At 41.4% G+C, this 72089-nt stretch overlaps 1 protein-coding gene and 1 long non-coding RNA gene across 3 annotated transcripts; both read right to left on the bottom strand.

The window, feature by feature from the left end:
• Positions 1-1182: 1182 nt before the first annotated feature.
• On the bottom strand, positions 1183-4075 carry LOC146707005 (uncharacterized). 2 transcript variants are annotated; one of them, XM_085458325.1, is made up of 4 exons: positions 3982-4075; positions 2455-2574; positions 2037-2132; positions 1183-1565 (listed from the first exon to the last, which is right to left on the bottom strand). In XM_085458325.1, the coding sequence occupies exons 1-4, from the start codon at positions 4054-4056 to the stop codon at positions 1233-1235; spliced, it is 624 nt and encodes a 207-aa protein (XP_085314451.1). In that variant the 5' UTR covers positions 4057-4075; the 3' UTR covers positions 1183-1232. The 2 variants fall into 2 exon arrangements, with proteins under 2 accessions (XP_085314451.1, XP_085314450.1); XM_085458324.1 differs by lacking the exon at positions 3982-4075 and adding an exon at positions 2932-3526 and having other exon boundaries at positions 2455-2622.
• A 31271-nt stretch (positions 4076-35346) lies between these two features.
• On the bottom strand, positions 35347-36503 carry LOC146707004 (uncharacterized). Its single transcript, XR_014921042.1, has 3 exons — positions 36407-36503; positions 35853-35945; positions 35347-35588 (listed from the first exon to the last, which is right to left on the bottom strand). It is a non-coding gene; the product is annotated as an uncharacterized LOC146707004 (long non-coding RNA).
• Between the last annotated feature and the right edge of the window lie 35586 nt (positions 36504-72089).

Raw genomic sequence — 72089 nt, 5'->3', positions numbered from 1 at the left:
CTACAGATGCCCAAGGTGAAGCAGTCAAAAGTCTGGCTGTACTTCACAGCAAAAGATGCAAACTCAGCAGCCTGCAACAACTGCTTTAAGGTGATACTGGGATACTGTGCAAAGGAGGTAACACCTTGAATCTGACGACGAACCTGGTGACACATAGCGTTTTTTTAAAAGCCGAGAAATGCACCAAGTTAGCACTTCCCCCAAGAACCCGAAGAGTAGAGTCCTGGCCCCTAGCCCTGCCAGTGTAGCAGAAATGATGACGGGTGATGATGACAGCAGCAACCGTTCTTTTCTGCGTGAGTAGCTTAATGTTATTCGTGTGTAATTTACGTTGAGTAGACTAACCACATTATTACATTAATGCATGTAAGGTAAACTAGCAAACACCATCGTAGTTACATGCGGCTGTCATCTTGTTTGATGGCAGATGCTCCCTTCACCCCTGGCCAAAAAGGCTAAAATGACCAAAGAAAAAGTGGAAAACAGCTAAACAATGAGAGGTTTTTGGACAAAGTTTGTGTTTTTTCCATTGTTTAAGCACTGCGTCCAGCCAAGAGTGATACCATATATCCCCTATAGCTGCAGAAAAGGCTAACATTGTTATCTTTTTACAAAAAAACAGCTAAACATGAGAGGTTTTTGGACAAAGTTTGTGTTCTCCATTCTTTAAGCACCGGTTTGAGCACCGGTTTGAGCACCGGTTCGAGCATTATGCATTTTATGGAAGAAAGAAAGGAAAAGCCACACCCTCACACATGTGACATCATTTTAAGGGGACATCAGGACTTAGCAGTGGTATGTATAGTATGAGAGAGACAAGCAAAAAAATTAATTTGCACTATAGTGCACAAAAAGAATTACATAGGAAGCTATATTTATTGCAGTGTAACTAAGGGAAGATTCAGGGTCACCTGAACATGTATCTTTTTATAAAATCACAAAGGACAACATCAGTCCTAATTGCATCTTTCTCAAAATACATAAATTCAAAATAAAAAGTCAAATACTAATCACATTTGTTTGAAAAAGAAATGAAAAACAATTTTATAAAATGGGTACAAATAAAGATGATCATCTTCCAAATAATCAGAGCAAAGTTAGGTAAACTGATGGAGTTAAATCCACCCAAAGTCTGTAGTAAACTTAAAGTGCTTTAAATAAAGTGCTTAAAACGAAGTGCTCAGTAACAGAGTGCATGTCCTAACAAACATTGCCTTATATTCCTTCCAGAACTACTCTTTCAGCAACAAATCATTTTTAAGAGCATGTAGGCAGGGTTTCAGAGGTTTGCCGTCAACAAGCCCCATGAAGATTTTTTGGACAAAGGTAAATGTGTGAACGAGCTTCCTGGGGTAGTCTAAATGCAGAGCATAGATCAAGCCAAACAATAAGGCAAATGCATCTGCAAATCTGGGAATATCACGCATCACCAAGTCGCCTTCCACCACAATGGCCATGCTTGAGGAAGTAAAATGGACTGGACTGGTCTGGGAAGCGCCGTCGGTAACCACTGTGAGAAGGGCAACTGGAGTGTCAATGAGGGTCGACTCATCCAATGTGTCCGCCTGGAATAGACACAGTATCAATAAGTAAGGTTGGTTTGAGAGAATGTGACAAGCAAGACCTGTAATCTAGCAAAAAATTCAGCAGTGTAGTGGGTTACTTTGTAACGGGTTAGGGTACTCTACTTTTTTGAAAAATGTACATTAACGCGTTAGCTTCTTGCATTACATAATTAGTATGTTTGTTATTTTTCTAAAAAAAAAAAAAAGTCATTTTTTATTTTATGACTTTATCTCAAAAAGAAACTAAATCTTGACTTCAGCCTTGTTTTTGGGGCCACCTGCAGCGTAGCCGAAGTGCTGTGATACGCCTGTGCCCTGCTCCTGACCCTGTGTGTGTGTGTGAGGGTTTTCTAAAGAGAGGGTATTTTGCTTGTACAATTTGGTAGCTGCTAGGGTATTAAATTGTATTTAAAAAAATCCATGGTGTTTTATCTCACTGGCAGAATTTAAGTGATGCAAAAATACACTTACATTACATGTCTTAAAGAATTCTGGGTCCTCCTCCCGCAGGTATACAGGAAGGGCACGAAGCACTGCAGTGCGTTTCACGTTGATATCAGGCGCCTCCTAAAAAGGGAAAAGAAAAGTTAATTGAACACAAAGTTTTCAGGTGTCATTCTTTTGGGGAGAATACATGTATATGAAACTGCATGACATGTGACTCTACATAATTTTGGAGACATTTCTTCTAAGACACAACCTTTCTGTCTCTTATGACAAAGAGTCTGTATCTTACTCATTTGACAAAAATCCTACACAGTATTTTAAAGTAACATACCAGATCAGAGCTGTAATCTGTATAAAACACAGATGTTCAAAGCAAGGAAAAATTGAGTTTTTATCAGTGAAACTTTTAATTTGTGTTAATTTTATCATTATCAATATTCACCTGAAGATCATAATGATTCAGGATGGTTCGCAGAGCCTCTGATATCTTGCCAGTCCGTGCAGCCTTCTGTCTGTATAGAGCCATAAGTCGTGGTGTGTGTCTGTCAAGTTCAGCGTAGAACTGGTTCCGCAGGTTAATGTTTGTGACTCGGTGGAACTCCGCACAAATCTAAAATAAAACAGGACAAAAACATCCAACATCAAGCCAAATTACTGACCAAATTTACATCTTATCATTAAAGAGGAATTGCCCAACTTCTGTCTAACCTTGCTTTATAGATGTCCTATGAATTTTTTTTCTTTAAATTGGACCCGAACCACAAGCACAAGTGTATCACAAAGCTGAAATATATTTTTGTTTGTTATCTATTATTTATTTATGTGTTATTTATTTATTATCTGAATCTGAAGAGATCTGCTGAACTTGCATTGTTTCATGTTAAACTGAAGAAGAAAAAAAAAATCAAAGCACAGATACCTGAGAGTCAAATCGCAGAGCAGGCCATTTCTCTAAGAAGTTCTTTACCATTGGGTTGTCTTGAACAATTTCATGGCGACGAAGTGCAAAGGTAGTCTGCATCAGTTTTTCAATCATTACTTTGTTGGGCTCAGTCTTCTCAACCTCATTTTTTATCTGGACTCTCATATCCTCCAAACTGACCTGATCTTCTCCTCTTGGAAAGTTTGGGAGGTAGTTCACCTCAGCTCTTCTGGCTCTTTTTATGTTTGAGTGGGGATGCTCTCCTTCAGGGTTGTTAACACTCCTCCTGCCAGCGTTGACAGACACCTCCACACATCCAGATCTGGCTAGCTTGGTGCGATAATTTCCCATCTTGAATTTTAAACTGGTCTTCCAACCATAACTTCCATTCCTACTTCCAGGCTCTTTAAGACATGGATGAGTGGTAACAAGAGCTTCTGCTGCCAAACCGACATCTCCATCACTCGGATAGGCTTTGAAGGTGTGCATCACTGAAGCCATGGTCTCCAAGATGTTGTGCTTTTGGGCTCGAGTCAACTTCAGATGTTTTCCAGACATCTCAAAGGCTCTATTTCCCTCCTCAAGGAGATGTTCAACTTCGTAAGAAAAGGTAGGTACTGGGAAAGTGTCAGGCCAACACTTCAGACGCTGAGCTAAAGGCACATGAGGAAGGATATCTGTATCAGAACTTGCACAAGAACTGACATCACTTTCAGATCTCACTACTTTTAGTGTGCCCTTCTCCAGCAACTCTTGAATATCCAGTAGGCAGGTAAGTTGCCCATCAAAGTCGGGGTCTTCGTATTGTAAGGTAAACTCAAAGTCCAGCCTTGGGTTGAGCTTCTCACGGAGTATGGTGATTAGTTCTTCCACCGACTCAGGCCACTTAGTTAGAGAAACCTTCACAACAACATCTGTGGTGAGGTGAACTCTCAGCAGGAACTTTTGGGATACTGCCATCATCCTATGAATAAAACAAGGAATGGAGATGATTTTTAAAAAATGAATCGTCTCATATATAAAAACACTGTACATCATACCATTAACCTTATTATGGTCAGTGATAATTATATACTCAGCCATCATTACAGCTTTCAAAAATTTCAAAAGTACACTGTACATTTCATGACAAAATAAACACTTAGCATGGTAAAAAAAACCTTACAATTACTGCTGTTTACTTTGAGTGCAGTCTTGAATTCTATGGCCGATCATCCAACAGTCCAAAACATAGGTAAGAATTTCAGATGTTACAAAGTCACAGGCCATCATTCCATTTAGTCATGGTAAACAGTAACCCTCTTTTAGTTTTAAGTTTTTACCATATAATCAACATTGTCTCACCATGTATAAATTCTGTTAAGTTGGAAAAAAAAAAAAGAAAAAAAAACCAAAAGCACAGAATACATATGAATTTACACTGCAGTTATTTTAAAAAACCAAGCCAAACTGCGGGATAAATCTTTGCAAAGACACATTGTTATGCAATAGTACATAATACATCAGTGAGATACTTGTAATATTACACAGAACTTCTATTTACAAACTACTTCTTTTACAGGCTGCTGCTTAAGATAGAAGTTGCCACTGCTAGCTAAGTCACTTTTGAATGATGCTAATGAGAAGAAGAAAAAAACCCGGCCGAACAATGAGGCTGCTGTTGTAAAAACGCCAACTTTCTTGCGTTGGCAATGGGTCGTTAAAATATCACTAAGACACTTTCTTTATGTGCAATTCTTATTAAAACTGTTTTAATCGGTTAAAACTGTAAAACTGACGATATCATCGGTTTGAAAAAGAGCGCGAACAACAGCGAACAACAATTCACTACCTGGGTCTGTGCTGTTTAACACAACGGCGCATTCAAAAACAAGTTAATGGCTGCAACATATTAATATACTTGCTTTTTTACGGAAAAAATAAACATAACGAAGGTTCCGTTTTACTTACAAGTTTCTCCAAATGTGCTCTCCGGTCGCTCGAGAAGGGCAGCCATATTGAACAGAATTTTCTGTCAACGTCGTTCAGGTTAGAGAGAAAACGTCATGATGTCATGACGTACAAATGCGGAGCTCGAAAAAAAAACATTTACTCAAAAATCATAATTAAAAAAGCAGTATTTACTCTTAACTTCTAAGCCATGTACAATTATAACTGTTTGAATCGTTAAGAGAACAGAAAAGTTTTAAGTTGTTTCAACTTTGTGACGCATTTTAATTGTTGTATCCACAAACTTTATAAGTCAGCTGGACTGTTGGGGTTTACAGTGTACTCTATATCTGGTTAAGTATAAGAGCCTTTTGTTTAGATGGACTGTTAGACTCCTGGCACCAGCTTTGGGGAGTCTTCACAGGGTCACATCTTGTTCAATGCTTTTTGCTGTGTAGTTGAATTGTCTTGAACGTTCCAGCGAATAGGTTTAAGCTACAAATCTATCAATATACTTTATCAAAAGGGAAAGATTTAAGCCTATTGTTAAAAATGGAGAAGGTGTCAACCTAGGAGCTGGTTCCACAGAAGACTGGCCTGAAAGCTGAAGGATCTGCCTCCCATTCTACTTTTAAGTACTCTAGGAACCACAAGTAAGCCCAAATCTGAAAACGAAGTGCTCTAATGGGGTGATACAGTAAGATAAGATAGGGCCAAATTATTCAAGACCTTGTATGTGAGGAGCATATGAAAGCCCATTTACGCCACAAAAAAAAAGGAAAACTCGAAGTTTTGACTTATTTTCTCGAAATTTCCACTTACCAACTCGAAATTCCGACTTATAAACTCAAAATTTTGAGAAAAGTAACTCGAAATTTCAAGTTAGCACTGCCAATCAGTAATCTACGTGAATGATGTCATTTCCTTGTTACCCGGAAGCTAAAGCCCTCAGCTACAAATGCTACAGCTAAGCTACCAGTATTACATCCAGTCATGAATGCACAGATTGATGAGTATTTTCAGCGTGGCTTCAAAAATGGTGAATTCCTCATGTTATTAAGCTGAATCGCATGTCGTTACTATCAGCCAACGTACTTGCGAAAGAGCCAATTTTTTGCGATCCGGTTTTGAGTGCCCGTTACTCTGCGCCATATGCTTCCGGGTAACAAGAAAGTGACCTCATTTATGTAGATTACTGATTGGCAGAGCTAACTCGAAATTTCGAGTTATTAACTCTAAATTTTGAGAAAAGTAATTCAAAATTTCGAGTTGCCTTTCTCTAAATTTCGAGTTATGTTTCTCCAAATTTCGAGTTAATGAGTTGAAATTTCAAGAAAATAACTCGAAAATTCGAGTTATAGATACATGTTTTGTTTTTTGGTTTTTTAGTGGCGGAAGCGGGCTTTCATAGGGGGCAAGACTTTAAATTCAATTCTGGAGGAGAAATTCAGGAGAAATATGCCCTCTTTTTCTAGTCCCTGTCAGTTCTCTTGCTGCAGCATTTTAGATTAACTGAAGGCTTTTGAAGGAGTTTTTAGGACATCCTAATAATAATAAATTACAGTGGTCCAGCCTAGAAGTAAATGCATGAATTAGTTTTTCAGAGTTACTTTGACAGAATGTTTATAACATTAGTGATATTGTGGAAATGGAAGAAAGCAGTTGAAGAAATGTTTAGCTTATTTGAGAGTTTAGAAATGTGTTAGATAGGATGTAGAATTATTGTAGAGACACTGAGTGTGTCATAAACTTAGGAGTAGATTTTTAGGAGACCCTCCGCCACTTGAACTGTGAAAGTAAGACAAAAAGTTAATGTTGAGTGGAAATTCCCCAAGGGATATTGTGTATTGTGTATTTTGTATTTTGTTGTACAGTTATTTTATTTTCAACTTTAATTTATATATTTATCTTTATCTTATTCTTCCCAGTTAAATTTACCCTTCATTCTAATTTGTGTTGTACAGTTATTTCATTTTTAACCTTAATTTATATTTTATTCCTTCTTAGTTAAATTTACCCTTTTTAATTTTTCATATTTATTTCCTATCTTATTCATAGCCTTTTCCTTTTTTGTTCTCTTTAGGTCACGAGCAGTTGTCCAAGCATTTCACTGCATATCGTACTGTGTATGACTGTGTACGTGACAAATAAAATTTGAATTTGAATTTGAATTTGGATACCTGGGTGGGGGTCTCAACATTTGTATTGAATAACTTTGCTCTGGAAGGGAGATGGACTTTCATGACCCCCAGGAAGTCACGTATGCAGAGGTACATACTAGGGGTGCAACAATACTCGTATCGATATTGAACCGTTCGATACAGTGCTTTCGGTTTGGTACGCATATGTATTGAACAATACAAAATTATTTATTCATTTTTTAAGTTCCTTTCTTTGCAAGCTCCTTTGACTACGATGACCTGGATGACTAAGAACCTTCACAGACATTTATTTATTTTATTAACTTTTCTTCTGACGATGCTTTCTGTGTTGAGCACTCAGTGGATCTGCATTCGACTACTCCGCCTAGGCTGCACTGTCGAGTGCAGATCCACTGAGCGCAGTGCAAGCTAGCAAGACAGAAGCTAAGCTCGTTGCAACATGGCAACTGCCTCAATGCTACCGAAATTGAACCTCCCCCACCCTCATTCAGATCTGGGGCCCGTTCTTCGTACCTCGCTAAGTAGGTTAGCCGGATTAGATTGTTGACGATTTCGCGTGATCCTGGATCAGTCGGTTCCCCGAAGCTCATCCGGGACTTGCTGTCATAGCAACAGAGCCGTAAGCGTAAACCTGCTCGGGAGCAGGTTTACTTTATGTAAACAGGATTAGATCGCGGCCACGCAGGTATGTCCGCTTCATTTATACGAAAGCAACAGCGATATTTTTCCACTGTTTCACCATAAATAAATATTATCAATGTAACTAAAGATAATGCAGCACTTGATCCTTTTATTGATGTCACACAGATACATACAGGTCATTTCCTAAAAAAGGGAAATGAACTATTAACATTCTATTACATGTATGTGATTATTACAGATGTAATTCATATTTCAGAGTAGCAATTGTAAATTACTTCGTGTAATCAAGATGAGAGACCACGGCTATAAAAGCGAAGGTGGATTTGGGAAGCCTGTCGCAGCCATGTCCTGTCCGTATACGCGACCAACCCATTGCGGAAGGTGCAAGATTGATAAGGAGAGTCCTCAGAATTCAGCGTATATTGCGGGATAGACAGGATCCTTTAGCTCAGCGCGACAGTGTGCTCATAGAGAGATATCGATATTCCCGTGAGGGTATTATTTACTTAACCAACTTGTTGACGAGGGGGTGCAGGACCACCACCTGTCTTTTTTTCCTCTGCCCTTTTCTTGGTTGCTGTTATGAACAAACTAACAGAGTATTACAGGCCAGTATTACCTTGCCAAGAGACGCAAAGCAATCTAAGAGATAAATATTACCATTCTGTAGAATACTCCTGTATTCCACTTTTACTTGTTCCCATGTTCTTGTGGGTCCTGTTGTGGCTCTAATGTGAAAGGGGATATAATATAACATATTATAATATAATATAATGCCATATGATATTGGACAATATAGTGTCATATGATAGATCTACCCTACCGCCTACTGGTGTTGGCCAGAGGGGCCGATGGCGCGATATGGCAGCCTGGCTACAACCGTAGCTGCCTCCACCAGTGTGTGAATGTGGGAGTGAATGAATAGTGGTATCGTAAAGCGCTTTGGGTGCCTTGGAAAGCGCTATATAAACCCAATCCATTATTATTATTATTATTAAATTACCTACGAGTTTGATTTGTCAGCAACTTTCTGCCAGCCCTCTCTCCTTGCTTTTGCAGCCTTTGCAGTGTTCTCTTGCGTTTTAATTAAACTCTGAAACTCCTGAAATCCCTCACTCAAGAGTTCTTGCTCTGCTGCCGGAAAATACCGAGCACGCCCCTTCGACATTTTCGCCGACCAATCAGCGGGTTGCCGATCAATGTTTCTACTATCGATGCGTAGCCCCTTTTACGACACCCAGTGATGTCACATTCCTGCGTCCAGCTGTAGTAATCGTCAACAGCAGTTGTGTTCGGGGAACCGGATTAGCGAGCTCACGGTTAGCGCGATGATTTGATCTTGGATGTGTCATTTGATCTTGGATGTAGTAAGCGACGTACGAAGAACGGGCCCCAGGTGTTTGGAACTATCTTGTTTTCATGTGAAGCATGACCCTGTTGGTAAGCGCGTCATGGACAAAAGTAAAACAGTATGTCGGATGTGCCACGCAATGCTCAATTGGTGGGAACTAGTGCGTTAGCGCAGTTAGCTTGTTAACGTATTGACGTTAAGTACAGTTTTTTGTTTTACGCCGGTTTTTCCCGAAGTCGCAAAAGTATGACGTCACAACATTCTGATTGGTCACTTGCAATGTTGATGTTAACTCACCCAAAACTCTGGCTGATTGGGACCCACACCCAGTTTCACACCTTGGCTTGTGTGATTAGAGGATCATCAGGGGGTCCTTTTGTCCCCCTGTGGGGGGAAACTCCCACTAGGTTTATATCTGGGACTCTCCACCATTTGACCTTAGAACTGAAGAAGCTTCTCGGATGAGGTGAAACATCTTCAAGTAACTCAAAGAAGTCCAGACGCTTTTCTTTGCAAGCTCCTTTGACTACGATGACCTGGATGACTGAGAACCTTCACAGACATAAACATCTGACACAATTTATTTATTTTTTTTACCTTTTTCTGCTGAAATTAAATGTGGTTTTAATTCTGTTCTACGGGGGATAGAAATGGGTTACTCTCCCAGACCTGTTCACAGAGTTTTTATAAAATCAAAACTTGTTACAGGATTTTTCCCTGTTGCCGTTTGCCCGGCCTTGCCAATAGAGGGTGTGGCCATGTTGTTGGGCAATGATATTGCAGGAGGGTTAGTGCTCCCTCGTCTGGAGGTTTTAGACAACCCCCTGAATCAGAAAACCTCTGATGTTTCCATGCACCCTGGGCTGTATCCGGCCTGTGCGATTACTCGAGCACAAGCTTGTAAAGATATTGATGTTGCCCTCTCTGATTCTGTGTTGATGTCCTCATTTTCCGAGGAGAATGATGTACCCATTAAAAGAAACAATGTTCTGTCACTCCCAGACTCAGTGAAACCTGAGGAGCCTGATCCATTTCCTAAGGTCTCTTCGCTGCCCTTGACTAGAGACCAGCTGTCAGCAGCTCAATTAGCTGATGAAACACTGCAGAGCTGTTTCAAACGTACGGTGCTGAGCAAGTCAAGAAAGAGCAACAAGCCTATTCTGTAGAACATGATGTTCTATTGCGTCAGTGGTCTCTCCATGGAGTAAAGTCAAGCAGATTGTTGTGCCCTCTGTGTACCGGCAGGAAATCCTGGCTCTTGCCCATGAAAGCCAGTGGTCAGGACACTTGGGCATCACAAAAACATACCAGATACTATTAAAGCATTTCTTTTGGCCTGGTGTGAAGCGTGATGTTTCTAAATTTTGCCACAGTTGCCATGTATGTCAGATTGCAGGTAAACCTAATCAGGTCATACCCCCAGCTCCGTTGTGTCCCATTCCTGTAGTGGATCAGCCATTTGACCATGTCATAGTAGATTGTGTGGGTCCACTACCTAGAACAAAATCAGGAAAGCAATACCTTCTCACGATCATGTGTGCAGCTATCCGTTTCCCCGAGGCTGTCCCATTACATAAGGTTACAGCAAAATCAGTTGTTAAGGCGTTGACAACATTCTTTTCAGTGTTTGGCCTGCCAAAGGTCATACAGACTGACCAGGGCTCAAACTTTCAGTCTAGGTTATTCAAACAAGTGGCTAGCACTCTAGGTGTCAAACATATCGTGTCCTCTGCTTATCATCCTGAATCGCAAGGTGCATTAGAGCGGTGGCATCAGACCAATGCTACGCAAATACTGCCTAAAGCCTGAAAAGAGCTGGGATGAGGGAGTTCCATTTGTGTTATTTGCTGCCTGTGACGCTGTTCAAGAGCAACACGTTCTCACTCCCAAAGCGTAACATTTTACGCTAGGTGACAAATCGTCAACATATTACGTTTTCGGCTACCCACCACGTTCCTAAATGACGACCTCAGAAAAAAGAGGAAATATGAGAACCGTCTGGACTCCATCTACACATGTTCGCTCTTTTTCTTCAAAAAGAAACACGCTATTTAACATCATTATAGTCCTGGTTAAGATCAGGAATACGGTTATGGTTAGGGCTAGGGATAAGGTTAGGTTTAGGGCTGGAATACAGGGCTGGAACGTCTATTACCGTGGGAGCGTCATTGCACTGGATTCCAGCCATAACCCGCCGCGTACCATAAGAACGCCGAAGGTCTCCTTTCGCGTTCCTCAGGAACACCGCGGGACGTGACAGAACGTCGACATGTTGCGCCTCAGGAGTGAGAACGGGCTGTCAAGAGTCACTTGGTTTTAGTCCTTCTGAGCTGGTATTTGGCCATAGGCCACGCAGACCCCTCAAAGCTCTGAAAGAGGCATTTTTGAGCCCACACGGAGTGTCCAAAGTAAATGTAAGCAGGTATGTAAAGCACTTCCGTGAGCGTTTGAACAAAGCCAACGCTCTGGCTAAACAGCACCTTGCCGTTTCACAGGGAAAGATGAAACGCCATTATGATAAGGCTTCTGTTAAAAGAACCTTTCAGGTAGGTGACCAGGTTCTTGTGCTCTTGCCTGTTCCGGACTCAGCATTGTCTGCTAGGTATAGCGGCCCCTTTAAAGTCTGTGAAAAGAGAGGGGAGACCGATTATGTAATTTGCATCTCGACCGCAGACGCAAAACATGCGTCTGCCACATAAACATGTTGAAATTATACCATCCTCGGTCAACACCAGAGCCTGCTGGGTTCTGTGCTCCTATTGTAGCCTCAAGCCACCTAGAGGAAGGAAGGGTGGACGAGGTTGATGGGTTAAAGCTAAGTTATCCCACCTGTTCTAGACCACGTCTGTCTAACTCAGAAATGCTGAAAGCGTTGCCGAGTTTGCTCGAGCATCTGTCTTTAGAGCAGCAAGAAGACATAACTGTCTTGATTAATGAATGCACCTGTTTATTCGTGGGTGTGCCAACTTGCACTACAGTGTTAGAGCATGATATTGATGTCCAGGGAGCTAAATTTATTAAGCAGCATCCTTATCGAGCCAGCCCCCATAAACACTTGCTCATGAGACAGGAGGCTGACTATTTGCTGCAACATGGCTTAGCAAAGCCCAGTCAAAGCCCCTGGAGCTCACCCTGTATAGTGGAGTCTAAGCCAGATGGCTCGCCCCGGTTCATTACAGACTTCCGGAAGGTGAACTCTGTGACTGTGGCTGACTCACATCCTCTCCCAAGAATTGAGGATTGTGTGGACAGTAATGGGACTGCTCAGTATGTCACTAAATTAGATCTTCTTAAAGGTTACTGGCAGGTCCCTTTAACTGAACGTGCATCTAACATCTCTGCCTTTGTTACACCTGATGATTTTCTACAATACACAGTCATGGCATTCGGCATGTGTAACGCTCCTGCCACCTTCCAGAGGCTGGTAAATAAAGTCCTCCGTGGCCTGTCCAACTGCAGTGCCTAGCTAGATGATCTAGTAATTTATACTGAAACATCATGTGGAAACTCTAAGCCAGGTATTTTACCATTTAGCTCAAACTACTCTAACTCTCAACATAGCTAGGTGAGTTTGCCAAAGCTACAGTGACGTACTTAGGCAGGGAGGTGGGACGTGGACAGGTCCGGCCCATTGATGCCAAAGTGGCAGTGATTAGAGAGTTTCCCAAACCTACCACCAGGCGTGAGTTGCGTAGGTTTCTAGGGATGGTGGGCTACTACAGAAACTTTTGTAAAAATTTCTCCTCCGTAGTCAAGCCATTCACTGACCTACTCAGTCAATGATTATTCAATAAACTGGTTAAAATCTGCAGTTCTTCTGATTAATTGCTCCTTCCATAATTCTTCTTCTGCCCCACTACAATCTGGAAATATTAAATATTTAGGCATTAATTAACTAACTAAACTGAGGTATTGTCATGAAACGCTGTGTGGCAGGCAGGAGGAGGACCCAAAATGCAAAACTCACACACGGGGATGAACTCAAAGGGCAGCTTTATTGCCGAAGAGGCAGAACATAGGAAATGCAAAACTAAACTGGGAAAAGTAAACTAACACTCGGCGAGAGCGACACAGGGAAATCCACGCAGCATGAGGGACGACGTCACAGAGAGCACAGGAAAACACAGGGCTTAAGTACACGGGGAGTAATCAGGGAATGGGCCACAGGAGGGAGACACAGCTGGGAGCAATAAGGCTAACGAGACAGGGGAGAGGTAAAACTGAACACACTGACATGGGACATGAACTTTCAGAATAAAACAGGAAACTGACACAGAATCAGACAGGACACTGAACATGACAGGCAGACTCATGAGCAGACACAATAACACCATGGACAGACAGAGGGAACACAGAGAAGTGGGAGCAGGCAGGCAAAGAACAGAAACCTAACAAATGGCAAAATCACAACAGAATACACACTCTGAATGAACAAAAGCATAAGGAAACACAAAACACTGAGTCCTCAGACTCAGGACCATGACAGTACCCCCCCCTCAAGGGCTGGCTCCAGACAGCCCAAACACAGAAAAACAAAACCAAACAGAAAACAACCCAGGGCGGGCGGCGGGGGCCCAGGACGGAGGGCTCGGAACAGAAAACAAAGAGCACAGCAAACACCGGAGCCCAAGAAAATAACTCAAACACAGAGCAGTTCAGGAGGCCGGCCGTGCGCAAGGCAACGGCGGCGACGCGGAAACAGTTCAGGAGGCCGGCCGTGCGCAAGGCAACGGCGGCGACGCGGAAACAGTTCAGGAGGCCGGCCGTGCGCAAGGCAACGGCGGCGACGAAGGAGACGACGGAGCAGTTCAGGAGGCCGGCCGTGCGCAAGGCAACGGCGGCGACGAAGGAGACGACGGAGCAGTTCAGGAGGCCGGCCGCGCGGGAGGCGGCGGCGACGACGATGACAGCGCTGGTCCGGGGGCCGACCGTGCGGAAGGCGACGGCGGCCACTCAGGCGAAGGCGGTCCGGGGGCCGGCCGTGCGGAAGGCGACGGCGGCCACTCAGGCGATGACGGTGCAGTTCAGGGGGCCGGCCGCGCGGAAGGCAGCGGCGGCGGCTCTCCAGTGTCAGGCGTACTGGCCGAGGCCCGGTGGGCACAGGACCAGTCGAGGCGGGACCAGGCGAAGCACAGGCTGAGGAGGCTGCGGCTGCAGCAGACGAAGACTCTGAGGAGGCTGCAGCAGACGAAGACTCTGAGGAGGCCGGACCAGGCGGAGCTGCAGAGGCTGAGGCCGGACCAGGCGGAGCTGCAGAGGCTGAGGCCGGACCAGGCGGAGCTGCAGAGGCTGAGGCCGGACCAGGCGGAGCAGAAGCACAGGCAGAGGCCGGGCCAGGCAATGACGAGGCGGTCGCAGATGGCGGCTGGACAGGCTCCTCGGGCCCTCCAGCTGATGCGGCGTGAGGCTGAACGGGCCCCTCGGGCCCTCCAGCTGATGCGGCGTGAGGCTGAACGGGCCCCTCGGGCCCTCCAGCTGATGCGGCGTGAGGCTGAACGGGCCCCTCGGGCCCTCCAGCGGAGACAGGAGGCTGAACGGGCCCCTCGGACCCTCCAGCGGAGACAGGAGGCTGAACGGGCCCCTCGGACCCTCCAGCGGAGACAGGAGGCTGAACGGGCCCCTCGGGCCCTCCAGCTGATGCGGCGTGAGGCTGAACGGGCCCCTCGGGCCCTCCAGCGGAGACAGGAGGCTGAACGGGCCCCTCGGACCCTCCAGCGGAGACAGGAGGCTGAACGGGCCCCTCGGACCCTCCAGCGGAGACAGGAGGCTGAACGGGCCCCTCGGACCCTCCAGCGGAGACAGGAGGCTGAACGGGCCCCTCGGACCCTCCAGCGGAGACGAGGAGGTGCTGGCCGGGCTCACTGGAACCCCCAGCGGACGAGTTAGATGGCGGCGTGGGAGCCACGGAGTCCTGGATGAGCTCATCCGAGCTTCCAGCAGGAGCTGATGTAGAGCCAGAGAGGTTTGGGACCCCTGGCTGAATGTTAAGCCGAACAGAAGACCGTATTGCTATTGGGGACTGGGCCAATGGTTCAGGTGCGAGCTGAGCTGCTGGACACACGGGGACCTGAGCTGCTGGACACACGGGGACCTGAGCTGCTGGACACACGGGGACCTGAGCTGCTGGACACACGGGGACCTGAGCTGCTGGACACACGGGGACCTGAGCTGCTAACGGTGAAGTAAATGACTGCACAGGGGACTGAACTGATGTCTGTAGTAACGGTGGTGGTGAGAGTGGAGTAGGTGGTGGAGTTAATGACTTCACAGGGGAATGAACTAGAGGTAGTGATGGTTGTGGTGGTTGAGTGGGAGACTGCACTGGAGACTGCACTGGAGACTGCACTGGAGACTGCACTGAGGGTGGCTGCGAGGGAGCTAACTGAGCTGTCGATAAGGCTGATGATTCCTCTACCAACTGAGCTATTGACTGGGCTAAGGATTGAAATAAGGTTTGTAGTAAGTCAGGCTGTGGATGTGACTGTGCTATGGGAAGCGAGGCTGAATGTGGTGGAGGTGGCGACTGAGCTTCGGGCCGGGCGGCTAACAGAGCTTCGGGCCGGGCGGCTAACAGAGCTTCGGGCCGGGCGGCTAACAGAGCTTCGGGCCGGGCGGCTAACAGAGCTTGAGGCGAAAATGGTGGTGGAGTTGGTGTCTGGGCTACAGGCGGCTTCTGAGCAGGAAACACAGGACACTGAGCTACAGGTGGCTGCTGAGCAGGTGACACTGGAGACTGAGCTACAGACGGCTGCTGAGCAGGGGACTGAGCTGAAAGCGGACGGGCAGCTGACTGAATAAACATAGCTCCAGAATAAACAGATCCAGACGGAACAGTCTTAACTCCTGGATCTGAAAAAACATCAGGCGCACAGTCTTCTGAACCAATGGGAAAATAGTCATCCTTAAAACGAAAACTCTTATTTTCCCGAACCGGAGAAACACGAGCTGTAGTGTTCATGTAGCTGGCGTTCGCAGCTTTGGGGGAAACAGTCTGTCTATCCCTTGACAAAAAAGGCGAATGAAGGGAGACTCTGTCACTCACCCTAGGCGGTTGTTTGAGCTGAATCCCAGGCTCCTGCTGGAGCTGTGAGTGCTGGCTGCGTGTTCGCTGCCTCCCTGTTGAAGAGGGAGCGGCGCTGGCGGAATGTGACGAGGGAGGACTCTGCTGTGGCTGCTCCTGCTGTGATGTGGAAATGCTGGGTGAGTCAGGCGGCACGATAATAATCCCTAACATCTTGTAAAAGGCTTGTGCAGGCGTGAGCTGATTGCTTGCAGGCTCGTAGTAATCCTCCCGGGACCGGCTGGAGCGTTTTCTGCGAGACCTGGGCGTCCGCGGAGAGGAAGCAGGTGAGTGGACCGAAGGGTAAGCAGCTAGTGAGGAGCGGCAGCACGGAGGCCCTCCAAGCACTAGCCGAGTCCCGTCAAAACGGGAGCTGCGCTTCCACGGTGAGTCCGCTGGATCCATTACTGGTGACGTCGTACTGTCATGAAACGCTGTGTGGCAGGCAGGAGGAGGACCCAAAATGCAAAACTCACACACGGGGATGAACTCAAAGGGCAGCTTTATTGCCGAAGAGGCAGAACATAGGAAATGCAAAACTAAACTGGGAAAAGTAAACTAACACTCGGCGAGAGCGACACAGGGAAATCCACGCAGCATGAGGGACGACGTCACAGAGAGCACAGGAAAACACAGGGCTTAAGTACACGGGGAGTAATCAGGGAATGGGCCACAGGAGGGAGACACAGCTGGGAGCAATAAGGCTAACGAGACAGGGGAGAGGTAAAACTGAACACACTGACATGGGACATGAACTTTCAGAATAAAACAGGAAACTGACACAGAATCAGACAGGACACTGAACATGACAGGCAGACTCATGAGCAGACACAATAACACCATGGACAGACAGAGGGAACACAGAGAAGTGGGAGCAGGCAGGCAAAGAACAGAAACCTAACAAATGGCAAAATCACAACAGAATACACACTCTGAATGAACAAAAGCATAAGGAAACACAAAACACTGAGTCCTCAGACTCAGGACCATGACAGGTATTAACTAAACTAAACCACAATCCACTTTTAAAGAAAGTAGAAGACGATCTGGCTAGATGGAAATCTGTACCCATATCATTGATGGGAAGGGTCACATAAAAATAATGCTCTTGCCAAGAATCAATTATTTGGTCCCAATGATCCTGAGTAAACCATCATCGGACTGGTTTAGCTCTCTGGAATCGTCTATTTCTAAATTCCTTTGGAAAGATAAACCCAGCGTATTAGTTTGAAAATGCTACAAAGGGCCAAGGATAATTTAGGACTATATCTGCCTAACTTTCAACGCTACTTCTTAGCCAACAGGCTACAATTCATCTCAGAATGGTTAAACATAACCTAGAGGAGCCCTGGCTGGAGGCAGAACAGGTACTATGTAATAAGAATCACACTCAGGATGTGGGCCGACTATTCCAGAAACAGAAGCCCAGGAAAGCCCCCGGACCAGACGGTGTCTCACCCTCCTGCCTCAAAATCTGTGCTGAAGAGCTGGCTCCCATCTTTACTCGCATCTTCAACAGATCCCTGGAGCTGCGTGAAGTTCCCTCCTGCTTCAAATGCTCCACCATCATCCCTGTTCCCAAGAAACCCACCATCACAGGACTGAATGACTGCAGACCTGTCGCCTTGACGTCTGTGGTCATGAAATCCTTCGAACGACTGGTGTTAACCCATCTGAAAGACATTACAGGCCACCAGCTGGACCCTCTGCAGTTTGCCTACCGGGCAAACAGGTCGGTGGATGATGCAGTGAACATGGGGCTGCATTACATCCTGCAACACCTTGACCGCCCGGGAACTTATGCCAGGGTCCTGTTTGTGGACTTTAGTTCGGCTTTTAACACCATTGTGCCTGAACTTCTTTCCTCCAAACTCTCCCAGCTCAGCGTGTCACCAGCTACCTGTCAGTGGATCACCAGCTTCCTGACAGACAGAAAGCAACAAGTGAGGCTGGGGGAGATCACCTCTGAAACTCGGTCCCTCAGTATTGGTGCCCCTCAAGGATGTGTCCTCTCACCACTACTGTTCTCCCTCTACACTAACGACTGCACCTCCAAGAACTCGGCTGTCAAACTCCTAAAGTTTGCAGATGACACCACTGTCATTGGCCTCATTCAAGATGGTGATGAGTCTGCATACCGGCAAGAAGTTGAGCGGCTGGTACTCTGGTGCAGTCAGCACAATCTGGAGCTGAACACTCTTAAAACTGTAGAGATGACAGTGGACTTCAGGAGACATCCCTCAACTCTGCTCCCCCTCACCATATCAGACAGCCCTGTGTCAACTGTGAAGACCTTCAAGTTCCTGGGTACAACCATCTCCCAGGACCTGAAGTGGGAGACCAACATCAACGCCATCCTCAAAAAGACCCAGCAGAGAATGTACTTCCTGAGACAACTGGGGAAGTACAGTCTTGCACAGGAGCTGCTGATCCAGTTCTACACTGCGGTCATTGAGTCTGTCCTGTGCTCCTCCATCACAGTCTGGTATGGTTCAGCCACTAAACAGGACAGGAGCAGACTGTAGCAGACTGTACGGGCAGCACAAAGGATCATTGGCGCCCCCCTGCCCTCCATCCAGGATCTGTACCTCTCAAGAACCAGGAAACGGGCAGGGAAAATCATCACAGACCCCTCACACCCTGCACACAGACTTTTTGATCTGCTGCCCTCTGGCAGACGGTACAGAAGCCTGCAGACCAGGACCACCCGACACAGGAACAGTTTCTTTCCCCTCGCCATCTCCCTTCTTAACAGTTGACCTGTCACACTGCTCCCACTGCCAGACTGCAGCTGCACCTTATGTACATTTTGTAGTATTCATTCCACCTCATTCATTTCTGTATTTTATGTATATAAGTTTAGATTCGTTATTTATAGTTGATTTACATAGCTTTGTGTATGTATGTGTATGCATGTGTAATGTATATATATATAGAGACGTGTGTGTGTGTGTGTGTGTGTGTGTGTGTGTGTGTGTGTGTGTGTGTGTGTGTGTGTGTGTGTGTGTGTGTGTGTGTGTGATTTACATTGCTGTGCTTGAGAGCCCACCATCTACCGGAACCAAATTCCCTGTATGTGTCTGCACATATACTTGGCCAATAAACACGATTCTGATTCTGATTCTGATAATATAGAGATTTTGGACCTAGCATTCATTAGATCAAACATGAAATGAAATGTATGCTTTAACAGCATCAATATCGGCTCCACTCTGATAGCATGGTGAGCGTTTCTAAAAATGAGTGTCTTCATTAATTCCATTCAAATGTATACCCATTTGGAACAAGCCTGACATACTACAGCACAATAATATGATTAACTGCCTCAAAGAGATTCTGGAAAACTGTCAGGCGACTCAGGAGGGGAATGCAGTGCTCTACCTGCAGTGTGTATAGGGCAAGTGGGGCACTACTGACTTCGAATGAGAACATTGTCAGGCGATGGTAGGAATACTTCGAGGACCTCCTTAATCCCAATGGCACATCTTCCTTGGAGGAAGCAGAGTCTGGGGACAAAAGGGACGACTCGCCTATCTCTGGGGGTGAGGTGGATGAGGTCCAACCTGAGTTCCTGAAGGCTCTGGATATTGTAGGGCTGTGACATACCTGGGGACAGGAAGGTGTGTTCCAACTATAAGGGGATCACACCCCTCAGCCTCCGTAGGAAAGTCTATGCCAACATGCTGGAAAGGAGAGTCCATCCATTAGTCGAACCATGGTTATAGGAGGAACAATGCAGTTTCCGTCCTGGTTGTGGAACAGTAGACCAGCTTTTTATCCTCTCAACAATACTTGATACCTGTATGGGACTTAGGCCAACCAGTCTGGAGGTACTTTGTGGACTTGGGGAAGGCATTTGGCTCTTTGGCCCTCGCGGTGTCCTGTGGGAGGTGCTTCATGAGTATGGGGTTTCTGGCCCATTGCTACGGGCCATTCAATCCTAACACAACCGTTGCAAGAGCTTGGTCCACATAGCATGCAATAATTCAGACTCATTCCCGGTGGGTGATGGACTCCACCAGGAGTGCCCTTTGTCACCAATTCTGTTCATAATTTTTATGAACTGAATGTCTAGGTGTAGCCAAGTGGCAGACTGTCACCTGGGTGGTCTCAGAATCTTATCTTTGCTTTTCGCAGACGATGTGGTTCTGTTGGCTTCATTGGGTGATGGCCTGCAGCTTGCACTGGAATCGTTCGCAGTTGAGTGTGAAGCGGTGAGAATGAGAATCACCATCTCCAAATCTGAGGCTATGGTCCTCAGCCAGAAAAGGGTGGACTGCCCACTCCGGGTCAGAGACGAGTTCCTGCTCCAAGTGGAGGAGTTTAAATATCTCAGGATCTTATTCACAAGTGATGGGAGAAGGGAGTGGGAGACAGATACAAGAAACGGAAATAAGCTTTTTCCAAAGAGTGCTCTTCCTTAGAGATAGGATAGGGTGAGAAGTTCAGCCATCCAGGAGGGACTCAGAGTAGAGCCGCTGCTCCTCCACATCGAAAGGACACAGTTGAGGCTTTTTGATATCTCACTCAGGAGGCATCTGATTAAGATGCCTCCTGAGTGAGGTGCTCCGGGCATGTCCCACTAGGAGGAAGCCCTGGAGCACCTCCAGGACATGCTCTCTCACCCTCTTTTTTCCTCTCCTTCAAGATTCAAGATTCTTTATTTGTCACATGCATAGTTATATGAGTACAACACACAGTGAAATGTATCCTGACATGCTCCTCGACTGTGCAAAATGGGAGAGAACATTATATGCAGTAAGTAGCATTATATGCAGCATTATATGCAGCAAGTAAGTGAATTGTGTACATTAAATGTATTAATACTAAATAAAATAGAAAATCTGATTCTGCCTGATTGCAGAAGTTCCAACAGATTGTTGCCGGGATATGACGGGTTCTTTAATATCTGAGCTGCTCTAGTCCAGCATCTCCTGGTGTAGATGTCCTGAAGGAGGGGAGAGCAGTCCTGCAGCAGCATTCTGCCGTACATATCACCCTCTGAAGAGCTTTTTGATCCTTAACCTCGATCCTTAACCTCAACACCCTCCACATCTTTTTGATGTGGAGGGTGATGTCTTGAGTCTTCTCGCAGCCCTTGGTACTTCTCAGGTCTCTTGTGTTCCAATTTACTGATATTGCTATCATTCAGCATAGCTACATCTATCACTACAGCAGACTTCTTCTGCTTGTCCACCCCTACTATGTCTGATTGGTTAGCCATTACTCTGTCATAAGAGGACTGCGATCTTCCTTTTCTAACTGGCTGTTGGACTTCCTGTCAGAAAGACCCCAGTCAGTCAAAGTTGGAAACCGAACACAACTGCAAGCACTATGGGCTCTCAATGGATAAATGTTGAGTCTTCTTTACATAACACTATGCAGACCAACACCAGCAATATAAATTTTGGAATTTGGGGGATTATACTACAGTCACTGGGTTTATCCATTTATCTAATATCACCATTATGTGATGAGGATAAGGATAAATATTTTGTCCTGTTTAATTGTGTGGCTAAAACATTGGGTTGGCTGCTAGATGTGTGGACTTTATTTTATTATTGAAGTTTATCTTTATAGAGTTAAAGGATGCAATTATTTTGGTCCTCCATCCATCAAAGTGCTCGTTGGGTAGAACAAAAGTGTTAATGATGTGCATTTGTTATGAGAGTATCTCAGATCTGAGAAGAGTTGTGATTCTTTTTTTCTTTTTTTTGCTTCCCTACCTCCCTCACTCCCTTCTGTTTGATCTTGTGCCTGAGGAAGAAGTTGCACAGAAGGTGTGTGTATATCTGAGTAAGCCACATTCTTTTTCACCACATTCCTCACCAATGTTACTGATCTGGTTAAAAGAACAATGTAAAGTGATACTGTATTGTAATGTAATTTTTACGAAAAATCAGGTAAACCAAATCAGACAATTCGATCTTATCCAATATATCCCATTCCGGCTGTCGGTGTGCCATCTGATCATGCTTTATTGCATTGTGTTGGTCCAATAAAGCCCCGCAGAAAAGCTCGTCACAATTTTTTATTAATTGTGATGTGTACGTTAACTAGGTTTCCTGAGGCAATTCCTATGGTAAATCTTACTCTTCCTGTGGTGGTAAAATCTGTGATGAAAAGGTCCTCAGTCTTTGGTCTGCGAGAACATATCCAGACGTCATAGCCCAGTTATGTGCAAGTGATTAAACAGCTCGACACATTTCACTGTTATTCCAATGTATTCCACCCCAAAAGCCAAGTTGTACTCAAAGAGGTTTTATCAAACTGTCAAAAGCATGATCTGAGGACACTACCTTAAGTTTGATGCAGACTGGGTTGAGGGTGTTCATCTTCTGTTTGCGGCATGAGAGGTGGTGACTTTAATCCAGCTGCACTCATGTTCACTCTTAAACTGGGCCTTTTGAACTATTGAGGGGAAAATGGCTTTGGAATGAAAAAACACAGAATGCACTAGATTATGTCAGTGCTTTCTCATTCAAACATCACTGGGCCTGGAAGTTAGAAAACAAAATCTGTACACAGTGCATAGGAAGAGCAAAGGATTGTTTGTTACACATGCAGAAACAAGTAACTATATATTGCTGCATGGTATTGCAGAATGTAGTTCTAGTACAAAAAGTTCACACTGCTTAGTGGCCACTAAGTGTTATGGGTCTGATTGTTTTTGTACACACTTTACAAAGATCAACAGTGTCACAAAGCCAGACTGCTCCCCTCTTCCACAAATGGAAGGCTGCATTAACTGTGTTGGCTTATAATCTGTTGTTGGCAAGTGCCACTGATTCCTTGGGCCATATTTAACACATAGGAGTTCAGGTTTCCATGTTGGGTATTTATCAAGTTAAAAGTCTAATGAGTAGTTCTTAAAGGCAAATTTGTCCATCACTTTCTGCTCCCTGCTGTTGACTTTCGGCCGAGTTCCCTGGCTCTACGTAGGTGCTACGTACCTTCAGTGTGCCAGCACAGCCATCATCTTATTGTCCTTTTTTCATTCTTATTGACCTGTTCTCTTGTCTGTTTTATTCTTAATGCTGATTGACTCCAGAAGTGTCACTATAAGCGGAACCATTGACTAGAACAGTTGCATCAACTCCATTCACTTCAGTGGACCTTTACTTTTTTTAGCAGTGTCAGAAGTGTGCTTTGTTATTAGCACATGTAAATTAAATTAATTTGTATGTGAATCATGTTAAGGGTTCAATCACCAGTGACTTAGTAGATTCAGAGCTACCCAGTAACACTTAATTGATTGAAAATTAGGTTCTATAAGTGTTATTTTCTCTGCTATTGTGAATCAGTCGTTCCTCATTTGATGGTATTGAATGTCAGTGACATTATGAAATTCAGTTTTCAGCATTTTTATACAAGTGTATCCACTGGATGTATGACAAATTTAAGACTGCACTATGTTAAAGTAATGGATGGTAAATGGACTGGTTCTTATATAGCGCTTTTCTACTCTTCTGAGCACTCAAAGCGCTTTAAAGCAATGGCAATTTCTGTCATTTATGGCTATAAATGTAGATTCAGGAAGTATATTTGATATTAGGCATAAAAAGAAAGCAAATTGTGTTTTAAGGGTTTGAGATTCAGTCCATTGTTATCCTCTGTTGTATTTTCATTTTCGTTTTGCTACACCAGATTTGCTTTGCTTTTACTATCAGTTGCGAAACAACCAAACACAAAGTTAAAAATATGCCACCACTTTTTGAAAAATACATCACAAGGCTTAATGCTAAAAGTTTGTCTAAAAGTCTAAAAGACAAATATGTTTATATTTGTTAGATAAATTCATAGTAACTGATGACAATTGGTACATGTTAACTTAAAAAACTCATAACCTAAGTTGGGGAATAAAACTCACACCTTGCAGTTACCAGTCCAAGCCTACACAGGTGTGTATTTAACAGAATTTTAGTGTTTTTTTAATGGACTTTGTTCGTTTGGGAACGACAGCTTATTATTTACACACGGCTGATTTTTTTTTTTTTTTTTTAGATATTGTTTTTATACCTTCGGGGTTTTTTTGGTTTTTTGTCTTAATTTTTTCCCCCCCTGGCCAGGGCTGTTTGGGTGCTGTGCTTGGTTAGGTTACACACTGCTCTCCACCTGTTCAGAATGGTTTTTCCCTTTTTCATTTGGACCCACAACTCTATAAAAGAATTAGAGAAAACTGCTGTACTGTTCACTTTATTAGAGATTTACATTGCGAATGAATGAATTGATGACGCACTAAGTAAAAGTCAAAACACACATAAATGTGTTTATATGTGAATAAACAGAAATGTGTTTGTAGCAAGGAGCCCATGCACACACAGTGTTGTCAGGTTGATTGTCTATGGCAGCAAATTCTGTTGTTTTGGTGCTCTGCACACCGCGAACTCACTGTGTCACCCCTCCTCTGCAGCAGGCCAGAGACAACACCTCCGCCACAGTGTTAAAATGTCAAAATGTCCATTAAAAACATCTAATATTAATAATAAGTAGCAAGTGCAATGACACATGATGCACATGTCATGGCCCAGTGTTTTGTGTTTTTTGAACGTTGTTAAGCATTATTGTTTTGATCTTGAGGAGTAATTTATGTTTCCTATACTCTATTGGTTTACTTCAAACTTTAGTTTCCCTGTGCTCATGAGTTTTCTGTTATATTATATATCTCTAGGGTACTGTAGGGTGACTAGTTTAGTTTCCTTTAGCGTACCCCACTGGTCTTTGTCCTCGTCTTTTCTTTGTTTTAGTGTTTGGTTTCCTTCACTCTCCATCTCTGTCTGTCATTACTGGGCCCTGTTGTTGTTTGCTTACAGCATCAAGTTTGTGTTTTGAGTCTGGGGGCCCGTTCTTCGTACCTCGCTAAGTAAGTTAGCTGGATTAGATTGTTGACGATTTCGCGTGATCCTGGATCGTTCGGTTCCCCGAAGCTCATCCGGGACTTGCTGTCATAGCAACAGAGCCGTAAGCGTAAACCTGCTCAGGAGCAGGTTTACTTTATGTAAACAGGATTAGATCGCGGCCACGCAGGTATGTCCGCGTCATCATACGAAAGCAACAGCGACATTCCGCCACTGTTTCACCATAAATAAATAACATCAATGTAACTAAAGATAATGCAGCACTTGATCCTTTTATTGATTCCACACAGATACATACAGGTCAGTCCCTAAAAAAAGGGAAATGTACTAGTAATCACGCTATGTCATGTAGGTGATCACGCCAGATGCAACACACATTCCAGAGTAGGAATAGCAAATTACGTCGTGTAATCAAGATGACAGACCACGGCTATAAAAGCGAAGGTGGAAGTGGGAAGTTTGTCGCAGCCATGTCCTGTCCGTTTGTACGCGAGCCACCCATTGCAGAAGGTGCAAGAGTGATAAGGAGAGTGTTCAGAATCCAACGTATATTGCGGGATAGACAGGATCCTTTAGCACAGCGCGACAGTGTGCTCATAGAGAGATACCGATTTTCCCGTGAGGGTATCATCTACCTAACCAACTTGCTGGATCCCCATGTTAAGAGTACCACTCACCGTAGTCGGGCATTAACAACTGCACAAACTGTGTGCATTGCCTTGCGTTACTTTGCGAGTGGCACGTTTCTGTACGCTTGTGGAGACGCAGAGAACGTTGGCAAAAGTGCCGTCTGCCGGGCCATTCGCAAAGTGTACCTGGCACTCAAGCATTTCCTGGGTGTGTTTGTGGTTTTTCCAAGCCACTTAAGACCACAGGTCGTCAAACAGGGCTTTTTTGCCATTGCAGGTACAGTAAATTGGATAGTGAATGTGATGCAATCATGACCTATGTTGGTAACTGTAGCTCGATCGTCCGCAGGCTTCCCGAATGTGATTGGTACCATAGACTGCACACACATTGCGATCAAGGCCCCCCCAGGCCCCAATGAAGGGGACTTTGTCAATCGAAAGGGGGGCCACAGTATAAATGTGCAGGTGAGTAATATTAACATTCCAGATGGCAATATATAATGGGAGGAGTGTGTTCACATATAATAGAATCCCTCAGATGGTGTGTGACTCCATGTGCCATATCACAAATGTGGAAGCTAAATGGCCCGGATCAGTGCATGACTCAAGGATCTTCAGAGAGTCAGGGTTATGCACATCATTTGAGCGTGGTAAGTAAAAGAGGCTTATTTTGATACTACATACTCCTTTCGGGCCTAACATAACAGCATTTCCCCACTACACAGGGGCCTACTGTGGGATTCTCCTCGGAGACAGAGGTTATGCATGCAGGCAGTACTTCATGACACCGTTCCCTGACCCCAACCCTGGGCCACAAACCCGCTACAATGCAGCTCTAGCCAGGACAAGGGCACGCATTGAAATGACCTTTGGGCAACTGAAGGAACGATTTCAGTGTCTGAAACGCCTGAGGGTTGCACCTGACAGGGCATGTGACATTATTGTTGCATGTGCCGTACTGCACAACATTGCCACCATCAGAGAAGAGAGGACCCCCGTGGTGGAGGTGCAGCCTGATGATGACCTCCAGCCAGTGCACTTGGACCAACCTAGTGGCAGAGCTGCACGGGACAGGATTGTGCAACACAATTTCGAATAATAAAAAAATGACATGACATATTTTCTATTGACGTTTATTTGAGCATCGTTGTCTGTCCCATCACACACAGGCCAGTCATCAGAGTTGCCTGGAAAAACAGAGCATATATACTGTGTCACGCAAGGTCAGCAACAGTGCTCCGTATGAACATGTATTCTTACTTACTCTGGAGTTCCTTTTGAAGCAACTCGATTTCCAGTTGTAGTTTATGCCTCATTAGAGCTTGTAGTTCGATCTCACCTAGGAGCTTTTGTTTCTTCAGCTCAGTATACTCCATTTTTTGCTGGAGACTTCTCTTGTAGAGCAGACGAATGTCACCCTGTGTCAATTGTAGTGACAACATTTAACGGGGAATACATGTCACATAGGCAGTATAATTAGTCACAACACTGCCCACCTCTGTATGAGCAGGCCTCTCTGCCGGCCTCTTGGCCTGCAAATCATACTGCAGTCAGACACACATGGCAGTACACAAGTAGATGGCAATTCAGGCCAATGCATGCATGTACTCACAGGGTCTTCCTCCAAACCACAGCCATCTGACAGGGTTGCGTCACTGTCCTGTGCAATGGTAACACAATGGTGTTACAAAGGGATGTGGTACAGCCTATTGGTCTGTACAATTGGGTGGGGACAGATATATGTATATCTCCCAACTTACTGTGCATGCTCCAGTCACCCCTTCCATGGGAACAGGTAAAAGTGATGGAGTGTCATGTAACACTACACACAGAGAAAACCCACAGTGCCAATGAATGTCACAGTACGAATAGCATTTTCATTAAGGCAACAACCACATATTTTACATTGTGCAAATGGAATCATGAGCCCATTCACCAGTTATGTAGGTGCTGCTGCTACTGCACCCCGGCTTCTGCTGGTCTACGGAAGAGCTGCCCCCAGGGATGCCCTCAACAATGGGTCTGGTGGCATTCAACCTTAGGGCCAGCTCCTCTGCTGGGGTGTGACGAGGGGGTGCAGGACCACCACCTGTCTTTTGTTGCTCTGCCCTTTTCTTGGTTGCTGTTATACACAAACACAGGGATTGTTTCAGGGTGTCTTTTCAAGAGACTGACAGCAATATAAGTGTTGGATATTATCATTCTGTAGTATGTTCTTGTATTTCACTTTTACTTGTTCCCATGTTCTGGTGGGTCCGGTTGTGGCTCTAATGTGTACAAGGATATCATGTGATATGATTTGATATGTTACAATATGATATGGTATGGTGTCATGTAATATGTTGCATTACTTACGCGTTTAATTTGTCAGCAACTTTCTGCCAGCCCTCTCTCCTTGCTTTTGCAGCCTTCGCAGTGTTCCCTTGCGTTTTAATTACACTCTGGTACTCCTGAAATCCCTCAATCAAGAGTTCTTGCTCTGCTGCGGTGAAATACTGGGCGCGCTCCTTCGACATATTCACCGACCAATCAGAGGGTTGCCGATCACTGTTTCTGCTATCGATGCGTATCCCCTTTTACGACACCCAGTGATCGCACATTACTTCATCCAGCTGTACTAATCGTCAACAGCAGGTGTGTTCGGGGAACCGGATTAGCGAGCTCACGGTTAGCGCGATAGTTTGGTCTTGGATGTGTCATTTGATCTTGGATGTAGTAAGCGACGTACGAAGAACAGGCCCCGGGTCTCTGTTTATGTGTTTATTGTGCTTCCTGTCTTCCTGTATTCCTGTCTCGTTGTGTCTAATTGGTTCCAGCTGTGTCCTCCCACTCTCCTAATCACCTGTATGTGTATTTATTGTGTCAGTTCGCATTTGTCCCTTGCCAGAACATCGGTTCACCTTCCTTCACGTCTTTTTAGGCTCTCTCATGTTTTTTTTGAAAGCCTTACACAACACTTATCATGCAATTACTATAAGCATGATGAAAGGAAACTGAAAGGAAACTTGAAATTGTCATTTTTTAAAATATTCTCTTTCATCAATATAATGTAATAAAATGTAATGCCCATTAGAATTCCATTGTTCAAAAGTTTAAAATATGTGAAAGAGTATAAAATATACAAATATTTAACTACATTTATTTCACTGTGGTATACAAACCACTGTAGTACTAATTACAAAAATACAGTTTTGTCCAACTGCTCATTAAGCACTATCAGAAGTCTACATGACAGACTTATTCTAAATGTTCTGCATAAAACATATTCGTGGAGCATCGAGGCTGGCAATCGGTGACTTTTTCTGCTCCTGTTGTGACGGTGAACAAAGACCAGTGCATGTTTGTTACGCCCCACTTAATGAACGGAGTGTCGACTGGAGTGAGGGGTAACACAAAGTGAAAGGGAACACATGAACTACTGGAGAAAGAGATGTCAGTATACAAGATTTATTGCCTAAAACTACTACAGTACAAAAACACAGGGAAGCTCTTTTCTTCAGGGTCTCCAAGGCCAAAACAGTAAACAAAAGACCCCCTTTTAGCTAGAAATCAAAACCAAGTACTCACTAACCAAAAACAAAATACAATGGCTGAGCTCCCTGTCTAACCAAACCAGGAGAAAACAGGTGAAACAAAAATGGCAGAGAACCCCTACCTGCTTCCACAATGACAAACTAATTATCACAATAAGGGCACACCTTCGCTCACAATAAAAGAAAGAAAAACCAAAGTTCACAGAGGGTAAGTTCTCACACACATACACACAAAGGCCCGCTGCCCAAAACTCTACAGCTCACAGCTCTGGCAACATGGGGAAAATGGCAGAGGGTGTGGCAGTTTAGGATGGCAGCCTATATGCCGTGGCTGACGAGCTGGAACACACCTCAGCTGCGGCTCATGAGGCAGACCTGCAACACAAGAAAAGGAGAAAAACAACTCTTCTACAGAGGGAGAGCCACTAGAGGTCAGCGACCGTAACAATGTTGCAGCAGCTGCACCTTTTGCCTACCAGGAAGGAGAAGCCAAACCTCCAGATACCTCACACAAAGACTTACGTATTAATACAACATACCACAGAATTTTGACCTTGCAGTGTCCCTGTTGTTTAGCTCCTGTTAGTAAATTTTTTTTTTTCATGTAGTCAGTTTTTTAAGCTTTGGTTTTACTTTTTTAGGTTCCTTCTGCAAGATTACAAAGCCATAGGAAGTATGGGTGTTGAGGCTGCTGCAACATGCAATGGTGCAGGATAGAAATCCTGCATGCCACAAATGCAAATTTTTAAATATTAATAATAATCATAAAAATAGTAATAGCTGTATAAATAAGAAAACAAATACCCTCTTGCATTGTGGCCAGTCTTTATCCTTCAAGATCAGAGCCTCCACCAGAGGCCTGGGACCTTAAGGGTCTTGTGCAGTCTTTTTGGTGTTCCTAGGACTGTGTTGTTCTGGACCGAAATCTCAAACGTTGTTCCTGGGATCTGCTGGAGCGACTCGCCCAGCTTGGGGAGGTCGCTGCTCCAAGTGCCCTGAATGCCGATGGGACCACTGTTGCCTTCACCACATCTTCTTGAGCAGCTTTCTCAGCCCTTGGCATTTCTCCAGCTTCTCATCTTCCTTTTTTCTGGTATTGCTATCATTCGTTATAGCTACATCTATCATTATTGCTGTCTTCCTGTACTTGTCCATCACTACCATGCCCGGTTGGTTAGCCATCACCAATTAGCTTCTCTGTATATGCAAGTCCCACAGGATCTTTTCCAGTGGTGGTCAAGTTACGGATTGTCCGTAATGCTGCATTCACATCTTCTAGTAGACCATTTAGAGGCTACTTGACATCATCTCGGTAATTGGCCTCAGTGGGTCCAGGGATACCTGAGAGAATACCAGAAGGCAAAATTGCAGACATCGAGAACAGCTACAAGTACCTCGGATTTCAACAAGCAAATGGAAAAGTATGAAGAGGCTGCTACGAAGGCCCAACCACTAAATACCTGCAGAAAGTAAGGCAAGTCCTGAGGAGTCAGCTGAATGGGAAGAACAAGATCCAGGCAACACCTACCCCCAGCCTGTGATCAGGTACCCTGCTGGGATACTAAGCTGGCCAAAGGAGGAGATGGAAGCCACTGAGATCAAGACAAGGAAGTTACTTGGAGGGTTTTACCCCCAGTCCATTACCATGAGACCACACACTAAGCAGATGAAAGGAGACAGAGGACTAGCCGCTGCTAGCGCGGTCGACCGGCCAGTCAGCTGAGCAGTTTTGCGTTCTTTTTCTAACTTTAATGCTCTTTTCGTTGTTTTTCGCCATCCAGTCAGTATATTTGTATTCTTCTGTATATTCTGTGTATTTATTATCTCATTGCCTGTCCTTATCTTCAACATTATGCTGGTCTGTTGTATCTTAATTGCTCCTTGGGGATAAATAAAGTCTTTCTGATTCTGATAAAGGACTAGTGAGTGTCAGAACTGCTGTCCAGGATGAAACAGCAAACATCTATCACTACAACTGGAAGATGGCTACAACTTACCACATGCATAGTGAATACCTCTGGCAGCAGAAACCCCCAAAAAAGTGGAGCAAGCAGAATGATCATTATGTAAGGACAGGCCCCTGCACTGTATGTATCACTGTCAGTTAGAAGAAGTGACTGACATCCAGAAATCCTTCCAGAGGCTGGACAAACCTGGACTGAAAAACGTAACAGAGGCACTAATCATGGAACAAGGAACAAGCTCTGAGCACAAGAGTCTATTACACCAGGGAAGACCCCAGGTCCACGCTGTACACAGATGTCCCTGAGGCAATCCAGTTTGTTTTTAGTATTCAATAGCACAAGAAAATGGCAACAAAAAGCAGCACTTATAGTACATACTCTGATATCCCAATTACCTGAGCTTATTTTTTGCTAGACACAAAGCAGGAAGCTACTCTTATCAGGCTACAAACTGGATATCAAAAAGGATAATGGTTAATGGTCCTGTCTGTAAGCTGTAATATGTCTTGCGTGTTGTACTGAAAGTGACTCCTTTCAGACAATGTTTTCTTTGTGTTTTCCCTTTATATATTTTTCCCTTCATGTTTCCCTTTAAATTTTATTTTATTATGCGTATCATCACTATTGTGTAACTTTCCAGTGAACTGGTAGAAAGTCACTGTGTTAATGTATTCAAATTTTTTTAAAGAACAGAAACAAAACACCCAAAAACAATGCACATTTTGGCTGGCTCTGAGCTCTTGACAGCTTTAAACATTAACCAGCTGTTTTGTAAATGCCCACGTTTTGTTTTTGCAGATGTTTGTGTTGGTCGCCCTGAAGTTTACCTTTGTGAACCTTGTGACTTCACTCACAGTGGCCTTTCACTATGAGTGAAGAGCCGTGCAAACTACATGTTAGTGTTGCTGTGAATGTGCATGTGCATCCTGCTTTGTGGTGTGCACGTTGTGCATGCATGAACAGATGGATTGAAATAAGACACAAGTAAGACTTCCAAATAAGGTATAGGCATACTAATTTCAAAAAATTAACACTTATTTCCCTTCAGAGGCGGTACCATACAATTCCATAACTTGGCTTCATTTTTATTTCTCTAAGGAGCTCCCCACTGCACGTGCATAAAAGCAAGCACAGCATTTATGCTTTATGATTATTTAATGCAGAGAAGTGGCACTTTTTACAGCTGAGATGTGACTGAAAAAGAAATATTTACCAACTTTTCCTATTAGGTGCTCTGCTGTGCAAAGGCTCCTGTTGAGTTAAAGTGCTTTCAGAATACAGTGAATATTCTACTTTATACATTTAATATTTCATAGCTTATATTCCTAACTTTACCAATTAAGATCGCCCTGGGGGAAGAAGGACTCTCGCTCTGTCTCCCTTTCTCTCTCTCTCTCTCTGTCCTTCCCTTCTCTCCTATGGCACAGTGTCAATTAAAATGACATTTGGTGTCACTGTCACTGTCGATGAAATGACACGCTTCTCCTGAAAGCCTTAATAAGATCACCCCTCCACCACTCAACCCAAATATCTGCTGTAATTGTTCCATATTCAGTCATCACCAAATGTTTGAAACTTTGGCACTGTTTTCCCCCACTCTGTACACCCTTTTCCAAGTCTCCCTCAACTCCCCCCTTTGTCACTTTACCCCTTTGCCCTAAAATCATTTCATTTTAACTTTTCACACAGTCAACTGACAGCACAGACAGCATCTTGACATCACTGTAAACTATAACTAATACAGTTGATTGCAAAAGTTTTGCAACACCCCTCGATTCTTTATACACTGAACAAAAATAAAACGCAACGCTTTTGTTTTTGCTCCTATTTTCTACATACACAAAGGACCCATTACTATCAAATATTGTTCACAAATCTGTCTAAATCTGTGTTAGTGAGAACTTCTCTTTTGCGGAGATAATCCATCCCACCTCACAGGTTGATTGATTGATTGATTGAAGGAAATGGGAAATAGGTGCAATCTATTATATTTAATTCAGCATCATTTTATTCTCCACCCAGGGAGGGAGTAGGGATGGGAATCAAGAACTAGTTCTTGCAGTAGTTTAATTCCTTGGAAATGTTTTTCTGCTTGCCTGTCGATTCCACTTATTGGTTCCATTTTTACTTTTCGGTTTGTGTGCCAGAGGAGGAAAAATAGTGGCAGTCTATACAGTGGCTTGCAAAAGTATTCAGCCCCCTTGAACTTTTTCACATTTTGTCACATTACAGCCACAAACATGAATCAGTTTTATTGGACTTCCACATGAAAGACCAACACAAAGTGGTGCACACGTGAGAAGTGGAACGAAAATCATACATGATTCCAAACATTTTTTACAAATAAATAACTGCAAAGTGGGGTGTGCGTAATTATTCAGCCCCCTGAGTCAAAACTTTGTAGAACCACCTTTTGCTGCAGTTCCAGCTGCCAGTCTTTTAGGGTCTGTCTCTACCTGCTTTGCACATCTACAGACTGAAATCTTTGCCCATTCTTCTTTGCAAAACAGCTCCAGCTCAGTCAGATTAGATGGACAGCGTTTGTGAACAGCAGTTTTCAGATCTTGCCACATATTCTCGATTGGATTTCGATCTGGACTTTGACTGGGCCATTCTAACACATGGATATGTTTTGTTTTAAACCATTCCAGTGTTGCCCTGGCTTTATGTTCAGGGTCGTTGTCCTGCTGGAAGCTGAACCTCCGCCCCAGTCTCAAGTCTTTTGCAGACTCCAAGAGGTTTTCTTCCAAGGTTGCCCTGTATTTGGCTCCATCCACCTTCCCATCAACTCTGACCAGCTAAACGTTGACTTTAATTAAAATTATTTTGTCAACAGGTTCCACGAAATTGCATTGTGTTAGTTTAAAGAAAAAATCTTTAGTTCATCTAATTTTAAAATACTTAAGATTAACAAGAGATATTTAAGACTACCTAAATCAAGTTATGTTGTATGAACATAGATGATATATTTACAGGTTAGATAGTTTAGATTAGTTACTTCAACACATTTCTTATTTGTGGCAGTAAAATGTTAAATTTAAGTTAGATTAATTCAAATATTATATTTTCAGCCACCTTGTGCTTTAAATAAATCTATTTTGTCAACAGGTTCCACACAAATGAATTAAGTACATCCAACTTATTTTTTTAAATTTCTTTTATTGCCAACACATTCAGTGAGCATTTGTGTAAAACCGGTCCGAAACAAAACACGACAGCTCATTAGGGTTAGTAACTAACAGTATGTAGACAGATGCAACATCACGACTTTAAATTAAATGTCTGTATCTGCCAGAAATAGAAGAAAAAAAAAACATTGAAGCCCACATAACATGTTGATAAGATGACACTTGAGTTATGCACATGTGATGCTAGTAAGGTCTGTGGAGTGTTTTTTTCTTTTAGTGTCTAAAATGGATAGCAAAGTTGCTATTTGCAATGATTGCTTAGGGTCAGTCCAGTAACACAACGCCAATGAAGTGCTTTCCTTTAACAATGCAAAGTGAAGTGTCCACCTCAACAGCCACAATTAAAAAAAATTAATGTAGTAATAATAATAATAATAATAATAATAATAATAATAATCCACTGATATTAGCAATCAAAGAAAATTATATCACCATCCCAAATAAAACTTTAATAAAACATGCCAACATTATGGTCTAACAATAAAAAAAAAAAGCTTGTCAGAGTTCAGTTTTTCTGCAACAGCACAGAAGTAACCATTTAACACTTGCCACTGTCAACGTTTATTTTACCAGTGTTTGGGCAAAAAGCTTGAGTTGTAAACATTTTAACATGGAAACAAATGTTCGTCTTTAAAAGTCCGCAAAATATACATTCATCCTGTATTCCTAACTTACCCTTATTCTTAGTATGTATTGCAATTACCTTTACAATGCACACAATGTAACACAAACAGAATATGAACATATTTCCACCTCATAACAATATGCCTTGAATGCTAATATACACACCACCCCTCAACATTTCTGGTGCAGTATCACACACACACACACACACACACACACACACACACACACACACACACACACACGTAAAATCTCTCAAATTGTAGTAGTTTACAATCTTTTCAAAATTTTCTAAATTTCTCTCATGTAATTTTCCCTTTATCTGTCATTTTCAACAAATTACCATTTTATTCCCATTCAGCCTCCGAAAAACTTCTGTCCATCTGACAGAACATTCATCATCCAAATTAAGGGTTGGCTTATTCATTCAGTTTATTCTTGAGCATCTGTACCTTGGTCAAGAGTCTGCTGACATACAGATGAAGGAAGAGGTTCTGAAGTACTTCAAAGAAAGCTTTCAGTCTTGAGGTTAACTGAGATTCAGTGCATATATCCCACCCATTAAGAGTGCACATGCAGAGGCCAGGTCTTCCAGGTCATGCAGAACACCCGAGACGGTTATACCCACATCGGCTGGAGGAGTGCTGGCATCAACTCTTTCGATGGTGAAGATAGCAAGGGTAATTTGTTCCAGCTCCCTCTGAACAGCTGTAGCTGTAGCTTAGACACAAAAACATAGAAAAATGGCGTCCAGTTTAATGAAGTAAACACAATATTAGGAACATGCACCCCAGTGAGCCACTATTTTAGACTACAGATTCAACAATAAATATAAATAGTTTGGGTATACAAGAAGATTTCCCAAAACATTTAAACAGGTTCCATGCAAATTACAACAACAACACTACAACATGCAACAACATTAGTTATTCAAAATTTGGTTTAATACAGATAAAAAACTAAACTAAAATTACCAACCAATTATTCTTTGAAGAGGATGCTTGGGTCTTCATTCAGGTAAAAAGGTAGTGCCCTGAGGACACACTCCCTCCCCTTTTCAATAGTTTCCTTCTGTAGAGAGTGGCAGAGATACAGGAAGAGAAAACAGATATACTTTAGGATGACACAAACTCACATTATACGCAAAATGAATGACATATCCACTGCACAGATAGACATGTACACAAGACCAACTAATCACCACATGGACATGAATAGTTAACCTGTTGGGCAGGGTTTCCACCACATTATATATGTCCATAATGGAGGTAAAGACAAACTAATACATCATCTTTTTTGCATTCAAAAACTGATCTTTGACATAAAAACCATTCACTTATGGTTTAACCCGAAATTGAGGGATCACATTTTACATATGTTTAGGTAATTTAAGTTTTCCAACGTTTTGAGTACAAAACTTTGTCTTGCTTAATATAAATGTAAGTGCACTGTGCAGCTACCATACACTAGCTGTTTAAATTTGAAAATGATCTTATTAGCCATAATATTTGGCTACCAACAGAATAACGCACCTGTGTGGCAGGGGCCAAAGTTTGTCTAATTTTCTTCCCTGCAACGCCTCCTTTTTTCTTGAAGACTTTTATGAGCTGGTCATTGGTGTATTGGTCAAGTTGTGTAAAAAGCCTTGGAACAAGTGGAGCAGTAGTAATCCTCACATATTCTGCTTCCACCTGAAAACATGTCAACAAACACAACATACTGTATATATATATATACACACATACATACACACATATATATATACACACACACATATATATATACACACACATATATATATATACACACACATATATATATATACACACACACATATACATATACATATATATATATATATACATATACATATACATATACATATATATATATATATATATATATATATATATATATATATACACTTTATAACTAAAACTAATGTAGAAAGACCTCATTAAAGCTATAATTTTAACACAAATATTTACACAAAATGATAATGGAGCCATTACAGCTTTTATTGTTATTTATCAAGTTCCAAAAAATATTGATCACAGCTGATCTGAAAAGAATTTCATGCCTCAGGCCCTTGAACTGCAACCTTTACAATGGTTCAGATCTGGAGAAGAAATAACAGGGGCATGGGATGGGTGACTAAAGAAAACTTAACTTTTAAAACAGTTTTGTTTTTAAAAGTATAACAGTTCACATACCACATACAAGCTCAGCAGTACCACATACACCACATCAGTATAGGAGGGAGCAGGTAAAGGCCCGGATCTGAAATTTATAAAGTAAAACAAGAAATTCATTACTTAATTTCAAGAAGCAAATTATTGATTGAATTACAGCTAAATAAAATACTACTCAGAAGAAAAGCAAGAGATTGACACTGCCATGTGCTAACTTTCTATAGAAGCAATTATCACCAGGTCTGTCGACCTCCATTGTCTGTCCACTCATATGTTGTGAATAATTTTATTTAAAAAATTAAGTGTGTGATTTAACAAACTGTAATTTATAACTATGTTGATATGTATAACTCCGCTAGGAAACATGCTGTATTTACAGACCATTTTTACATAATACCGATTACTGATAGAGCATAACAATGGTGTCACAGTGGCTTTCGCTCTTGGCTTTTTGGATTTTAAATGTCACTTTATGCTATCCTTGCTATCCTAGTCGATATTTATGACTCTTGGATTACAGTAAAGGAATCCCAAGAAAGCAAATGAAAAAAATAACCCCTTGAAAAAATAACCCCATGAACCCCTGTAGCTAATCCCTTAATAAAACAAAAAACAATAAAAATGTTTCTTACACACTCCACAAAATAAGCATGTCCAGGACCCAGGAAAACTAATGTAGAACAAGCGCACGCAAACGATATAACATGGCTTGTAAGACAAACGCAAAATATAACCATGCTCGACATGTAGATACTACACAACATAGTCAAAGAAAGAAGTGGTCTAACCTCTCAAAGAAACAGCAGCTTGGCGCCAAAACAACGTTTTCAAGTTAAATTTGAAGTCTTGCGCATGAGCAGGCCCAAGCCATGAAACCTTGTTGTTCTTCGCGGTTTTATTACAACTGTTTTTGCATTACTGCCACCTTGTGGATATACAAAGTATATCGATCCTAATTGACTTAACTTAAATGTTATGCCATCAAGTAACACATTAGTATTATGTACGTTGAATAATAGACACAATTACATAGACTTGATTAGAAAAACACATGTTAACTTAACAAAAACATATTTTAAGTAAAATGAAAATAAATAATTAATATACACTGAACAATCCCCCTCATTCATTTTTTTGAGCGTGTCCCTGCTGAAGAGAAGCCCCCCCAGAGCATGATGCTGCCACCACCATATTTGACAGTGGGGATGGTGTGTTCAGAGTGATGTGCAGTGTTAGTTTTCCGCCACACATAGCGCCAAAAAGTTCCATTTTGGTCTCATCTGACCAGAGCAGCTTCTTCCACATGTTTGCTGTGTCCCCACATGGCTTGTGGCAAACTGCAAACGGGACTTCTTCTGGTTTTCTGTTAACAATGGCTTTCTTCTTGCCACTCTTCCATAAAGGCCAACTTTGTGCAGTGCTCGACTAATAGTTGTCCTATGGACAGATTCCCCCACCTGAGCTGTAGATCTCTGCAGCTCGTCCAGAGTCACCATGGGCCTCTTGGCTGCATTTCTGATCAGTGCTCTCCTTGTTCAGCCTGTGAGTTTAGGTGGACGGCCTTGTCTTGGTAGGTTTACAGTTGTGCCATACTCCTTCCATTTCTGAATGATGGCTTGAACAGTGCTCATTGGGATGTTCAAGGCTTGGGAAATCTTTTTGTAGCCTAAGCCTGCTTTGAATTTCTCAATAACTTTATCCCTAACCTGTCTGGTGTGTTCTTTGGACTTCATGGTGTTGTTGCTCCCAATATTCTCTTAGACAACCTCTGAGGCCGTCACAGGACAGCTGTATTTGTACTGACATTAGATTACACACAGGTGCACTCTATTTAGTCATTAGCACTCATCAGGCAACGTCTATGGGCAACTGAGTGCACTCAGACCAAAGGGGGCTGAATAATTACACACACCCCACTTTGCAGTTATGTATTTGTAAAAAATGTTTGGAATCATGTATGATTTTCGTTCCACTTCTCACGTGTGCACCACTTTGTGTTGGTCTTTCACCTGAAATTCCAATAAAATTGATTCATGTTTGTGGCTGTAATGTGACAAAATGTGGGAAAGTTCAAGGGGGCTGAATACTTTTGCAAGCCACTGTATTGTTGGTAAGGTGCAAACTGCATCCAGAAAAGAAACAACTGCATTCAGCTCCTAACAGAACTTTGGCTTTGCAAGCATCTACACAGACAGAATCCAGAGTAGTTTTAAAGCTGAGTGAACGCAGACCCAAACACGGCAGATAGACCCTGAACTTCTACTGGTAACGAACAGATGAGCAAACAGGCTTAAGCCCCTGTTTCAACCTGTTCATGTTAATTCTACTCCAAAGCAGTTGCCACAGTGATTCTACTTTAACGTCTTTTCATGCTGGTTATTGCCTTTGCTTTGTGTTGTTGACTTGTTCATACTTAATACTAAGAGAAAAATCATATGTGTGTTCTCATTAGAACAGGGGTGGGCAACTCCAGGCCTCGAGGGCCGGTGTCCCTGCAGGTTTAGATGTGTCCTTGAACCAACACAGCTGATTTAAATGGCCAAATTAGCTCCTCAACATGTCCTGCAGTTCTCCAGAGGTCTGCTAATGAACTAATCATGTGATTCAGGTGTGTTGACCCAACGTGAGATCTAAAACCTGCAGGGACACGGCCCTCGAGGCCTGGAGTTGCCCACCCCTGACCTAAACCAACCCAGAGCTATATTAGAGAGTTTTTGCAGACGTCTGTGGCCCCTCTGTGACAACTCAATTTATAAAGACCTGGCAAAATGATTGCACTTGATTTCCAATTATTTTCAGTTGTGGATGTTAAAGGATTCAGAAAGTTTATTCATGCACTGAATCCTATGTATGCAATTCAAAGCAGGAAAAAACGCTCTCCCAAAATATCATCCCAGGCCCATATCACAGAGAACATGCATCTTCTTTTTGTTTTGCATATTAATTTTTTATTGTGTTGTGGTTTGCAGTGTTTTCTAGGGCTGGGTATTGTCGATTTCTAGAATCGATTCGATTCCGATTCACAAGGTCCTGAATCGATTCGATCTACGATTCGATTTAATTCGAGTCAATTAAATTCAATTCGATTTGAATCTGGGAAATTTTGCCTCAGACAGTCAGAAATATTATAATTCAGATCAGTACATTTACATATTTTTGTATCTATAAAAAAGAAGCTGACACTTTCCAGACTTTATCAAAGGTGTGAGCATCACAGCAGATGGCTTTGTGTCAAAGTAGCTGAAGATAAAACACAGAAAAACATGGTGATTTTCCTGGCCTTACCGCTGTAACTTACCTCTGAAGTTACAGCGGTTTTATTAGAGACACAGCTAAGCGTTTTGCATTTTGTATAATTTTAAAAAGTTTAAATTTGTTCAGAAACCTATTGAACAGCAGAAATTAGGCTTTCTTTTCGGAAGTAACTAAAAGGAAAAAAAAAAACATCGGCCGACAGCGCTGTAAATAATGGTAGACTTGTGCGTAACAAGCAAGCGAATAATGTAGAAAACAGATTTTGGGGATAGACAGGAAACTGTTCTTGAAGTACACTGAGAAAGAGAGAGAGAGAGAGCTGTGCATGAAGTGTGGTGGAAGCAAAAAAGAAAAAGTAAGAGGGAGTCCATGACAATGTTTATGTGAAGCGTAGTTTGGATCTTCTTTTGCTGCTGGTTCAGTCAGTATTGTTTGGAGAGAGATAAAACTAACAGCTTTAGAATCGGCGCAAAAAGGGCGTAAACACAAAGCGCGGACCCGCCGAAACACCGGATCAGCGAGCTGTCGGTTTTCAGCCGTGTCCGTGCTGTCGGGTGAGAAAGGCGACATCTCACTGATTCTGATCCGCGGGTCCGCGCTGTGTGTTTACGTCTTTGTGCAGAAGCCGTGTACCTGCTCTCATTTACTGTTTTAAATGTTTGGTGGTTGCCTAAATTTTGTGACGTTTCGCCTGAGATTCTGGAATTTTGGGCAAAATACATTTAGATAAAAAAAATCGATTCAGGATTTTAATGAATCAATATCACGTTATCCAAGCCAGAATCGATTTTAATCGATGAATTGATTATTAAAACCCACCTCTAGTGTTTTCTGTTGTTTCACTTTAAATTTGTTTAAAAGGAAAAAGCTGAAAATTTAAATAGTTAAAAGTAGAATTGTAAATAGTTGGTTTTTGTATTTTATAATTTCTTTAATTTAATGTGGAGTGAATAAATAAAAGCATATTTATATAACAAACATATATAAATAAAAACACATTTTTTTACATTAGTAATTCATTTTGTGCATAATGTTATATTGTTGTTGATAAATTAATTAAAGCAACAAAACAACCTTAAGAGCTGGTTGGGAGCCGAAAGAGCCGGTTCTCTAAAAAGAGCCAGCATTCCCATCACTAATATAAGCCCTATAAAACTATGCTTTGTTCACATTTTAATCCAGAAAATCAGTAATGAATGTATAAACATCATCCGTGCAAAGATTTATGCTTCTAAAGCAACATAGTGAAAAGTTACTGCACCTTTAATAAATAAATATTCAGGTGTTGTGCAGCTTGCTCAATTTTGGCACACTTTGGTCACCATGTCTGAGTTGCATTTTTTAGGTATTGAACCCGCAGTAATTATTTAATTTCATTTACATGCCTAAAGATGCTTTTTTTAAAATATATTTTTGAAGAATTACCCACAGACTGTCATCCAGCAGGCCCATTCTCCTGTGTGCCATAGACAGTTTAAATGGACTCTGTTGCTTTAAATTCTGAGGCGCTGTAACGTCTGCTTTTATTGGCTGATTTGCATGATTGACACCTCTTTTTACCTTGACGAAAACTCCATGTGACACTAAATTTACGACACATATCTGTAGCTGGGCTTAAAATGGCGATTGTTGACGTTAGTGGCTCTGATGCATCATGTTCGTGCTGCCATTCGGTCTTTTAAGTCTAACGTCATTAGTCATTTCCGGGTCCAAACTCCGCTTTAGGTCCCAAAGTCAAACGAACACTGCGGCATCACTGAGAGTTACAAACTGTCTAAATTCTTTAATTAAATCATCAGCGTTGCTGCTCTACCTGGTGTAACAATTAAGTTTACCATCCAGGCATCTATGAAAACTGAATTTATTAAATTTAATGGAGTTAGAAGTTAGCAGGAAGTTAGCTTGCTAGTTTCCACCGAAACATGATAGAGCATGTTCTGACTGAGAGATTTCAGAAAAATTAAAACATCCAACTCTGCTATCACTTCCAACATAAATGGAGACAGAAACCTAGACAGCAGTGACGTTTGAAGGGTTACTGAAGTTGGGCTATGTAGTGGCTAGCTACACACCTATGGTTAGCATAATATAAACAGTGAAGCTGTAGGATGAACGCTAACTTTTCCACTTGATAAAAGTTAACATGACGGTTCCTGACATAGCTGGACTGGCCATCGGGCATACCGGGCATTTGCCGGTATAAACACTGAAAGGTCGTGGATTGCCCAGATGAAGGGAGGTGTGTAAAAATAACTCAGTTGTTTGGTGGTGGCTATTGCGGAGCTTCCACAGATTCAGTAACATTAGCAAGTTGTGGAGGCCAGCAGATGCAACATGCTGGCAGGTGGATGACGGAAAGGCAGGAGGAGCAGAGACCCGAGGCGGTGAACTGAACTTCAGGTTAGACGTTCTGACCTGCAGTCTATCTGGGTCAGATATAAACCAAGTTTAGATGGAGTTTGTTTTCGTTATGCTGACTTTTTACAGTCAGTTACAATAACTCGTACTGCGTACTAGCTAGCATGACGGCGTTTATATATACTGTAGCTGGGCGGGTGCTATGATATTATTGATGTTGAACTTGTTTTATCTTATTTTATTTATAAGGTTAGTTATTAGAGTTTCCAACCGTCCCGTAAAAAACGGAATCGTCTCGTATTCAGAGAAAATATTGCGCGTTTCGTATTGAGGTGAAAAGGAACACAGTTTGTCCCGGACTTCAGCTACAATGAAAAAGACATAAAGCTGGAGCTGCACAGCTGCCTCTTCTTCTCTCATTCTCTCCCCTTCTCTCTCCTGTTTCTACTTCAATCATGAAACTGATCAATGATCAGCTGATTTGCTTTTCTCTCTTGTTTATCGCCCACTTTGCGCCAGAAAGAAGAAACCGGCGGATGTCGCGCTAAACAACAGCAGCACATTTAAGCTTGATCAACTGTTGTTAGAATTTATTTAATATTAATTTCTAGTATCAGCTGATGTTTGCTGGAGCCACAGCTGTAAAGCTGCTGGTCATGATGTCAGTTTGGATATGTGGTGAGAGGGAAACATGAAGATGAAACCAGGAGATGTCCTTACTGGATCATCAGAGCTGAACAGGTGATGGAGAAACAGGTTTACCTTTTAGGTGACATGAATGAGTTGAAGGAAAGTTATGAACTGTTTCTGAGAGACAAATAACACCAGGATCTTTTTCTAAGTAGCTGACAGCTGGTAACTGTGCAGTTTTGTCAGGGGGCATGTAGGGCATTAACAGGGAAAGGGGGAAACAAAGAAATACTTTTCTTTTTTATGTCATATAAAAACTTTGAATAAATAATTATCTGAATCTTACAACAAACGTTTTCATCTGATGTAAAATGTATAGAAATCCATTATTGTACATAGTAATTTTTTTGAGGGTCCCAACATAATTTCTTCAGAAGTAGCTAAGTACTGTATATGATGCCAGTATTTTCCCACATTTTCTAGATACTGTACCAGTACTGTGTGTAAAATGCCATCAAAAAGTCAATTAAGTTTTATTCTTTCTCACCTGTCTTTCTGTCTCCTTTCACTTTTTAAAGGTTGCCATGTCAGAAAAAATATTTTGCCCTGCCATGCTGTTTATTGATGTGGCAAATGAATGGTTTATGAAAATATATATAAATCTGTCATCAGTAAACAGTAATGATCATTTCTCACCTCTAGTCTCCTCTGTCTTAATTTCAGGTTTTCACCATGTGCTCTAGATAGTTTAGGAGGTTAACTCAACCAAGCAGTCTACTTTTGGTACTGTTTAGAATACCAGAACAGGGAGGATGGTGTAGGTTTAAGTTTATTAGATTGTTACATATATACCAACAAGACAGTGTGCATCACTGTGACAACAGCATTTGTTTTTATTCAAAGGCTTTATGGTTTTTCCTATAATACCTGGTGGGCCGGTCTCTAAGTCAAAATGCCCGGGCCGATTTTTTGTCCCAGTCCAGCCCTGGTTCCTGATGATGGGGCTGTAGTTACATCTAAGGGTTTAAAAACCAGTCTTTAATAAAAACTGATAGATGCTGACGGTGATCACTGACTTTTTTTTTTTTAAGGGGCTTGTTCAGACTAAATAGAACAAGATACAAAGCATTAAAACATGTTAAAAACACAACAGCCTTGATAAAAACAGAGTAGTTTGGACCCAGAAGCATGGTTCATACGTCATCACTTGAAGACTGGATTGTCAATAGCTACAGCTGCTATTGGCTATCACAGGTCCGAATTTCTGTCTTAACAGATATTGGACACTACACATTTTTGTGGCCTTTATTGCGGCTGGTTCAGTTACTTTTAGTCCGAGCGTGGGCAACGTGCAGTTTTGTAATATGTGAGATCTCTGCTAGCTAACTGGGTATACCTTTTGTGGTTGCATGAAGTCAGGAGAGTTTTTGGCTGCCAGAAGGTGATTGCCATTCGCAAGCGCGCAAACAATCATATTTACGTGTTTGTTATTAGGCAAAGATATGTATTTATGGAATTTTAATATATATATATATATATATACACACACACACACACACACACAGTCAGGTCCATAAATATTGGGACATCAACACAATTCTAACATTTTTGGCTCTATACACCACCACAATGGATTCAAAATTAAACGAACAAGATGTGCTTTAACTGCAGACTGTCGGCTTTTATTTGAGGGTATTTACATCCAAATCAGGTGAACGGTGTAGGAATTACAACAGTTTGCAAATGTGCTTCCCACTTCTTAAGGGACCAAAAGTAATGGGACAATTGGCTTCTCAGCTGTTCCATGGCCAGGTGTGTGTTATTCTCTCATTACCCCAATTACAATGAGCAGATAAAAGGTCCAGGGTTCATTTCAAGTGTACTATTTGCATTTTGAACCTGTTGCTGTCAACTGCCAAAATGAGCTCCAAAGAGCTGTCACTATCAGTGAAGCAAGCCATCATTAGGCTGAGATAACAAAACAAACCCATCAGAGAGATAGCAAAAACATTAGGTGTGGCCAAAACAACTGTTTGGAAGAGGAAGGCCAGATTAGAGTTTGCCAAATGACATCTAAAAAGCCTTCACAGTTCTGTAACAACATCCTATGGACAGATGAGACCAAGATCAACTTGTACCAGAGTGATGGGAAGAGAAGAGTATGGAGAAGGAAAGGAACTGCTCCTAAGCATACCACCTCATCAGTGAAGCATTGTGATGGAAGTGTCATGGCATAGGCATGTATGGCTGCCAGTGCAACTGGTTCTCTTGTATTTATTGATGATGTGACTGCTAACAAAAGCAGCACGATGAAGTGTTTCAGGCAATATTATCTGCTCATATTCAGACAAATGCTTCAAAACTCATTGGACGGCGCTTCACAGTGCAGATGGACAATAACCCAAAGCATACTGCAAAAGCAACCAAAGAGTTTTTGAAGGGAAAGAAGTGGACTGTTTTGCAATGGCCAAGTCAATCACCTGACCTGAATCCGATTGGGCATGCATTTCACTTGCTGAAGACAAAACTGTAGGGAAAAAGCCCCAAGAACAAGCAGGAACTGAAGACTGTTGCAGTAGAGACCTGGCAGAGCATCAGCAGGGATGAAACCCAGCGTCTGGTGATGTTTATGTGTTCCAGACTTCAGGCTATGATTGACTGCAAAGTATTTGCAACCAAGTATTAAAAAATGAAAGTTTGATTTATGGTTCGTTTTCTGTCCCATTACTTTTGATTCCTTAAGAAGTGGGAAGCACATTTGCAAACTGTTGTAATTCCTACACCGCTCACCTGATTTGGATGTAAATACCCTCAAATAAAAGCCGACAGTCTGCAGTTGAAGCACATCTCTTTCGTTTCATTTGGAATCCATTGTAGTGAAGTAAAGAGCCAAAAATGTTAGAATTGTGTTGATGTCCCAATATTTATGGACCTGACTGGATCACTCTCCAAAGAGGACAGGATGTTTCGTCAGCTATTCGACGAGGGTTTGGAGATACAGTAGAATCGTCTGAGAGAGCAGAGAGCTCACACCAGGGAGCAGCGATTGGAATAGCAGAGACGACACTAGGATCAGATCAAGTCCATGGAGAACTATTATAAAGATCAGTTTTCATTTCCAGCTTCCTTGCCTAATTCCTTGCCTCAGTTTATTACAATTCAAACATGTGAAGAAAGACAAAACACTGGAATAGTCAAACAAACAAACAGCAATCAAAGCTGAATTCAAAAGTTGTTTATCAAAAACATAAACGAATGAATAAATAAATGAATGATTTGGGATACGAAACACAAAACCCAGAGACCCTAACTCCTTGACTGGCATCTTTCACAAACAAATGGGTTTTTGTCACAGCCACTCTGACTGAGACAAACAAGGAAACACAGGTATTATGGTAAAATGGTTATAAAAAGATGTAAAAGGTTGCAAAATGCTCAGATCATAAAGCAGGCTATCATGCTTTACAACTAGAGTAAGTCCTGTTCAGCGTTGACATGGTCAATTTTTAAAAATGTTTTGGGTTTTTTAAAACGATCTTTTTTAAGCAGAACCTGAGAAGGACACATAAAACATAAGCATTTACCCAGTGAGCGTCACTATCATGTTTCCCACAATAAGGGCAGAGGTCAGTCAGGTCATCTTCAACAACAAGAGGCAAATAATTTACTTTTAATAATTATAAACAATGTTTTCCTGACTAAATAATACTACAGCAATAATAGACAAATATTCCAAACACATTCAAGCTAAAAGGTTGCAGTTGTCATAAATCAGCTGTCCAGCAAGCAGGGAAGGACCCAAATACAGACTCACTGAGACAAAAGTAAACTTAAACACAGAAGTGAGTGCAGGTATGGTGGAGTGGGCGTAGATAAGTGTCAGGGGTGATTTGTGAGAGAAGGATAGCAGCAAGACTGAAAGGGAAGGTTTACAAGATGGTAGTGAGAACCATTTCTTGATGGTTCTTTGGGACACCTTTAGAGGTTCTTCAATGAACCACTGAAAGAAATGGTTCTTCAAAGAACCATTGCTTGAAAGGTTCTTTGTGGCACCAAAAAAGGTTCTTCTATGGCATCAGTCTAAAGAACCACTTTTGGTTCCAGTTGGCACCTTTATTTTTCTGAGTGTAGGTGGATCAAATATATATTGATCGGGTGGAAGTCCATAATATTTTCGAAAATTGATTTTCTTTGATCTTCTAACTTGTCAGTCTTTCATTTAACTAAACTTGTCAGCTTGTGTTTTTATAGTTTTGGTAACATACAGCAGCTCTGCAATCCCAGAAGAATAACACAGATTCTTCCAAAGATCAGTACAACTACCAAAATTTTAACTTAAAATTTCAATATATTTTACTTGTCTGTGGTTTTGTCATACTTTATTTACATTGTCATTAAAAATTTGCAGAGACTAATTTACCTGGTAATGTCCTGGCAGTGTTTGATGCTCATTTTCCTTTCCCCCAGTGGTTTTAGGTGATCACCTAAATGTTGAAGTGGTCCCTAAATGCAATTGACACCCCTTTCTCAACAAGAAGTTTGGGCTTGGGTGAGCCTGAGTGCTGAAGATATCTACCTATTCGGAACCATGGTAACAGGGTTCTGGCTGGTCGGAGCTGGCTTGGCCCTGACTTATCAAAGAATCAAGAAAGCAGAACCAGCTGTTCAAACCTCCACAAGGCTGCCCGCTGGGATTGGAACGATGGGAGAGGTGTGAGTTTCTCAAAATGGGCTCATTGAGTCAGCACGGATAAGATCTTGGAGAGGCTACGGCTGCTGTGAATACTCAGAATAAGATCTCTGACTGCAGATTGGATGACATCTCGGAAGGGCTAGCCCGGAATAACATCTCTGGGCGCAAATTGGATGACATCTCGGGGAGGCACACAGCCGTGAGTTCTCAGAAATTGGCTCCTTGAGCACAAGAAATGACAGCATCACAGCAAGTATGGCTCTCCAACGGGAGATTGAGAGACCAGTGTTGGACTGTAGAACTGCTTTGAAATTCATATGAGCTGTTCGCACTAAAGTAAAAAATACCATCACTTATGCGGATACCCCTTTGGCGCCAGCTGCAAGGCCGGAGCTGAACAAAACACCCTGATAACGACTGTGCTTAGTCTGTTCCTTCCCATTCCATGCAAGGCCACCTGGGTTGGCTGGAAGACTGTTTACTTAGCCTGGCAGGGTGAAGGACACGCACACACATACATATACTGATACTGACACATCACCCTCCCTACCCCGGATCCAACGCTACATCCAACGCTTACCTCCCCTCTGATGTGGACATCGGGTCAGTTGGAGGCACAGTCGAAAGATTGCAGCGATCCCAGATCAGATGTACACACTGGAACTCTTTCCCATGGTGCTGTCTGTGTTTATTGTGCTATGGTGTGTTGATATCTGTGCATTCCTGTATTATCCTTTTGTGTTACACATTTCGATGTTTTTTTTCCTCGCTACCTAGCCTGACCTGTCACCCCATTGTGATGTTTGTGTATTGTATGTAGGGTCGGCAAGGTCTGTCATCTCGGTTGTGGGCAAAGACCTGCAACTGACAAATAAAGGCTATCTCATCATCTCATCTCATATCTATACTGGTCATCGAATGTTCAAGATGGGCTTTACGTCTTCCAACAGCTGCTCACACTGTCAAACCAATACACCGGACAATTATATCCACGCGCTTTGGTTCTGTCCACCAGTTCAGAAGTTTTGGCGTGAGATGTGTTAAAGTTATCAAAGTGTCTGAAATGTAACATTCCAACTTCCCCTTTAGTGTGCTTGTTGGGCAGCTTAGATTATGTCACTACAGAAAAGAATATCGCCCATATGGTTTTCACTGTCCTAGGCATTGCCAAGAAAACAGTCCTCATGAACTGGAAAAATAAAAATAATCTTAATTCTAACCAATATAGAAATTATCTAATAGATTTATCTTGGCACTCAGTGGCAGTCTTTTGTTATAGATATATAAATGTGTGAATGTATAAATGAAGTGTGAAATTGTTATTGGGATGAATGATTAAAGGTGCACATTGTTTTGAGAGAAAAGTGTGTGGGAGACAACGAAGTTCATTGAAGGGAAGTGTGTAAAATGCTAATGAAAGTATTGTGTGGATGATGCTACGAAACTGAGTTGAAAGAATGGTGATATGTGTGGAAAACTGTTAATTGTCCTGATGTCTGAAAGAGCTCTGCTGAGCACGTTGAAGATTGTGATGTGAATGCTTGCAAATGCAAAGAGCTTAGTATATTTAAGTGTGTGTGCGTGAAATAAGGGTGCATTGTTTTTAGAGCAACACTTAGCAGAATTATAGAGGGTTTATAGACTGTAAATATTAAAAAAAGAGTTTGATTAGCCTGCAGAAACAGGAACGAGAGAAACTTTCCTGTTTCTACAGACTAATCAGCTGTGTGTGTGTGACAGGAAGCTGTGTGTGGGACAGGAACTTTGCATGCCCATAAAAGGAAACTGGCTGATGCAGTGGCGATCCTAGCCTGTTAGGCGCCCTGGGCGAACACTCCCTCTGGCGCCCCCCCCCCCCCCCCCCCCCACACACACACACACACACACACACACACACACACAAAATATTTTAAGGGTTGTACATTAACATAAAACTGTTGTACACACACACACATGTGAAGAGAGAGAGAGTATCCATAGTATGCAAATTGCCACCAAACAGCCATCATAATTCATCATACAATGAGAACAGGACAAATCAACAATTAACAATGACTAATTAATATTAAAATCTGTAATATAATGTATTGTTTGGCGTTTAGTCTGTTACTGTTACTATTTTTACCATTTCTTCTTAGAGCAACTGTAACCCACATAATTTCCTTAGGGATTAATAAAGTATTCTGATCCTGATTGTTTCAGGATGACCTGCCATTATCCAATGACACATCTGCTTACCTGCATCTTTTGCTCGTTTCGCTTCCTCTTCTTTTCTCTTTTTTCTAAACTGAGCAGCTGATGGCTTTGAACTTTTCTTGTCCATCTTCCATCTTCCATTGGTTTTAATTTTGCACTCCATTATGAACACCCATCCCTCAACATGAGGATCACCACAACATGACCTAATAGACCTACACCTTAGTTCACAGATTCACTTTGTCTAGGGTTTATTTCTGGGATTTCACACAACCCAAGGTTCAAATCATGAATACATAATGGACTTAGATTTACATCATTATAAATGAAATGTGCTCTATTTGGAAGCAGCCAGCCCCCCCCCCTCTTTCGATGGGTTGTGTGTTAGACTTTAAATCATCAAACTATAAATTTTAAATTGATCTTGATCCCTTTACACCAAGTCCTAAAGTGTATATTTATTTTCTTACTCTTCTTATATATATTGTTTGTTTACTTGCACTGCTGTAACTGGAGCCTCGTCGCCTCGTCTCTCTATATACTGGACTGTATGTAGCGGAGATGACAATAAAGTTTACTTTGACTTCAGCAGCAAGCAGGCGCACCGAGGGCTCTCGTGCTCACTTTTCGTGTACAGAATTTCGAAAAAACATTGATGCAAATTATAAGTCTGTATTATAATGTCTAGTGTTTTCATGTTTGTCGGTTTGTTTTTATTTTGTTTTATTTTGCGAGTTGATTATTATTAGATGCTGCTCCAGCCAGCCAGAGAATCCCCCGCCGCCTCCCCATGCCGCAAGCAGCAGGCGAAAAAGTCAGTGCAACTGAACTATAACACTGACGACGCCAGCAGCAGCATGTAAGAAAGCACGTGATGCAACATGCACGGTGAATTACAGGCTGATAAGAACAGTGGGATAAATAACTGTGTGAAAGCACTGAACACTGAGTTTCATATTTGCCATGCTTGGAGTAATCCTTAAAAGAAAAGACTGAAAAGATCAAGAGAGAAGAAATGGAGAGAAGAAACCCCTGATTTGGGCCTGTGTTGATCTGCGAGGCCCCACAGGAAACCGTGAGAACAGTAATAGGTAAACCTGGACATTATATAGTGAATGCATATGGGAAAATTGGATCAAAGGCTGAACTTATTAAGGTTTAGAAATTTTCACCACATCACAACAATGAGGTTAAAAAGGTAGAAAACACACATATACAAATGGTTACATGTGAAATTATTTTGGGGGAGAAGCAGAATTGAGATAGTTTGAATCCACAGCTCAGTGCAAAGAGGCAGAGTTAAACCTGATTATAAAATACATATGCAATGTAGAAGCAGCTTACACTCCATTAACATGACCACATAACATGAACGCAAGGAAGAACACGCTTACATTTATCAAGGTGAATACATGAAATAAACTGGTATTTTTGGCCAGAGAGAGAGAGAGAGAGAGAAGTGGGTCATTTAAGCACTGATGATAATAATGAGTGTCTAAGTTTGTCATTTTTAGGTCCAAAGCAGACCTGGATCAATTTTCCACATGCGGCGGTCAGAAGAAAGTTATAGGTTAACATCACTGTAAACATTCAGGCCTGGTTGTTTACAGCGCCATGCATCACTAAACCTGACAAGTGAGCTCTAACTCCTGGCTGAAGGCAAGGAATGCTGTTATTTAAGGTGGGAAAGCAAAATTTGGGTTAGCAAACTTGGGAAAGAAAAAACTGACTGCTTAAGTGGGAAAATTGTGAAGGAGTCTGAAACACTGCAAAAAGAAACATATACAAAATCACACACACAAACAGAAAATGCATTAACCTTACAACTACGAGAGAGCTCATGAAGATTAGACAGCATGTTGAGCATGTGAGTCTGTTTATTAGTGTTAAAATAGTGTGAACACACTTAAACCCTGAAGTTGAGGAATGACTCAGGAAAGTTTCATGACAAGAGAGTGACATTTGTGAAAATGAAAAAGTGATTAAAAGCTTAAAGTAGTTTTAAAATAGTGAATTGGAAGTGCTCTTGTGTCGATTGAGCAAAACAAGTGATTACTCTAGGAAGAAAAGAAAAGAATTTAATAATGTGGTAAGATTTAAATATGTTTTTCTCTTGTCATGGTAACTTCTTGAGATATGACTCAGTATATAAATTAGCTGAAATGAGTGGTGAGAAAGAAGCTTCCTGTGTGGCTGGGTGTCAGAGGCTTTCAATGGAGGAAACATAGCAGAGACTGAGGAGGATTACTTGGTGAAATATATAATGGTAAAGTAACAGGATATTTAAATTAGGTGGTCAGGCCTTTTCAGAGGTGCAGAGTTGGACAAGAAATTTATAATTTAGTGATGACACATTGTTATAATGGGTTTATATGTTATGCTAAATCTAAGTATGTTAAAGTGCTTAAAGGGGAACATTATTGTGTGCAAATTGTGTGGCTTTTAACAAAATTTTCTGTGTATTTAGCAGGTGAAATTATGTCAGAAAATGAACAGAGGGAGTGAGTTTAAGTCTGATTTCAGACTATGTAAGTATTAATTAAACCAAGAGTAGGGCAAAACTTTTGTGGCCCTGAAGTTCTAATCTCCATAACATATCGATAGATTAATAAGAATTTTTTTTGTGTTTAAGATCTTTGGGTTTGTTGTTTGAGTGATGGGTTGATTGTGTCAGTTAGGTTTGTGTTGTTTTCTTATTTTAATAGAGGGAGTTTTAGTAAACTTGGACATGTCTAGAATTGGGCCCTTTAAAATTGTAACAGTGCACTTAGGGAAAACCTGTCAGGTGATTATGTGTCGTGTTTTGATGAGCTAATAATAATCAGCTCTCTTTTTTCTCATTTTTTGTAAGCAGGCCAGCAAGATTGAATTAACAGTGCTGAAAAAATTTTCGGGAGAGCAAATATAAGGTGACCTTTTCCAGATTACAACTTGCTGAGGAGAAGGCCGTCTGTGGGAACCTGAAGTTCCTGTCTAAAAGGATTGCCGCGTGTCAATCCAGACCAAAAATTATAGACAATTGTTTTTCTTTTGAGTGAATGCGTGTGAATAAGTGAATGAGGGTTAGCATGAATAAAGAGGGACAAACAATTGACTCTGTTGGGGAAAGAAAGGGGATGCTCTGCGGATTTTGGGTTGCTGATGATTGCTTTAAAAAGAAAATTTCTGTTTTATTGACTGGGTTTAGATTATGGTACTAGATTATATTGTTGGGAAAATGCCAAATGCTAAAGGGGAGAAACTTTTCGATATAACTCTTGCCATTAACAAAATAGGCCACTAAAGAAATAAAGTTTATAGAGGAAAATAACTAAAACAAAAGTAATATTTATGAGTTGCATAGGAGATTGCTAGACTTTTCATATAACATGCAGTTATAGAATAACAAACACTTGTTGAAGTGACCAAGGTTTTTTCCTTTAAAGCAGGAGCAAAGTAAGGAAAGCATATATATTTTGGTTAAGTCTGGTAAAGTATAATTAGAATGTAACGTTACATTAAGAGGAGCAAAATGAAATCAAAATATGCTGTATCAAGAACATGTTATAACACAGGAAATGTGAGTTTTAAAATGAAGTTAGTGTTAACACACAGGTGTTGTTTCTAAGAAGGTTTGAATGGAGCCAGTGGTGTAAAAGATTTACAGTTTTTTTCAGTCGCTAACAAGCGTTTGTCCAAACAGTTGTCACATTTGCAAAACTCTAAACACAATTAGCACAGCATTGGTCTGTTGTGGCCATACCATTCACACATTTCATGTCGTGTTCACCCAATATGCAGTCAGTGAACACATTTCCACAATGCTTACATTTTCTTAACAGACAAGCTATACCTCCCAACAAAATTATGGACTGTTTCTGTAGTATCTACGAATGTTAACACACAACATCCCACAATAGCAAAAACAATATTCCAAACCTTAGATACAGTATAAAAACCTCTGCTTCTGCAATGATATCAGTACAAAAACAATATCAATATCAAAAATATATCTCAGCTGATAATAAACAAACAATTGAATAATTGACACACAGCTGATTTATGTTGGGTAAATTGGGCCAACGACAGCTTCTTCCATTCTGGCTTAGAGTCAGTGGGGTTTATAAGGCAAGACCTTGAGGAGTGATGTTTTTGGAAACAAAAAAAAGACAAACACTGTAATGTCTGGTCGAGGAAGAGTAGGAGCAAGGGGCCCAGGGAGAAGAGCAGGCCCAAGGAGAGGGCAAGGTAGAGGTGTAAGAATGCGTGGTGGTGGCATTCCAAGGGCTGCAAGAACAGTAGTCAGTGATGAAATCCGTGCCACTATCATTGACCATGTAATCAACCATGGTCTTTCACTAAGAGAGGCTGGTGAAAGAGTGCAGCCCAATTTGAGGCGGTCAACGGTTGCCTCCATTATACGCATCTTTCAACAAACCAACAGGTAAGTATTGCATTTTACATGGATTGTTTCTATTCTCACTTGACATGTCAATATGGTCATACAGTAATGCATATGTTGAATTTTTTGTCTTTCTAAAGAATGCAACATCTTCTACCCTCTGGGGGAAGAGGAAAGCTCCTCAGTAATGATCAGGAGCTTGCCATTGTAGAAATGGTTACTGCAAATAATGCAATAAAACTGCGTGAAATTCAAACTAGAATTGTGGCGGACCATGAGATATTTGACAATATCGATAGAATCAGCCTCACAACCATTACGCGGACATTGTCCAAACACAGAGTGCGGATGAAGCAGCTCTACACTGTTCCCTTTGAGAGGAACAGTGAGAGGGTCAAGGAGCTACGACGACAATATGTCCAGGTATAGTGTATATTCAATCCAATGTCCAGTTCTATAAGCTTTGCACTTTGCAAGTAGGTAACCTACACAATACTAGGTTACAGTACAGTATGGTATACAGTAATAACATGACTTACATAAACTTTGTTTCAGAGAGTTATGGAATTGGAGGCCAACCATGCCCCTCATGAATCGATGAGGCAGGATTCAATCTGGCCAAAAGGCGTCGACGTGGACGAAATGTAATTGGAAAAAGGGCCACAGTTGATGTGCCAGGACAGAGAGGGGCAAACATTACCATGTGTGCAGCAATTGCAAATGCAGGATTACTCCTTCACAGATGTCAGGTTGGACCCTATAATACAGAGCGCTTGCTTGCCTTTCTCAATGATCTCCACCAGTGCCTGGTTCCAGAGCAGGGTCAGGAGGGTGAAAACATGAGGACCTTTGTAATTACCTGGGACAATGTGGCTTTCCATCACTCGCAGGCAATAACAACATGGTTTGAAGTCCACCCAAGACTGGTAAGTCTCTTCCTTCCACCCTATTCACCTTTCCTCAACCCCATAGAGGAGTTCTTTTCTGCATGGAGGTGGAAGGTTTATGACCATCAGCCATATGACCAGATGTCCCTCCTTGAAGCCATGGATGCTGGCTCCAGGGACATCACAGTTGACGATTGCCAAGGGTGGATCCGACATACCATGCGGTTTTATCCCAGGTGCATCGACTTGGATAACATCAGATGTGATGTCGATGAAAACATGTGTCCTAACCCTGAAGATCGCAGGGATTAGATGCAAATTTTTTGCCTTTTTTTAGCCCCCCTCCCCCTCCCCTCCTTTTTATCTTGGCTTTTTGCTGTTGTTTTTTTGTTCAGAATGCTCTTGTGTGTTTCATGGATATTTTGTTCACTGTAAGCAATACTGTAGAACTTTCTCTGTCCTATCATACCGTGTTTCTACTGTACCTCCTGTAGTAAACAGTAAAGAAACAGAAACTTGTTTGCTTTTTACTGGAATGCTTTTGAATGTGAACATTACTGTACATGTGGACATACAGTTACCAACCAAGACATTTCTGGTGTCAAAATGGTGGATTGCATGTTTCGCATGCAAATACCTGTAAAACTGAATCATAAAGGTCTATGCAGTTTGTGTAATGTCAATAATAGCCAGTATTTTGAAACCTGGTGTACTTTGATTGACTGCATGTACCTTGTGAAGTGAAAACAAGTGTTATTCTTTGACAGACTAATTTCATTTTGAGTCAGATTTATAGTGTTTTTGTACAGTTAGTGTGTGCAGAGAAAGATGTGTTCTATTTTGAAATGAAGAGGTAGTATATATTTAACAAAATGTATTTTTGAGAAGAAAATTATCCATTTGGCCAATTGTGTTTTGTAGGTGTGAGTCTGTGTTAAGAGTTTAGAAAAAGTATCTGAAGTATGGGTAGGCGCTTGTTAGCGATTGAAAAAAACTGTAACAGGATGATTAGACTGATTTTATTCCTAAACACAGGTTTGGAGGCCCGGAGCAAATATACCCTAGAGGAGAATTGCTGAGAGTTTTAGAGAAATAACGTGACAAAGCTTTTCCTGTCATTTTTATAAGGGGTGGTGAAGTATTTTCAGTATTTTCAGTTTTAGTAGCTGGCTTTAGCGTATTTGACACATGAGATGTGTCAAGAAGGGGTGATTTTGGGTTTAATTTGAAATAAGGGGCTTTATCAAGGGAGCTTGATAATTTAGCTATGATAAAACTTACTCATAAGTAATTGCTTTTATGCTTAAACTTAATTGATTAAAATGTTTGTTTTCTTTTTGATCTTTTAGTAGAATAAGCGGTTATGATGATTTTCTTCTAATCTATTGTGAAAGGTGTCAGGGTGTAAAAGGTCAATGAAGATGCTTGCAGAAACAGATAACATGTATTGTGACTTGTAGGTCAGAGTTAAGGCGCATTCTGCTTGGAAACTTTCGCACTTGCAGAAGCAAGAGTTTTGTGTACAGGATGTTGATAATCAGATAAGAGAGAAGAGAGCGAGCAACAGGAAGCACATGGAGGGGCGTGAAAGCGGAGCTTTAAGTGTGTTTTAAGGTGTTAAAAGGTTGATTACTGAGATGAGTAACATTGAAGAATATATATAAATAAAAGTGGCTGCCCTAGCTTCATTCAGCAAGAGCCCACAGCGAAGCACTCGCCGAGGGGCATAAGGCGAACATCCTTTGGCGGATATTAGCTACTCACAAATGGCACCCTTACAAATTCCAGCTACTGCAGCATCTTAACGAGGATGACCCAGATCGGCGCACAGAATTTTCAGAATGGGCAAAACAAAAACTGGAACAGGACCCTCAGTTCACGCAGAAGATTTTGTTCAGTGATGAGGCAACTTTTATGTGAATGGTGAAGTTAACAAACAAAATCAGCGCTATTGGTCTGACACTAACCCACATTGGATGGATCCCTCCATGACTGTTGGAACAACAAAAGTGATAGTTTGGTGTGGTATATGGGGCACAACGATAGTGGGTCCATCCTTCATCAATGGAAACCTCAAGGCCACTGGATATTTGAAATTGCTACATGATGATGTGTTTCCCTCTTTATGCACTGAAGCTGGCACGTTCCCTGAGTTCAAGATGTGGTGGTGCACCATCTTGCTTCCAGCAAGATGGTGCACCACCACATTATGGGTGCCAGGTCCGAGCATTCCTAGATGAACAGTTTCCTGGAAAGTGGATTGGTCATCCTGGGCCAGTTGAATGGCCCCCAAGGTCTCCCAATCTGACCCCCTTAGACTTTTATCTTTGGGGTCATCTGAAGGCAATTGTCTATGGTGTGAAGATACGAGATGTGCAGCACCTGAAACTACGGATACTGGATGCCTGTGTTGGCATTTCGCCTGCGGTGTTGCTATCAGTGTGTGAAGAGTAGGAGAAGGGGGTTGCATTGACAATCCAACACAATGGGCAGCACATTGAACACATTTTATAAGTGGTCAGAAACTTGTAAATAACTCATGAAAGAATAAAGTTACGTTGAAACCAAGCACACCATTGGTTTTCTTGTGACATTACCAATAAGTTTGGGGCAGCTGCTGCCTGTGAGTGCGCTGTTGGAGAAACGGAGCCAGCCATACTAAGGAGAGCTTAAGTTTGACCAGGTACCAAAGCAAATCATTCGTACCGTACAAATAATGTAAATATGACGGTGCATCACGAAAGATTGATATCAAACTGATCACTTGACCCATATTACGTTACTTGCTCTTCAAGTGAATCAACAAATGGCGAAATGAAAAGCCAAACAACAACAATGCTGTTTCTTTAGAGAGTCTTAGCTTACGTGTGTTTATTTCATATTTTCAGTTGTTACCCTCCCCGACTAAATCGGTTTCAGTTATGTACTGAAATATAAGAATGGACATTAGAGGGTTCTTTCAAAGAAAAAACTCTGATTGATGTTATTTTATATATTATGCTTTGCATGTTGTTCAGTATATTTCTATGCAAAACAAGAGGGATTTCAGTACACAGCAGGATATTCACATTTGTAACCAGATATTTACATACACTTTAGGGAGAAAACATAAAACATTTTTACTGTACAACATCAATTTAGAGTAAACTTTTGTTTTAGATACATATTGAAATATATTTTGAATTAGTTAAATGTCAGAATAAAGAGAGAGAGATCTGTCTATTTTTATCACTTTCATCAAAATTAGGAGTCCATATACACTAAGTTTATTGTTAATTAATAAGAAACTCCAGACGATTCCATTCTGAGCTGAAGAAGCTTCTGATTGGTTAGTAGAGTCCATGTGAGTAAATTGGTGGCACAGCTGTGGATGCATATAAGGCAAAACACAGAGCCTGTTTCTGTGACATGGGAACATCAAGAGATGTCAACCAAAACACCAGGAAAAGAACTGTGGAGCTCCATAAGTGTGGCTCAATTTTGAATACAATTTGGTGCCATTTACAATTAAGAAATACAGATAATTTCTCTCTTTACTCTTAAAGTTAACACATATGTTTTTTATATTTATCAGTCTAAAAAGATAAACATTTAGTCTGATTTGATGTTACAATTAAAAAGTGTTTGTGTTTTTATCTGAAGAGTTTGTAAATATCTGTATATTTGATGATTGTCAGCACAAAGAGAGAGAGAGAGGAAGAGGGGAACAGAGAGGGAGAGAGAGGAGAATGAGGACAGAACAGAGATGAACAAGAGCAGGTGAGACACACATGTTAGTCAAATGGTCATTTGCCAAAAGTATCACCGTATCATAGGTCCTCATGTATCTCGTACCTAGTGTTTCTTTTTAGGTTTGTTATTTTTCAAATTCTACATTTATTAAGTTCTGCAGGCTTGTTTGCAGAACAAGGCTGAATAATTATATAAACATTTCTCAATCTAAATAGTGGACTTTGGTAGAATTAAAAAATAAGTGTAGTGCAGGTCTGTGATGATTTTTAGTGCTAGTATCATCTAGCTCTGATTCTGGTTCTGTCTTGGTTAAGTCCTCAGTAGTCCTGATTTTGAACTGTTGTAGTCCTGTTTTAATTCCGGATCAGTTCTGGGTCTGGTTGAATTGGGGTTTAGTCCTCGTGTCTTGATACAGCCCCGACTTTGTTCTGCCTCGCTGCTTAATTAAAAAACTAGTTTAAGGTGTCCTGCACATGTGATATATATTTTTTAGTGATGTGCGGATCGATCCTGAAATATCGATTCCTCCGATACCAGTCATTTATGTTCTAGAATCGAATCTCACATTAAAATATCGATATTTTAGTAATTTATGGTAAATTTGTAGTTTATCATTAACAGGAACACAGTGGAAAGAAACTATAACATTCAGATTGCCTACATTCAAAGGAACTACTTCCTCTTCCGCCTTTCATAGTCATGTGTGAAATACGGCTGTATAAAAGTCTCGCAGCCCCTTGGCGTGCACACTCACAACAATGGCTGAGCGTAATTGGAGTCATATGCGGACGTATTTTACCTCCACAAACAGCTGAGACGTGGTTTGCAATACATGTGGCAAAAAAGTGAGGTGTTGTGGCCATACTTGCCAACCTTGAGACCTCAGAATCAGGGAGACATTCAAAATACATTTTACGTTAAATGTCACAGTTATTATTGGCCGGCCAGGAAACAGCGGGGGTGTCCAAATTCAAAGGCTGCTTCCACCTGAGGACCCGGCCTTCGCGGTCTAAAGAAAGCCGGGTAGTACCTCACGAGCTCCCTCGGTGGAGTGAAACTCTGCCGTCTGCTCCTTGCTATCTAAAATATAACCCGGGTGCTGACGTAAACTCTCGACCGTCTCACACTTTGTTTAATTCGTTTTCTGTTTGACGTTTATTCAGCTGTGTGAAAACCCCGGAGGAACCCTCCCGAGGGATTAATAAAGTTAAATTTAATTTAATCTAATCTAATAACTTTAATCTCAGCCAAACCGATTTACTCACAAACAAATAAAACACTGAAAAAGCCAAACAAGAACATTTTGAAGTTATCAAAGTGACTTATATATCATGTTTAATCTGAGTAGTGAAAGACCGCGGGGGTTTGAAAATGATGTGTCGATTGTCTCAGATATTTGAAGTTTACACAGCTACATTCTCACCTGGAAATATGTTAAAAGTTTTTTTGCGACCCAGAAAGAGAAATAAGAGTAATATTAAAACTAAGTAGCTGCCGCCATTGGTGGAAACTGGAATTGGCTGGGCCGCGCTATGAATTCTGCAACATGGTTTTTCAATTTTGTTGTCCGGGTGGAAAATCGGGAGAAATTCGGCAGAATGGTGGCTCCGGGAGATTTTCAGCAGGGTTGGCATGTATGGTTGTGGCAACATCACTAACCTTGTCAAACACCTCAGAGTAAATCATATCACAGAATATGACGAGCGTATGTTGAGGCGAACTGAAGAGGAGGAGAGGGACAGGTGCTGCTAGGGCGAGACAGACGTCTCTCACAGAGTCCTTTAGTGCTGCAGGCAGGCAAGGTGTTCAAATAGTGCACAACTTCAGTTTTTTTATTTCTATGTGATGAACTCTGCATTATTAAGTGATAAGAACAAGTAATCTTATGTCCTGTAATCATTATGACGCTATAATTTGAGATACAATAAATAAAATAAGTTTTTGTACAAAGTATCGGTATCGGATCAGTATCGTCGATACCACCCTGAATATTACTTGGTATCAGATCGGAAAGGAAATCAGTGGTATCGCACATCACTAATATTTTTCCCTATATGAAGTCATTCTTTTTTGAACAAAACTCAAAACAGAGCCTATTAATCTTTCAGTCATTTCTACCCCCCCCCCCCCCAAAAAAAAAAAAAAATAAATAAAAAATCCCACATGCATACTACCCTTTTGGGCTAAGCCCCGGGTGTTTCAAATGTCTGGCTCCGCCTCTGCCTGGGGTTGTGTGTTTTGTCTTCAGGGCCCTGTTTCAGGAAGCCGGTTTGGAAAACTCAGAGTGAAAAACGACACTCACGGTTGAGTAACCCCAAACTGTCCAACTCGGAATATTCCGTTTCAGAAAGGCTGATAACAATTAGTTCAGTCAACGCGGAGTTGCTTTAACCCCAAGTGAAGCGCGCGCACGAGGATACTGTGGGGATGAACAAAAAGTATTTGACCAGCATAATATAATCTGCAGTATGATCATTGCTTTAACAAAGTAACAGATAGCTTTAAGAAGGCCTTAAGATGCTTATGCACACAGTTATTATGTTTAGTAGAGGTTCTTGATTAAAACATTTATTTAGTAGAGGACATACACATAGTCTCAGTGAGCCTCTGGTCTGGTAAAAGGTCAGAAGTGCAACAGGTGAATTGAGAAAGAGCATGTGAGGTCGTGACACACACACATTAGTTAGATTTATTTATAGGAAAGAGTTTAGTCATGTCTGGCTGTAACTGCAAAAGTGTCTCGGTAAAAGAGGAACCGTTCCTTGTTGTCTCGGCAAGAAAGAGGAACAAGACAAGAACGGAAAGTACCAGCCATGAAAATAGAAGATGATCTTCTGGGTGAAAAGCCATTGTTGGTGTTGATCTGATCTATGTATAAAATGTATCTGTGACGCATGAAGGGGCGTCAGTAAATCAAACCCTGATGCTATAAAATATCTGTTCATGCTTTGATTGAGTCGAGGACTACTGGCTGTCGGCGTACAGAGTGTCTTCCCACACGTGTGTTCATTAAAATCATTGTTTGACCAAGAGCTTCTGGACCAAGAGTGGTTTGTACTCTCCTTCCTCAATTTTGAACCTTAACAATACATAAAGCCCTGATAAGCGGAGCACAGATTAAGCGAGTCACCATGGAGACGGAGGGAAAGAAGGCGCGGTCAATGTATTTTACAGCGCTTGAGGCCGAAATTCTGATGGCAGCATATGCCGATAACATGCAAATTCCGCGGAAAAAAGTAACACAGCCACAGCTGCAAAAGCATGCATGGCAAAACAAAGCCGACAGAGTCAATGCGTGAGTGTTAATATAAACATTGATCGAGGGATTTCCACCCATTTAACACGTTATTTTATCATATGTTATTTTATTTGTTATTTTATACATTTTATTTTGTGATGTGATGTGAGCGCAGGTGCAACCCAACAGGCCCCAAACGTTCCTGGCAGCAAGTAAAAATGAAATATAAAAATATAGTCCAAACAGGTAAGGTGTAATTGTATTATGAGCCATAGTGCTTGGTCTGTTTGTCCGATGTAAATCAATTGCAGTTAGAGGCTACATTAATTTTCTTTCTGTAAGCACTTATTGAAATTATCTGAGCACATTACAAGTACATATTTGCTTACTCTGTATGCTCAAATGTGGCCCGTTATAGCCAACAGAAAAAAAGCGGAGGCCCGAAAAACAGGTGGGGGTCCTCCACCACCACCACTCACAGAGGCTGAGCAGTTGGCCCTCAGCCAAAACAGTGGGCGCCCTGTGGCCGAAGGCGTCTCTGCGGGGACATCCTCTGAGGCAATAACCCCGCAAGACACAAGTGCCTACATAGGGGGTAAATCCAAAATAATACATGATGTGCATACATCCTTTCTTCACAGTCACCTTTGCAGTGCTACTCATTCATTTGATAAACTCTTTACCATAATGGATTATTTTGTAGTGAAGTTATTTTCCTACTGATTTTGCCTTCCCTCAGTCTTGGTTGTCTTTGAGAGCATAATGACAATGAAGTGTAAGGTGCTTGGTATGTTTGTTAATTGCCATTTGGTCCCTTGTAAGTTATAAGTGACCTGTATAAACCTCATATTCTATCAGTTGATGGTGATGGTGTACTGCATCTGGTGCAGCCTCCTGTTGAGCCAGACCAACATGCAGTTGTGAGTAATACTCCACAGATTATATGAGTTTACAGTAGAACAGCAATGTTGTTTATTTCTTTACTACAGGAAAATAATGAAGAAACATTGACAGCTGTTACAGAGGAGGAAGCGACAGAGACACTTTATGAGGTTTACATCTTTTAATACTTTGTGTACAGGAAATACAGGCGACCAATAAAGCCAGTTGAACAAAAATCTGTTTATTCTTCTTTCAACATGTTGAGGTGATGGGTCAAAGGAAATGATTGTGACATATGGTGTCTCTGACTGCGCTTCCATCTTGTATGTCCGTGGGAGGGTCAGGATGTTCATGGTTTGGATCACTGCTGATGTTTGGTTCAGAAGGACAGTGTTCTCCTCTAATTGTGGCAATGTTGTGAAGAATCACACATGCCACAATAATGTCACATGCCCTTTCTGGGGTGACCCTGAGTCTTTGCAGGCACTGTAACCGGGCCTTAAGCATTCCGATAGTCATTTCAATTCTGGCTCTTGTCCTGCAATTAGCCAGATTATATCGCTGCTGTGGGCCCGGTTCAGGGTCAGGGTAAGGGGTAAGCAAATAGGGTAAACATGGATACCCCCTATCACCAAGCAAGTAGCCAGTGAACTCTCCTAAGACAGAAGGGTACACTTCAGTTCAAATGTCCCTGAAGCAATTGGTCTTTATATATTTTAAAGTATTCTCAACTCACCATGTCCAAATTTTGTGCTCAGTGTACATTCACGGAATATTTGTGAGTCATGGACAGAGCCTGGCCACTTGGCTTCCACATTTGTGATAATGTTGGCAGCATCACATATGATCTTCACAGTGCAGAGAACACAAATTAGCATCCATTACTATAATGAAATAATTTGTTAGTTTGAAATGCTACAGGGAACTATGTACCTGTACATTAATGCTGTGGAAAGACTTCCTGTTCACATAGCCTCCTTCATTTACTGAAGGAGCAATGATTGGAATGTGAGTGCCATCTGTACAGCCAATCACGCCTGGGAACCCTGAAAATAAATGTGCAATTTAAGTAGTAGTCCAAGTATCACCACATCATGAATTAAGTTTTGGTCATCCTGATACCTGCAATTTTGTGGCATCCCTCTTTGATAAATCTTGTGGGTCTGTGACCGGGGAACACCACAGACGAGTACAGGAGACGTTTCAGTGCAACTGTAACATTCCTGACTGCCCGACAGACGGTAGCCTTGGAAACGTGCTCAGCGTCACCAATATTATACAGAAAGCTCCCGTTTGCAAGAAACCGAAGTGCAATACAAATAATATGCAATGAACTGAGAGCATGTCCGCGATGTGTCACATGCGTAATATATGGCCTGAGGATGTTATCCAAATAAATTATAGATTGTGCTGAGAAACGGTAACGTTCGCACAGAAAATCATCAGGAAATGATAAAATGTCCAAACGCGCTCTGATCACTCTCTCCCGGCGGAGAGCTCTGCGGAGAATTTGGGCTTCACGATCTACTGGCTCTTCAAGGAAGTGGCACGCCATGTCCGACACTTCCTACTGTCAGGTTTCCGACAAAGGGGCGGAGACAGTCAGGGTTAGTTGTAGTAAACCTGCTAGGGGGCAGGTTAGCTTCACGGAGTGTGTCGTCATAGTGACTCACTCAGGCTTCAGCTGAACTCGCTTTGTGAAACCGAAAACCCAGAGTTTTCGTTAACTCAGGGTATACTTACTCAGTTTTTCCACTAAACCGGCTTCCTGAAACAGGGCCCAGGTCTCCATATCCGGATATGTAAAATAAAGATCATTTTTAAAGTAAAAGGACCATTTTGAGCCGTGTCTTTCTTGGCCCTAAAGAATCCAAAAGAACCGGAATTTAATACTCATCAGCGATCGTGGACTTCAAAGGAGGCGGTTTTGTTAAATAGTCTATCAGTACACATATGTACTGGTTTCCATTTAAAGTCATTTTGAATTTCCTAATCAAATCCATTCCAATTAGCTCAAATGGCTGGGTTACCTTTCAAACACATATAGCTTTAACCAATTCCTTTTTAGCAATAGAAACTGTTTTTATTATGTCAAGAAAAAGCTACAGAAAGAATACACCTACAGTGTCTACCTGTACCTGTGTGTACTCCAGCTTCTTTTTAATTATGACGCTGCTGGCCTGGCATGCCACACACTGAGTCACCTGAAAGCAGGTGTGTCCAACTCCAGTCCTTGAGGGCTTCTGTCCTGCAGCTTTTAGATGCATGCCTACTCCAACACAGCTGAATCAAATGGTTGAATTACCTCTTCAGCATGCCATCAAGTTTGAAAAGGCCTGGTAACAAGTCGCTCATTTCATTCAGGTGTGTCGGAACAATAATGAATCTAAAAGCTGCAGGACAGTAGCTCCCGATGGCTGGAGTTGGACACCCCTGCCTCAAAGGATAGAAAAGTAAACGAACCAAAAGTCTTTTTAATTATTTTAATCCTGTAGACCTCATATACATTTCATATAAGAAAAAAATTAAAAGAAATTTGTAAGACATCAATAGCTAACCAGTACACTTCATACCATAACATTTTAGACTTCAAGAATCACATATTGTAGTTCATTATGAAGTACACAGTATAGTTATTAGCCAATGCCCACATAATCTTAGAATACTACAGTAAAAAACCCCAGCATTTTTCTGTTTATTTGAAAGTGAAAACGTGAGCGTGGGAGCAGCTGTTATGTTGCTGACGCTTGTATTTGTAGCACTGCTCAATGAACAACACCCGTAAATGTGATGTCATGATATGAAATGGCTTTTTTCTGTTTCTACTATTTCAGCTTTTTACAAAATATGTTTCTCTTTGTAGAAACATGAAAAGAAACAAAGCTTATCTTGTTGGTGTCACTAACAAAATCCCCAATTTAATTGTTCTAATCTAATTAAGTTAAAAACCACTGTAGACTTTTCACACTTATCCAGAACTATTTACAACATCATCACCTCTGGTAATGGTCATGATGGTGGTGACGCTGGTCACTTGGCAATAAGAAAAGACACCATACATGTTTTAGGACATACACTCAACAAAAATATAAACGCAACACCTTTGTTACTGCTCCCATTCCCCATGGGATGGACGTAGAGACCTAAAATTCATTCCAGATACACAATATAACCATCCCTCCCAAACAGTGGTCACAAATCAGTCCAAATGTGTGGTAGTGGGCACATCTGCTATATTGAGATAATCCATCCCACCTCACAGGTGTGCCACATCAGGATGCTGATCTGACATCATGAGTAGTGCACAGGTGTACCTCAGACTGCCCACAACAAAAGGCCACCCTGGAATGTGCAGTTTTGCTCGCCTTTCAGTCTGTGGCACCAAGGCTGTGGAACAGTCTACCTCTACAACTACGTTTGGTTGACTCTGTGGAATCCTTTAAAAAAACAGTTAAAAACTTTACTGTTTAAACAAGCTTTCTGTTGACCAATGTTTTTTTTACATTTTTATATTTTTAATTTACATTTAAACTCTATATTGTGAATATTGTGCATTTTGCTATTTATCGTACTGTTTATTTTAATCTCTGTGTGCAGCGCTTTGTGACTACCTGACTATGAAAAGTGCTTAATAAATAAACTTTACTTACTTACTTACTTACTTTTATAAGACACAATATGCACATACAGAGTGGGATCCATTACTCTGTAACTCTTTACTTACGCAGTGCTAATCGAAAGACTTTGGGCCTATCAGTTGAGCTGTAAACCAAACAACAGGATGCAGGCTGAAAGTAACTACACAATACAATTTTATTTAGTTCAAATGGTTTGTGTGCAAGACACAAGAACGGAAAACATTGAAAGTTACAAATGTATTGTGCATGAAACGGGAACTCACAGTGATAAAGCCGATGCGGCTGTGTTAGTTAATTTGTTACAATGTGTTAATCTAGTCCTTACTAATGGCACAGATGACATAGTCTGTGTTTATTTGCTGGTTTGTTAGTAGCGGTTCCTGAAAAGTAAATCTACCACACATCTGTTTGACCTCACCAGTTAATTTGCAACACTGTTACTGGGGGCTTTGGGGCTCTCATAGTTAATAAATGATCATGATAATAGAATCACAATCACTGGATTCTTAGCAATTGCCATTCCGAGAAGTTCCATTTGTTTGTCAGTATGTCTGTTCATAAGTCTAGCATCCACACTTTTCAAGATGTTCAAATTTTGCCTGATCATGTGACCAATAACAGCTGGAGCTAATAATTTTGGTGGCAATAGGGTAAAGGTCACATCAAATTGGACAATCAGTAAAGACTTTATATTACCCATGGATCGTCCTTAGACTTCACAACATACCAGGCCTTGGAAAGAAAGAAAAAAAGGGAGCACAGAGATAGGTTAGCTAAGCATTTACCTTGACCTTAATTGTTAGTTCCCAAGGTCAGAGTTGACATTGAAAAAAAATTCACGAAATCATATCTAGTATATTTTATCATATGAAAGGGCAAAGAGACAGCTGTACAACACACTTTTTGTTTTTGTCAATACAATGGCCTAAAACTTCATAATGATGCCATAAAGTTTTGTAAAATCACACTACATAAATATATCATAAAATGTCAAGTTTTCAGATTTCAGCTAATTCTTCTCCAATCGTATAGGTAAAGATAATAAAATAGACCATTTTAGTATGCAATGCTTCAAGGTCGTAGGTTAAAAATCAGAGATCAGTGTGTTGTTATACAAGCAGGCTGATGTCAGCATATTGTAATAAAAGCATGCTGACATCTGCTGAATTCACAACCACATAGTGATGGGATTTCCAGCTCTTTTTAGAGAACCGGCTCTTTCGGCTTGGCTCACTAAAAAGAGCTGGCAAATTCTGTGTCTGCATTGGGTCCTTATTAATCACAGTGTTCATGTTCTAAAACAAGGCTTTGACAGTAACTTACCGAGGCTCCCTGTGCTCTGTGTTTGTAGTGATGTGTCGGTCGCGAACGAAATGGCTCTTAGAGCCGGATCTTTGACGTAAACGATGCGAGCCCGCTCCTTATCGCGAGCCGTGGGTTTTTTTTTCTTTCTCTCACCCTCTCTCTCGCACTTTTTTTCCGCTTCACTCCGCATGAGAGCCTTGTGTTTTGCGCTGGGAAGAGGGCGGTAGTTACACTCGCAGTAGCACAGGAACAGAGGGAGAGAGAGAGAGCCAGGGACAACAACGTCATATTAGAAAGGTATAGTAATCATCCACAACTATTTTCAGTTGCGGATGATAAAGGATTCAGAAAGTTTATTCATGCAGGACCATATGACAGAGAATGTTCATCTTCTTTTTGTTTTCATTTTTTAATTTATATTTAATTGTGTTGTGGTTTGCAGTGTTTTGTGTTGTTTCACTTTAAATTTGTTTAAAAGGAAAAAGCTAAAAATTTAATTAGTTAAAAGTTGAACTGTGAATAGTTGGTTTTTGTATTATATGATGTATTTATTTTTATGTGGAGTGAATGAATAAAAGTATATTTATGGCGGCCCCTACAGACAAAGCATGTACAAACTTCAAAACACATATGAACTCTGAAGCACGTACAAACCCTGAAGCACGTGAAAACTCCAAAACACGTAAAAACTCCAAAGCATGTACAAAACACAACAGAAGTGCTCCAGGATGCTAGGGGGCAGTGTTGAGCTTTTGTTACCCAGTGGCTACACAAGCCAGCAAGAACCAACGACCAGATTTGGTGTGTGGTAGTAACAGGTAAATGAACTTTTTTTTTTAATTATTTGAATATATATGAGTGCTTGTGTATAAATACACAAACCATACACATATGCTTTCAATTGTGTAATTTAAGTGATCTAGGTAGCTCTGTTTTGGAAGTTCAATTAACGCTAGAAATGTGTTTTGGAGTTTGTACGTGCTTTGTCTCTAGGGGCCACCATAAATATTTACATATAAACATATATAAATAAAACCACTTTTTTTTACATTACTAATTCCTTTTGTGCATAATTTTATATTGCTGTTAATAATAAATTAATTAAAGCAACAAAAAAACCTGAAGAGCCGGTTCGGAGCCGAAAGAGCCAGCTCTTTTTTGTGAGCCAAGCCGAGAGAGCCGGTTCTCTAAAAAGAGCTGGAAATCCCATCACTATGTGGTTGTGAATTCAGCAGATGTCAGCATGCTTTTATTACAATATGCTGACATCAGCCTGCTTGTATAACAACACACTGATCTCTGATTTTTAACCTACAACCTTGAAGCATTGCATACTAAAATGGTCTATTTTATTATCTTTACCTATACGATTGGAGAAGAATTAGCTGAAATCTGAAAACTTGACATTTTATGATATATTTATGTAGTGTGATTTTACAAAACTTTATGGCATCATTATGAAGTTTTAGGCCATTGTATTGACAAAAACAAAAAGTGTGTTGTACAGCTGTCTCTTTGCCCTTTCATATGATAAAATATACTAGATATGATTTCGTGAATTTTTTTTCAATGTCAACTCTGACCTTGGGAACTAACAATTAAGGTCAAGGTAAATGCTTAGCTAACCTATCTCCGTGCTCCCTTTTTTTCTTTCTTTCCAAGGCCTGGTATGTTGTGAAGTCTGAGGACGATCCATGGGTAATATAAAGTCTTTACTGATTGTCCAATTTGATGTGACCTTTACCCTATTGCCACCAAAATTATTAGCTCCAGCTGTTATTGGTCACATGATCAGGCAAAATTTGAACATCTTGAAAAGTGTGGATGCTAGACTTATGAACAGACATACTGACAAACAAACAAGTGGAACTGTTTATATACACTTTCTTCTCGGAATGACAATTGCTAAGAATTCAGTGATTGTGATTCTATTATCATTATCATTTATTAACCAGGAGGGCCCCAAAGCCTTCGACAGCCCATCATTACTTTAAAAACAGCTAAGGCTGGCTGTTTTGAAGAATCTAAAATATAAAACATGTTTTGAGTTATTTCACACTTTCTTGTTTACTACATAATTCCATGTGTGTTTATTCATATTTCTGATGCCTTCAGTGAAAATAAAAGAAGAACCGATAAATGAGGCGTGTCCAAACCTTTAAATGGTATCTTCATTATATATAGAATATATAATGAGAATTACAGCAAGCTGCTCATACCTGAGGCCTTGGAAAATGCCAAGCAAAGAGTCAGAGCTTTGGTCAGCCACTTGAAGAGGTACACCAGAGAAATAGAAGGCAGGAGAATAAACCAGCTGTTCTCTACAGAACCATTTTAGGTGTTCCCAGTGGCAAGGGAAAAATATGAGAACAGCACCACCGAGGCTGCATCTGTGCTCCACCCAGAGACTATTATACCACCCACGTCTGCTGATTCCAGGTTCCTTGCATTAGGTTCAGCCCTGTCTTTCCAAAGATGGTTGTCCGGTCCTGACCAGATCTCCTGCTTCTGAGACCGCATGTCCCGCTGAGCAGTCCCGGCTATTGGAGCAAGCTGAATGCGCTGCTGTGCAGCCGCAGAGCCTGAGATTCCTGAGCACACGGATCCTGAATTACTTAATCCGCCTGAATTCATGGTTCCCATGCTCCCTGAGAATGTGGCCTGGCCAGGATACACAGACAGTCCCTGAAATAATTGGCTCAGCAGAAAAAAAACAACTGCCTCTAAAGGTGTTCACTGTGAAACATAAATATTCCTTAATATGACCGGCTTGGCAACTCAAAACACAGTCTCTGTAATTGCAGGCTGGACAACGACAAACTTAGAATCTGATTTCTCAGGCTGGAAAACACAAAACTGAGACTTATGTTCATCTGGCTCAGGAACAAAACCAAAGACTTTATTAGCCCTCACTGGCTCTGAAATAACTCAGGAAGCATGAACTGAATTTGCCAGTTCAGAAACATGAATTGAAATCTTATTAGTTGGTGACTTAGGAACACAAAATTCCTTTTTGTCACAGTCTGACTCAGAAACACATCTCTTGTAATACTGTCTGGCTCTGAAACAACACCCTCACTGGCAATATTACCCAGCACTGGAACACAAAAATCACTTCTAGCTAGCTCACACTCATGTTTCAGCAGTGACAAAATGATAGTAGACAGCCCTTGGTAGTTTTGGTGATTCTAGGTATAACTGGGTGATAATTTTCGTTTTTAAAACCAGCACACACCAAAATTTACTAGTCATGAAATATGAAATTATTGGGTTTTATTTTAACAGACAAAACACACACACATATAAAAAAAGACAAATTACATTCTGTTGGGATTCCCTCCCTTTTTTATAGCGTGTACAGAAAAGCACAGAAAAGCACACAAGAAAAGCACAATAGAGCAGAGTTAGAAAGGAAGAGAAAGAAAAATAGTGGAAAATGTAACGAGGGTGTCAGTTAACCACAGGCCAGCCCGCGAACTGCCTCATCCTCTGCAAACAAAACCTGCCTGAAACACGGATTAGGATACACTCAGAAGGAGTGTGTATGTGTTTGCTGTTGGGACCTTGGTTGCTTTGTGCTGACTTGTGCTTTTGTGTGTATGATTGAAACCTTTTTTTATTCAGTTGTCTTCTCAAACGTGAAAATATTCTGGTTCTGTTCTTCCTTGATGTTTCTTTCTTGTTCCTTTTTTATACATTAATTTATCTTGAAAAAAATAAATATATAGAGTCAAACCACAGCCCTTTAGATCACATATAAATCTGAAAAAATCTTTATAACCCAAGGCTGAATTAAAATTTTTTACTAGAAACTGTTCCTGTTTAAGT

Source organism: Copadichromis virginalis, linkage group LG6, assembly GCF_057382275.1.
Source record: "Copadichromis virginalis isolate Kocher_CV1m ecotype Utaka linkage group LG6, C_Virginalis_male_GT1.1, whole genome shotgun sequence".
Taxonomy (NCBI): domain Eukaryota; kingdom Metazoa; phylum Chordata; class Actinopteri; order Cichliformes; family Cichlidae; genus Copadichromis; species Copadichromis virginalis.
This window is presented reverse-complemented; position numbering and strand designations above follow the sequence as displayed.

What these genes read in the sequence shown, in the direction of transcription:
- LOC146707005 (XM_085458324.1), bottom strand. Translation starts at nt 3,492, where the DNA reads ATGTCTGGAAAACATCTGAAGTTGACTCGAGCCCAAAAGCACAACATC. An exon ending in CTCTGCGATTTGACTCTCAG is followed by an intron (nt 2,623 to 2,931) that starts GTATCTGTGCTT and finishes GTTTTATTTTAG; the next exon opens with ATTTGTGCGGAGTTCCACCG. An exon ending in TGAATCATTATGATCTTCAG is followed by an intron (nt 2,133 to 2,454) that starts GTGAATATTGAT and finishes TTCCCTTTTTAG; the next exon opens with GAGGCGCCTGATATCAACGT.